At 43.8% G+C, this 71347-nt stretch overlaps 3 protein-coding genes across 3 annotated transcripts in view; all 3 read left to right on the top strand.

Moving 5' to 3' along the window:
• LOC107112854 (cytochrome P450 2K4-like) overlaps positions 1–2800 on the top strand; it is a gene marked incomplete at its 5' end in the record, with an annotated part of 14051 nt that extends 11251 nt beyond the window's left edge. Inside the window, 3 exons of the mRNA XM_015414053.1 lie at positions 1658–1842; positions 2202–2343; positions 2613–2800. Coding sequence (XP_015269539.1) covers positions 1658–1842; positions 2202–2343; positions 2613–2800 — 515 coding nt within the window. The remainder of the gene's footprint in view (positions 1–1657; positions 1843–2201; positions 2344–2612) is intronic.
• Positions 2801–10785: 7985 nt separating this feature from the next.
• Positions 10786–44622, top strand: LOC107112849 (cytochrome P450 2K4-like). Its single transcript, XM_015414047.1, has 9 exons — positions 10786–10968; positions 13161–13323; positions 15499–15648; positions 20977–21137; positions 23237–23410; positions 29930–30077; positions 41162–41346; positions 43438–43579; positions 44196–44622. The coding sequence occupies exons 1-9, from the start codon at positions 10786–10788 to the stop codon at positions 44381–44383; spliced, it is 1494 nt and encodes a 497-aa protein (XP_015269533.1). The 3' UTR covers positions 44384–44622.
• A 6128-nt stretch (positions 44623–50750) lies between these two features.
• LOC107112850 (cytochrome P450 2K1-like) overlaps positions 50751–71347 on the top strand; it is a 22444-nt gene continuing 1847 nt past the window's right edge. Inside the window, exons 1-6 of the mRNA XM_015414048.1 lie at positions 50751–50933; positions 52916–53069; positions 55126–55275; positions 60051–60211; positions 60762–60935; positions 63984–64128. Of these exons, the coding sequence (XP_015269534.1) occupies positions 50751–50933; positions 52916–53069; positions 55126–55275; positions 60051–60211; positions 60762–60935; positions 63984–64128 (967 nt within the window). The remainder of the gene's footprint in view (positions 50934–52915; positions 53070–55125; positions 55276–60050; positions 60212–60761; positions 60936–63983; positions 64129–71347) is intronic.

Below are 71347 nucleotides of genomic sequence, written 5' to 3'. Positions count from 1 at the left end.
GGCCCAATTTGTGTCTGATCTATAAGCACTGCGTCATCCACATAGAGAAGAACTGAAAGAGCCCTACCACCAAGCCTAACTGGAAAAAACTAAGGTCCTGTAAGAAATTACCATATCATTTATACAGAGCTTATACAGCAATGGAGCAGGAATACACCCTTGGTGCGCCCCTTTTGAACTTATAACTGAGTCAGACAACTGTCCACTTAGGCCTAGTCTAACCTTTAATAAGGTGTTAGTATGAAGTCCCTTAATGCTCTCCAGTAGTCAGCTGCCTCTGCTCAACTTTCATAGTTTTCTCCCGAGAGATTAAATCAAAGGCAGCTTTAAGGTCTATAAAATGTTTCAGCAGAAAGCAGTGATCCAAACTTGAAGAACTTAGCCTAAACCCAATTTGCTTTGTAGCCAACAAGGCATACTCAGACACCCATTACTCTAGTTGCATAAAGAGGTGGCTGGCATATGATTTTTCTTTCACCCTTTTCATAAATAGGAAGACGGGGACGGCAAAGGATGAGATGGTTAGACAGCGGAAGACAGGAGGGCCTGGCGTGATCTGGTCCATGGGGTCGCGAAGAGTCGGACTCGACTGTGCGACTGAACAACAACAACAATACTGGATGATGGCCATTCTTTGGGAAAGTTACCAGTTCTGTTCATATGAGAAAACATATTTGCCAGAACGGGTGCCCATCAGTCTCGAAAGGCTTTAAGACTATCTGGGGGAATAAGATTTTCCCCCGGTGCCTTATCACTCTTAACCACAACGATTAGAGATTTTCTCTCACTAGATGGAACAATTGGCCAGGTGGGCAATACACTTAATAAATGTGTCACAGGTAATTCTGGCATTTGCCTTGGACCATTAAATAGCTTGACAAAATGTTCTTCCCAGCTGTCCTTTGATATATTAGAGACTAATTCATAATGGGCTCTCCCATCCAAATTCTCAAGAAGACTTCAAAACCTTAACATGTCCTTCTGGGCTAAGACCAAAGCAAGGGTAGAGGACGGGCTTCACAGGACATGCAGCAGAGTGTTTCGTTTTGGTTGCTGTGGGTGAGAGACCAATGCAGGCAAATAAATGGATACTTACTGTGATTGTGAAGTAAAACAACACCCTACAAGAAGCAACAACTCTGCTGCCCCAGCATCAGATTCCCAGGGAGTAATCACTACTCCCTGAAGTCTTCCACTTAATGTCCTCCTTCCCCAAATTCAAAATTTCCAGTTGGGTTCCAACGCTTCCTGTAAGCTTGTGAGCAAAAAATCTACTTTGCGAGATACTGGCATTAAAGTTGTGAGTGAGTAATTTGGCTGCTGCGTCAATTAGTTTTCTCTGGAGCTGTCCTTCCTAAGACAAAAATCTGTGAGCTGGAGGCTCAAAAACTGAGAGCTAGTTCACACTAACTCAGCTTAGAGGGAACACTGGGTTACACCCTCTTTCTCTCCCCCCTCGGGGTCTGTTGGATATCACAGTCCAAGCCTGAACAGGGAGGCCCCTTCCGTCACCAGATCCCTGTCTCTAGGGCCTTTTCCAAGAGCAGAATGCAAGATCCATTCACACTAATGAAGATGGCCCCAGTATATTTATGGAATAATTCAAAATCTCAAACAGAAATTGAATTCATGGGGGGGAAATGTTCTGTTTTCTCAGAGAAAGTGCAAGAAGAAATGACAAAGGTCATCGGATCTGCTCAGCCACGGATTGAGCACCGAGCAAAACTGCCCTACACAGATGCGGTGATTCACGAAGTTCAGAGGTTTGCTAATATTGCCCCTACCACCTTGCCACATGCCACCACAGCAGACGTTACTCTTGGAGGCTACTTCATTCCAAAGGTGATCATTCTTTGCTTTCCATTCATTGATCAGCTGAATAGGGCACATTTGTGATTTTTTTTGCAACCAACATTGAGTTTCATGGAATAAGAGAGCCAGTTAATGAAGTTCTTCTACGTCCCATAGATTTGTCTAACGGAAACAATGGAGGTGCCTGACATTGCCTGGATTGTGCCCAAAATTTCAAATTCTGAAAACACTGTCCATTAAGTCTGTTTTTTAAAAAAATTGCATTCATTGCATGTGAATTCTCATTTAACTCTGTTTCTAAGATGGTATTTTCTTTGTCTGAAGGATAGTTAATGTGCTTGATGGGCCATCCCAATTTTCTTTAATAACTCATTGCTTTGCCTTTCCAGGGAACGTATATCGTTCCATTACTGTACTCTGTACTCTACGATGAATCCAAGTGGGAGAAACCCTTTGAATTCTATCCTGAGCACTTCCTTGATTCCGAAGGGAAGTTTGTCAAGACAGACGCCTTCCTGCCTTTCTCTGCAGGTAACTCCTTTTAGATTGATTGTGGGTTTAATTAACAGATCACATACCCAAGTCCATTGACTCGAAAGAACGCCGTCCCAGCTGACCATCTCTCACTTAGTCATTCAAGACTAGCATTACTCCTTATTACTGTTAATCATTCTGGTGCTATCTACTTTAATCTGCCTTCATGTTTAATTTTTTCTATTTATGGTAAATTACTTTGGCCACCGTTCCATATAACCAAGTTTAATAAACAGGGCTTCCCTGCCCCATCTGCCTTGTCACAGGTCGGCGAGTGTGTGCTGGTGAGACCCTGGCCAGAATGGAGCTCTTCCTCTTCTTTGCGAGTCTCCTGCAGAGATTCACTTTCCAGCCAGCCCCTGGGATGTCTAAAGAAGACTTGGACCTGGACCCTGGAGTTGGGTCAACTCTGTCTCCAATACCCTTCCAATTCTGTGCTTTGCCACGTTCTTAACATCCAACTATGCTTAGCTCCCCCATGCACACCACCGTCCTCTTCTGCACCTTTTTGCCTAATAAGGACATTTCAGATTCAGCAGAATCGGACTATGCTCTGTCACAAACATTTGTGTTTCATATGCCTATCTGTAGAACCCCTACAAGCTAGATCAGAGACATTACGATCTGGAAATCAGAACCTCCTGGTGGTTCCCGGCCTGATTGAAATCCGGCTGTCCTTGGCCAGGGCCAGGGCAGAGATGTTCCACCGGGCATTTGGTAAAGGACAGTGACAGCCTGGAACTCTCACACCTCGCGCCTCCCCACCAACATTATTTCAAGGGCACTTCTCAAAAGAGCTCTCTCAGCCTCACCTCCCTCACAGGATGTCTGTTGTGGGGAGTTGAAGAGAAAGGGATTGTAAGCCACTCTGAGACTACTGCGGGTAGTGAAGGGTGGGGTATAAATCCAATCTCTTCACTTCTCTCTTCTTCTTCTTCTTCTTCTTCTCCTTCTTCTCCTCCTTCTCCTTCTCCTTCTCCTTCTCCTTCTCCTTCTCCTTCTTCTTCTTCTTCTTCTGCATTTTACTTAATCCAGGGGGCAAGTGGATATTGGAAATTTATCTCCATCTTGGATTGTCCTGTTTTACTGTGGTTGTTGAAATTCTCTGCTGTTTCAAGTCTAGAATTGTTGTATTTTTATTGATGTAAGCCTCCCTACGCCCTGCTCATGGGGAAGGGCAGCCTAACAACAACAATTTTCTTCAAAATTTGGACTTCATTTCTCGAATTGTTTGCTATACAGAGAAAACAATGACAATGTTTCTGTATCTGATTTCTTGGATCAACACAATACAGATTTCTTTCAACTCCCAAAACAACTAAAGTGAGCTAAATCGATCATATCCTTCCAAGTGAGATCCTTCCAAGGCTACCAGCTATGTAGACAAAATAATAATTATTAGTGTTGGGTTTTAGAAATACGTATGGCCACTTGGCTTTCTTACCCATTCTGCTAATTCTGGAGTTTGTTTGGGCAATTACACTGCCTCAAGTCACAGAAGGATATGTAAAACAAAGACCACTGTTCACTGAATGAGTAAGGAAACCTAACTGACTTCTTGGTGGAACAATTTTGTGGGTGAGAAAGAGATGTGGAAAATTAAAGGTTCTAGCTTCGATCCCAGAGAACTCCAGACTGGCATAGTAGAATGGTAAGATACAAACATTCCAAACTTTCATTTATCCATTTGACTTGCACACAGTTGCTTAGCCATCCGCTTTGAGGGTGCTAGTAGTGTTATGTACTTGTTATTGTGATTATCAAACATTGCACGTATTAAAGTTCTTGATGTTAGTCATAATAAAAAATAATTTGCCAGTATATGACTTTGTCTTTGCTTCTATACCTTTTATATTGTACGAGCAAAATGGTTGCCATAGGTTTATGTGGCTACTATATTGCCAGCTCTTTATCATCTTCAGACAATAGTTCCACTAAACAGGAGAAAGTTGGGAATCATCTAACTAGGGCTGCCAAATCCCCCCAGCGTGCACGTCACAGGGAAGTGACATCATGATGCCGGGCACGCTGGGGGCGGGGCCACGGCCATACAAGGGAAAACTCTATGGTTTTCCCTTGTATGGTCGTGGCCCCGCCCCCAGCGTGCCCGGCGTCATGACGTCACTTCCCTGTGACGTGCATGTGGCGCGCGTGCGTGCTCCGGGAGCCGCACAAGAGTCCCCCGCCAGAGAGGTCAGTAACATTTGGCAACCTTACATTTAACTTAGGTTGGGCCCAATCTAAATCACCAGGCAACCTCTTCCAGAACCTTTATGTGAATATTGAGCCACATGGGAAACAGAATGGCTATCCCACCAGGTCCCGCATATTCCAGACTCAAGGGGCCAAACAGCAGTCCCCCAAAGTCTCCTTCTGAAACCTTCTGTCCAAGTGAGAACAGAACCATCACAGTGTAGTGCTCCCAGTACCCGCTCTGAAAGGATACCATACTCAATCATATCAAAGGTTTCTGAAAGAATTAATGGATTCCACTTCCACTGTTTCTGAAAAGTACTGAGACTGACGCATCGTTGAGTGATTTTCAGCTCATACTTTACTTAGTGATTTCAGAAAATAGGAGATACGGTCGCTAGCCCACAGGCTGCTTATATCACACCCATTACCATACCCGCACTCGTGATAGGCTATATACAAGGTTTACCATCCTATAAGTTCTCTGTAGAATCCCTACTTGCCAGTTGGCAGGGTTTAGGATCCTAGGGCTCTATTGTCCCTGGTATCGAAGCTTCACTAGTTTGTCGGGTCACGTGGCGGCCTGACCACATGTGCAATTCAGTCAGTACACAACTGTTTCTGTCCCAGTCAGAGTCTACAAGGCTGCCTGTGTCCCAAAACCAGGTTGGAAGCCAGACTACAATGTGGACATCTGATCGATTTCTTCCAAGAAGGCTTGGCATTGTTCAGCCAGCAAAAGGGGATAAAGCCAAGCGAAAGGGCCTTTGTGTGATGGGAAAAGGACTCCTGGGGAGTGTTGACATGGGCTGTGGGCCTACTGTAGTTGATGTAAGTGGAATTCCTTTCGGTTTCAATTTTTTTAAAAAAGAATTGAAAGATTTGTGAGATGAGGGCAAATTACTTGCCAAGCCCTACTGTGTGAATGAAAATCTGTAAAAACCCTTGAGAGGTAATACCCCAATTTGATACCTCCAAAAACTTTCCATCTGCACTAAAACTGAAAGGCGAGGAATGCCATTTGTCCACTATCAGTGCGCAAAACTGCATCAGCTGTTCCACTTTCCCCATCAACATTAACTGGAGCAGCAGGGAAAATGGGGGCCAGGACTGGTACCCCTCGATGCAATGTCAGTCCTGATGAAGACTGAGAACTGCCATCAACCATGTCAAGTGGCACTCTAGGAATCCCACCAATCTATGGTCTTCACCTCACAGATCAGAGAAATCCCTAGAGCGGTGGGTAGCAATAGTTCTTGGCTTTTACCCAGAAGGTATGTTGTCATGTTGGGTGACACCGGTTTCAGAAGGATCTGCCCCCAAGCCTCCTGCCAGTGGGCAGAGAAAATGGAACTGGGTGACAATCATGACTAGATCTAATGGGTGGAAATGACAAGGGAGTCGTTACTGGCTAAACATCAGGAGTAACTCCCTAACTCTAAGAGTGGTTGAGCAGTGGAACAGTCTGCCTCGGGAGGTGGTGGATGCTCCTTCGCTGGATGTTTTCAAGCGGAAGCTGGACTAACATCTTTCGGGTATGTTGTAGGGTTGTAGGGCTATCTTTCAGCGATGTTCCTGCAGAGTGCAGGGTGTTGGACTAGATGACCTGCAAGGTCCCTTCCAACTCTAACATTCTATGATTCTATGATATGGATGTGCGTGTGTTCATGCGTACATGAAAAGCTATTACTTCTTCTAGGTTCACAGTGTGTAGGATTTTTTATTTTTCTTGAAAGTAGCCATCTAAAAATATAGTAACGTGTGTGTGTAGAAGAATTTACATGCATACGCCCTATACATTAAAAAAACCCTGCTATTAATAGAGGGCAGCACCAATTAGCAGGAGGTTCATTATGCTGGGCATGTGGGAATCTTTCTAGAAGCCAATTCCCAACATTCTGTACCAGATTTAGTATGTCCAGGAAACAGAAACAGAAAAGAGCTGAATTTCCCACTGAAACCAATGGAAATAACCATGGAATTGAATTCTTAATATTAACTTCTGTTATGATATTAAAATCGACTCAAGTATTTGCCACCCAAGACGAAATAAGAGACAGACACAGGTGCTGGGTTTAACTATTGGGCCGCTTTATTAAATGACATCTTAACTGTAACCAACGGCAAGGGCGAACAGTTCAGCGGTATGATCAAGGCCCGGGGGTCTCCGACCCCTTCCTTGACTTTGACATAGGGCGAGCCACCCAACCCCAGGCTGGAGCCATCAGCAATGGCTCCCGCCCCGCCGGTTAGCCATTACAGGACGACCCCATAGCCCCAACTCCCGAGCTGCTAGGTTCAAAGAGAGGACCAACAGGGTGTTCCACCAGGAAGTCTGCTTTCCCCGCCCCGTGCCGCTAGGCACAAAGGCTGTACTCACTAGACCCCTTTTAACCCAAATTATGGGTGTTGGCTGGTGCTCACCGTACCGCAACCTACCTACCACCTAGAACCCTGCCAACTAAAGTGACCAACCTAACCTAACAGCCCGTCCCTAAAAAAACACCTTCACCACTGCTGTAGTACAGGGTAGGCAAAAACACCCCCTCCCTGTTCCAATCAAGAGGGGGCGAAAAATTCCTACCCGGCCCCCAAATGGGCGACCAGCCAAGCCTGCACTAGGAACAGGGCGGGAGGGTGGGTCGACGACTCCGCGAAACTGTTGCCGAGCAGGGAAGGGGGGCCGGCTTATAACTCCTTGGCCCCTCCTCCCCCTTAGATCCAACTGGGCCAATTATGGCCCGCCACGATAGCCTGCCTCTTTGTTCTGGGCGGCAAATATGCCTCCCCATCCCAACGGCCGTTCAGCTGAGGGATGTTGATCCGGCTTGTCATGAATCCTGAACCAAATCCAACTCTCCCGCTCTCAGTCACTCTCACACCTTCCAGGTCATAAGCGGTAAGGACAGATTTTGAAAAATGGGAAATTTATGGCTGAGATCCTCTCATCCTCCACCACGTTGGTGTTCCTCTCCACCAAGTAATTTATTGTGCGCCAGGATCCTTGCAGAATTCCAGTGAGAGCAAGGTAAACCATACTCACACTACTGGCAAGATCTATGAATTAAAGTCAGTTTATAGCATGCTGTGCTAGCAATGATGAACAACCCAGTAATGAACATAAAAACATGACTTTACCTCATTGGGGTACCCTTAAAGATTGTTCAACGTCAACGGCAGGGAGCGAAAGCAGGCTGGATCTTCTCAGTGACGGCAAGGAGGAAACGGGCATCCATTGATATTCCTACTACTGTGTTGGAGACTGTAGAGTCAAGTACGCATGAACGGCACCTGATCTAATGGGGGACGGCTCCTCCCGACGTCTCTCCCACCTCTAAATTCTCATAAGCTGACCATTCATTCTTTATGGGAGAATTTCTTTGTGGCTCTGATGTGAGTGTCATTTAAAAAAAAAAAACTTAGGAAAAATAAACCTTAGTTGCCTATGTGGCTAGGTCTATTTAGGGAGACTTTTTAAAAAAGAGAAGTCCTGTGCCTGCCCTGCAACCAGAAAACTAGAAGATTAAATGAAACCATGATGCTTTTTAATTAACACTGAAACCATTAAGTGTTTACAGTGCTGAAGAAACTATATTTTTGTTTGTTAGTTTAAAAAGCAGCCATTTTATTTAGAATAAAGAATTTCCTTTTACTTCACAGTCACCCCCGGGTGCTACTGTTCCATCATTCTACCCAATGAAACTAAGCCATTCGGTTCATTGGGTTAAACCAAGAAGTCTACAGGTGGCAGCAAAGTTCATCAGGAAATGCTACGGAAGTCAAGGAGGGAGCATTATACAGGACATTTCAGAGCATCACAGAGAGGTGCCATTACAGGTGTTACATAGCAGTGTCGTACAAATCCCTACTCCTATATGTGAGGCCAATGAAACAGACGCATAGGCTGGAGTCCAAGCGGAGAGACCACTTCACTGCAATATCGTAAGAGCAGGGTGCTAACGGGCACGAACAAAGGAACTGCTCCACCCACCTATAGGTGGAAGATATATTTATAGCCCTTATGACTTCACAGTGACATGTTAATACATTAGCCCGTCCTAAGCCCCGGTCACACAGGCCGGAAAATGCGGGGGGAAGCGTGGCTGTTTGCCCCGGAGCACTCAGCAGTTCACATATCCTGTGGAGGTCCCGTCGGTATGCCCTTAGGTGCCGATCACACGGCTATCCTGCAGCGCGGCAAAGAAGCGGCACAGCGGGATTACACTGGCAATCGCTAGGCGCCGCTTCCATGGCAAACGGGAATTTTGTCCCCTCACCACAGTGTGCGCATGTACCGGTGGGCGTTTGTGCGCATCCTGTGGAGACTTAAAAAAAAAATCTGGTTTGCAACGGGACATGGGCAGGCGCCGGATGCCATGGGGTTCCAGCGGAAACGCGATCAGACGCCCACCCTTGCCCCGCATTTTCCGGAAACGAGTACATCGTATGTGGTGGTTTTTTACTCCGCGTCTTTGGCAACAAGCCACGGTGCCACGGGTGCACTACGCTTCCCAGATGTTGTGGTGTGATCGAGCCTGGAAAATCCGCCTATTATCTGTGTCTTCAGCGAGGCAACTTCTCCGTGTGAACGGGGCCCTAATAAGGTTATATACCTGCCAAAAGGTGCTTCTTACCACCTGTTGCTTTACAATTGGCTCTTAACTGTGGTGCAGCAGAAATGCATAGCACCTGCCTGTGTCTGCATCACCTACGTGTTACATGTACAGCGTGTGGTTGCATCACTCTTTCCTCTATTTAACCCCTGATATTACCTTATGGATTTGCTACTGTTTCTTGTATTCTACTGCCTACATGACCAGTATATCCTACAGCAGGGATTAAAACACAGAGGAGAAAACATTTCAGCTGAGTTTCAGTGCTCTGTCATTATAAAGTCTCAAAATTCCCACATGACAATTTGTAATCTCAGGGGATGTGCCCGGTGAAAGCTAAGAACAGTTTATATGAAAAACGGCCAAGAATGACTGAGTTACAGCAGTCTACGTATTCTGCTGTCTTTTCAATAATTTTGCGTCCACCGCAAACTTACCTCAGTATGAATCGCCTCATTCACTCCCCATGCAAAGCTTGAGCCTGACGAAGGCTCCTCCGAACCGCTTTCTCATTGGTCGCCCTCTAACAGCGACCAATCAGGGACTGCACAAGCCCCAGCGAGGGAAAGACTCTCATTGGTTTTTAAGTACTCAATCTCATTGGTTGTTATCTGTAAATAGGCGTGGCTATATTAGCCCGGTAATGTTTAAAAGGAGCCTAGCTCCCAATGTTAAGCTGTTCTGGTTTTGGAATACGTTTGAGTGTTTGTTCGCTACTTCAAATAAAGCTGAATCACTGAGCTGAAATCATTCTCCGATCCTTTGTTAGCTTCTTTCTGCTTAGACTGTATCAGAAATCAAATGGTGTTGTGAAGTGTGCTATTGTGAAAATGGTGAGGCTTTCTCCTCTTTGTCTGAAATTTGAGAGGCAGGAGGATCCCTCGGATACAAGGTTATCAGTCACTCCAAATTTTATTCCGGGTGGATTGGGGGGGGGGATTATAGACAGAAATAGGTCCCCCCAATTTGAGATAATTTGAAATAAATGAATAGATCTTTTTAAAAAAGATGTGCAATATCAATAACAAAGATGTAGGATGTTAACGTTGCAATGAACCAACAATAAGCCACTTCTTTTAAACTTTTATGCACATCACTGAACTCCAGAGGTGACTGAAGTCGCACTACAGAAAAACAAGGACATCCCTGAAGCAAGTGTCTTAACATTTATTTCAAAATATTTGTCATGTATTCAATGGGAAAACAGTTCCAAAGTCATGTTCAACTGTCGGAAACTTCTCAATAACAACAAGTTTGGTAGTTAGCCCAGTGATTCACTGGCAACACTAATCTTTGGGCCCAGTAGATAATTAACTAGCATGGCCTTCCAGATAATATTGTGATGAACTTTCACTCAGGAGTCAAAAGAGTTTTGACCTGTCCTATCAAGCTTCTATTTGATGAATTAGACACCACCCATTCAAACAGAGCATTTTTATAGATCAGGCACACAGCAAATTGGAGAATATTTCTTATAAAAGCCATGGGTTGGACGATTGGTGAGAGCTTATACTGGGCCAGGTCTATATAAAGAAAATTGTGCAGCTCATTTCAGGCGACAGAAACAGCCCTTGATCAAAATCCATTGCAAATTTCTCTGTAACCTCCACAAGCCACTTCTTGTTAGTGCAAAATGGATTGGCTGGATCCTATTTCTGTGTTGTTCCTACTTGCCCTCGCACTTGCATTCCTTTGGAAAAGGAGTGATTTCTGGAAGGGCAGTGGCAAAAATCTCCCACCAGGACCACGCCCATTACCGCTCATTGGAAACCTCCACCTCATGGATGTGAAGAGGCCTTACAGAACCATGTTCAAGGTAACCTTCTTGTTCGTTTTGTTCTAGATCCCTGTCTTGTGCTGATCTCGTAGGGCAGAGAGACTTTAAGTTTCTCCATCCCAAGTGTGAGCATTAATGTTAAGACAAATATATGTGTCAAAAGGTCATCAAACCCAGCCCTGGCTAAATGCCTTTCTCCAAGAGGGCAGCAGATTACAAAATATTGGTGTGCACCTGTGGACACCTCAAGTGGGAACTCAGACTCTCTAAAAACTATTCTGATTGATTCCATGCAGCTGCATGTTGAATATCAGCATGTGGAAGGTCGGTAGTTAAGCAGTTTGAGACCCGAGTGTGCCGCATGACGGAGTGAGCTCCCGTCTCTAGTTCCAGCTCCTGCCAACCTAGCAGTTCGAAAGCAAGAAATTGCAAGTAGATAAATAGGTACCCCTTCGGTGGGAAGGTAACAGCATTCCATGTGCCTTGGTGTTTAGTCATGCCGGCCACATGACCATGGAAACGTCTTCGGACAGCGCTGGCTCTTCGGCTTTGAAACGGAGATGAGCACCGCAACCCTAGAGTCGGACTGGACTGGCTTTCGAGCGAGGGAAACCTTTACCTTTACCTTTAAAGGTGTAAAACATTAACAAGGTTGCTAAAGGCTTCCACTTTTACATAAATTTGTGTGTAGTCTTTAAATGACATGGGTTCTATTAAATTATCTTCTTGTTCCATTTTCTATTATTACAGCTTAACTTCTTTTTTACTTTCTTCAAATTATCCTGGAACAAAGAAGTTAAGCTGCAATCATTTGAAAATGGAACCAGAAGATAATTCGAAGAAAGTAAAAAAAGAAGTTAAGCAGTAAAAATTTGAAGTAAAAAAGGGTTAAGCTGTATCAAGAGGCTGACACCTTTCAATATAATAGGATTACTCCCGAGCAATATTCCCTCTAAGGTGTGGAGTCTTGTGAGCAAAAATTCTACTTTGTGAGCTACTGGCATTCAGGCTGTGAGCAAGCTGAATTATGCAGTAATCCTTCCTGAGCTAAGACAAATATCCATGAGCCGGAGGCTAAAAAAACTGTGAGCTAGCTCACACTAACTCAGTTTAGAAGGAACACTGCTTTTGAGGAAGATTGGTGAAATGAGTTTATAACTGGGTGCTCATTGAGGAGGAGGAGGAAGGAGGGAGGAGGAGGAGATTGGATTTATACCCCGCCCTTCACTAGGAGTCTCAGAGCGGCTTACAAACTCCTTTCCCTTCCCCTCCCCACGACAGACACCCTGTGAGGGAGGTGGGGCTGAGAGAGCTCTGACACAAACGGCTCTTTTTCAAGGACAGCTGTCCCAGAGCTTGTGACTGACCCAAGGTCACATCAGCAGGTGCAAGTGGAGGAGTGGGGAATCAAACCCGGTACTCCCAGATTAGAGTCTGCACACTTAACCACTACACCAAACTGGTGTAGAATGAAGGATGATGAACTTTTCCTTGAAAATGTTAGAATTTCCTTAATAAATATTGTAAAAGTTTCATTTGTAATATAATTTGATGTTCATCAGATTGATTAAATATCATTGTCATTTTTATCACAGTGTTTGTTTGTTTGATATAGATCCTAGGGTTGGCAGCTGCAGGGAGAAGAATGTTGTGTCCCTTTAACAGAAGGCTGAATATGATCTTGTTTACCTCCAAGCAATTAAAAGCCTCAATAGCACATTTCCACCCATAAACTCCACTCCAAACTCTCCAAAAATTTCCCATCCCGGAGTTGGCAACCGTAGCCTCTATTAAAGATAGGCTTGCCAAGTCCCCCCGGGGGGTGGGGAAACCCCCGCCCCAGAGGCCTGTTCCCCGCCGGTGGCGGATCGAGCCCCGGGGGGAACCCCACCCCGATGTGCACATCACTCGGAAGTGACACGACCACGCTGGGCACGCTGGGGGTGGGGCCACGGTCATCCAAGGGAAAACTCTATGGTTTTCCCTCGGATGGTCGTGGCACCACCCCCAGCGTGCCCAGCATGGTCGCGTCACTTCTGAGAGACATGGATGCGGCGCGCACGCGCTGCGGCGAAAATAATATTTGGCAACCCTAATTAAAGAGACATTTCTGGCATTTTTCTTAGTAAAAAAAAAAGCCAAATGTGTCTAGTATTTTTATCGATACTATCTGGCAACCCTAGCTGGAAGATCAGAAGTATATTTCTCACTTACCTTTCATTGCATTTCAGTTATCGAAGCAGTACGGCCCTGTCTTCAGCATCCAAATGGGAGTCCAGAAAATGGTCATTCTGTCAGGCTACAAGACTGTAAAGGAGGCTTTGGTGAACCAGGCAGATGCCTTTGCGGACAGGCCCAGGATCCCAGTGTTTGAAGACTTTGATGAAGGCCATGGTGAGGTCATTCTTTCTGAAGAGTAGCTGGTCTTGCTTACATATGTAGAACTTACAGCCATGGAGAGTCTGTGCCAAACATGACCCTGGGAGAGATGCAACCTGGGGATTTCCTGTCTATAGAACCGGGCTGGCTTAAACTGGCCTGATACAAGCACTCACACGCACACCCCCGCAACCCCGAGGGCAAAGAAGAGCCCCAAGAAACTGAGATCATGGAAACAGCACAGGGGAAAGGGTTCAAAAACAGAGGCACAAGCAACAGTGGCTGTGGATTCATTCCTTCATTGTATGAGGACTTCCCTCATGCAGCTCTTTCACTATCTCCATATGACGAAACATTCGGAATTTCATCTTCAGCAGTTCCCTGACAGTTCAAGGCCAGTTGCCCAGGCTAGCTGGATCTCATCATATCTTGGAAGCTAAGCAGGGTTGGTCCTGGTTAGTACTTGGATGAGAGACCACCAAGCAGTGTTCCCTCGAAGCTGAGTTAGTGTGAGCTAGCTCACAGTTTTTTAGCCTTCAGCTCACAGATTTTTGTCTTAGCTCAGGAAGGAGGGCTCCAGAGCAATCTAATTTATGCAGTAGCCCAATCGTTCGCTCACAATTTTAATGCCAGTAGCTCACGAATTAGAATTTTTGCTCACAAGACTCCACAGCTTAGAGGGAACATTGCCACCAAGGCACTCCAGGGTTGCTATGCAGAGGCAGGCGATGGCAAAACACCTCTGCTTGTCTCTTGCCTTTCAAACCACTTGGGGTTGCCACAAGATGGCTGTGACTTTACACACACAATACAATCTCCCATCCCTGAGTAATGAATAGGAAGGCTAGTTGCAGGGAGAGAGAAAAGGAAGGGGTAGACATATTGAAGTTCATATCAGAGGAGGAGGAGAGATTGGATTTATACCCTGCACTTCTCTACCCAAAGGAGTCTCAGAGCGGCTTACAATCCGTTTCCCTTCCCCCTCCCCAAAACAAACATTGCATGAGGTAGGTGGGGCTGAGAGAGCTCTGAGAGAACTGCCCTTGAGAGAACAGCTCTGAAAGAACTCATGACTGACCCAAGCTCGCACCAGCAACTACACGTAGAGGAGTGGGGAATCAAACCCGGTTCTCCCAGATTCGAGTCCGTGCTCCTAACCACTACACCAAAGAAAGAAGTCATGATGGAAGAGTGCTCTATCCCTGGCCGTGCATAAAGGATGACTGCACAGCCAGCAAGGACAGAGTAGATGGGGTGAAGCTGCAACCTTATCTAAGACACAGTTGTAATTCTGGGAGATCTTCTTCACAGCCTTAGTGGGGTGACGTAGAAACGTGACTGGTTATAGAAGAAGAAGAAGAGATTGGATTTATACCCCGCCCTTCACTTGGAATCTCAGAGCGGCTTACAAAGTCCTTTCTAGGGCTGCCAAGCCGCGGCGGGGGATCCGTACGTCTTCACAGGATCCCTGCCATGGGGGGACAGCAATACACGTTGCACCGCCGGCGCCAGGATGTGATGCTATGCGTCGCTCTTGCAACGGGACTCCAAACAGCCCCGTTGCCAGAGCGACGCGTAGCGTCACGTCCTGGTGACGGTGGTGCAACGTGTATCGCTGTCCCCCCGCGGCAGGGATCCTGTGAAGACGCACGGATCCCCCGCCGCAGCTTGGCAGCCCTAGTCCGTTCCCTTCCCCTCCCCACAACAGACACCCTGTGAGGTGGGTGGGGCTGAGAGAACTCTGACACAAACTGCTCCTTTTCAAGGACAGCTGTGCCAGAGCTTGTGACTGATCCAAGGTCACATCAGCAGGTGCCAGTGGAGGAGTGGGGAATCAAACCCGGTTCTCCCAGATTAGAGTCCGCACACTTAACCACTACACCAAACTGGCTCTTATATGGACAGGAGCTCATTCAGTTCTCAGGGACAAACAGTGGGACCCACTAAGCATCTTATTTCTTTCCCGTATCTCTGTCCTGCTTTTGCTTGTTGTTGAAAATATTTTGCAATCAAACAAGGAACTTATCTCTCTCCTGCACCCCATTCAAAAGATTAGCCTCCATTAGTAGGTGAATGTCTTAGATTCCCCAACCAGGCTGATAGGTCTTCTATGGTCCAAGAGCCAAACACTGAGGAACCACTTGCTGCTCTGCATATCAATATAATATTATATATAGTATTTCTCTCCAGGTATTGTTGTTTCTAATGGTGAGAACTGGAAAGTGATGAGGCGGTTTGCACTAACCACATTGAGGGACTACGGAATGGGCAAGAAGACCATAGAAGACAGAATTGTCGAGGAGTGCCGTTTCCTAATACAGACGTTCGAATCTTTTGAGGGTGAGTTTTGTGTAGTGGAGCAAACAATATCCAGTTCCGTTTGGCTGACGGCCTCTTTATTAGCTGTAACTGTAGGACAGGTAACTTGGCTATTAGAATACGGAATACTCAGCTAAGTTGTTTATAGACCTTTAGACAAGGGTAAAGGTTCCCTTGCTCGAAAGCCAGTCGAGTCCGACTCTCGGGTTGTGGTGCTCACCTCCGTTTCAAAGCCGAATAGTCAGCTCTGTCCGAAGACGTTTCCGTGGTCATGTGGCCGGCATGACTAAACACCGAGGCGCACGGAACGCTGTTACCTTCCCACCGAAGTGGTACCTATTTATCTACTTGCAATTGCTTGCTTTCAAACTGCTAGGTTGGCAGGAGCTGGAACTAGAGACGGGAGCTCGCTCCGTCATGCGGCACACTCAGGTCTCGAACTGCTGAACTACCGACCTTCCACAGCCTGCAGTTCAGCGTCTTAACCGCTTGAGCCACCGCCGCTCCCTTAGGCAAGGGTAGTCCTGGCCTAGTTCTGCAGGTTCTTAGTAGGCCCTGCACTTCTGCAGACTACTAGGAGGGAGACTGAGAAGACTATTGGAATAAGGAGTGACAATACCTAACTGTTTCTAGAGCTCAAAGCCAGGGTTGTCCTGGCCTGGTTCTGCAGAGAGACTGAGAAGAGAAGCACTGAGCCCCTCCTGCTCTCCTGCTTGTTCTGAAGCCTACTGGGAAAGCCTCTTAAAGAGACAGTACACAACACCCCTCCCCTCCAAGTAGAATATTCAGCCAGACGTTTTTGCTGCCTCTGTGGTCTTCCCCCTTGGCTTGATACAGCTGCGGTCTCAGCAGAAGAAACCTCCTCCACCGGTAACTCAGTAATAAGACCACCACTCCCTTGCGATGAAGGAGGGTAATCATTATTGGCACGATCTGGATGGCCTCCTCCAATTAATTCTGGGCCTGATGGTGGGTTCCACTGAAGAATTAGGAGTGTCCGTGTGAGCACACAGTTGGTCCACGTGACGTCTCCATAACAGTCCATCTACGGTCCGCACTTGATATGTGAGAGGTCCTGTGACATCCACTATTTTAGATAGAACCAACCATGAATTGTGAAAAGTATGCACACGGAGAGTGATTTCAGCTAGGCATACCTTTATTTAGTCAGGAACAAGACACCTTGGCCGGCTCGCAGGCCGGTTTATTTTCCTTCGGAAACCCACCACCAAAACACACCTCCACTCCCTGATAGGCTATTTACAGTAACCGAGAGACCTATTGGCCTCACGGTTTGGGACCTAGCCATCTGATAGGGCTGGCTAGGATCCTTCTGGCCCATTGTCTTTAGATACGAAGCTTGAGGTTTTGTCCCTGGGCAAGTCCGGACATGCCCGGCCTTGTCAGGGCTGGATACACTACAAATTGTTTCCATTGTTCCGAGCCCATATGGTTCCTGAGGAGAGAAGGTACACGAATGCCTAGATGTCAAAGTAGAATACAGCTCCTGTTCTTTTTTAAGAGTGCAAGTCGCTTGCAATATTAGTGTGGACATGATCTAGGCATGTCTTGAGTGATGTCCCAATAAGCAACTCAGCTGAGCTGGACCCAGTTGAAGAGCAGGGTGTAACATGTTGTGCCGACAGGAATCTTGGCAATCTGGTTGCCCAGTCCCCAGAAATGATCCTTTTCAGTGTATCTTTTGTAGTCTGTACAATTTGTTCTGGTTGCCCATTTGCTTGGGGTCTATTGTGATAGCCTGAATGAGATTCGTATTAGAGAGAAGAAGAAGAAGAGTTTTGGATTTATACCCCGCCCTTCACTTGGAGTCTCAGAGCGGCTTACAAACTCCTTTCCCTTCCCCTCCCCACAACAGACACCCTGTGAGGTGGGTGGGGCTGAGAGAACTCTGACACAAACGGCTCTTTTTCAAGGACAGCTGTGCCAGAGTTTGTGACTGACCCAAGGTCACATCAGCAGGTGCAAGTGGAGGAGTGGGGAATCAAACCCGGTTCTCCCAGATTAGAGTCCGCACACTTAACCACTGCACCAAACTGGCTTGGAAAATTGCACAGGTGAAAGTAGCACCATTGTCTGAAACAATGTGTAAAAAGTTGGTGGAGAACTGTGATGGCAGCATTCGAGGTTACAGTTGGGACAATGACTACTTCAAGCCAGTTTGAAAATGAATCCTATATATATATATATAAAAAAGGCAAACTGTGTTGCCAATGACTCATTCTTGACGTGTTGCACCTTGGGAGTCGTAGTTCTCAGCTGGCCTTACTGCAACCATAGCAAAGGGAAGTAAAACTACAACTCCCAATTTGCGAGTCCCCAGAGGTCATGGGGCATTAGGAGGGTAAGTAAGAAGAAGAAGAAGAAGAAGAGAAGAAGAGATTGGATTTATACCCCGCCCTTCACTTGGAGTCTCAGAGCGGCTTACAAACTCCTTTCCCTTCCCCTCCCCACAACAGACACCCTGTGAGGTGGGTGGGGCTGAGAGAACTCTGACACAAACTGCTCTTTTTCAAGGACAGCTGTGCCAGAGCTTGTGACTCACCCAAGGTCACATCAGCAGGTGCAAGTGGAGGAGTGGGGAATCAAACCAGATTCTCCCAGATTAGAGTCCGCACACTTAACCACTACACCAAACTGGCTCTGCTAGCCAGTGTTAAAGGGGAAGCAGCCTTAGGATTGAATGGGGTACTCGCCCAGAGCCTCTTTCTAGAGCTTGTTGTATTTATTCCCACAATGGGCCTTATTCCTAGTCCAGGATAATTAGGAAGGTTTTGCCATGAAAGATGCCAGCAAAGTCTATGTGGAGATGACACCAAGGTACTTAGGTGTACAGTTGTGTGTAAGTTGGGTGCCATTAAGGTAGACATTCAGTTCATGGTTAGGTAAGATTGTTTTTGTGATGGAGATAGGAGCATTTTGTTTTTCCTGGACTTGGGATAAACTGCAATTTATGGTAGAAATCAGTCAAAATGTCAGTGTCCCTTATCAATATTTCCTCAGTCCTTTCAATTGATTTGTGCCTTACTGCAATTCCCATGTCATCAGCATAAGCAAACGTCCTAGATATCATCTCAGGAACATCAGAGATGTATAGATCGAAAAGAACTGAACTGAGGACCGAGCCCTGGGGTAGACCATTATTCAGTTTCTTCTACTTGCTGATTGACTGGCCCATAATTACTCGGAAAGGTCTAACTCTCAGCATGTTATTTAGGAGTCTAAATAACGTTCTGCAGGGAAGCACTTGTAAAACGTGTGCAACAAGTGTCATGAGCAAGAGTCAGATCGATGTTAACTGCTGATGTCTTAAGACACTTCTGATACCCTGCTTCAATGAAAGTTGTTAAGCTGAGAGCCCGGTCTTCAAAACTACGATGGGGTCTAAATCCTGCTAGCTCTATAGGGGCATATTCATTAATTCTATCACTGATTCTGTATACATCAGAACATTTTCTAATTCTGATATTTTATTATTAAAACCCAATTTCTTATCTTTAAGGTATGTTGACTCCAGTTGTGCCTTCTGCCACCAAGATAAATATTCTGGAATCCCCTGACACCTCACAGTCTTTAGGGCAGGTGAATTTCAAAATTTTGAGTTATTTTTTTTATCTTGATTGTAAAATCTCGATCCTTCAGAGCTCTGGATACAGACACCAGTTGGGCAGCTACCAGGTTTAATGTTACCTTCAGATTTCCTCGGAGTACAGGTGGGCTTGCATCTAGTTTTTTCAACAATCTCCTGGTCTTCCTACTGGAATGTCTGAAATCCAGATTCACATTTGCTCAGGTCCATTTTTGTCTGTGTGCAGCATCAAGTTCATGGAGTACTTCATCTGCCACTTCTGGGTCTTTGCCATCGAGGAAATTTTGGTACAGCTTCTCACTTTGATTGCTCCAGCCTGGAATATATTCTTTCTAATATCCTCAAGGAAGTGGAGAAGTGGGATACAATACATAAAAACTTTTATGTAAAAAGATCAAGATTGACCATGCCTTTGGAAGCATTCACTTTGCCTACGGTGTATGCAGAAGAAGACTCACTAAGATACCAGGATATGTTGGATTAAAAAGACAATTTTAGTTATCCTCATTTCATCATATACCATGGAGAACGTGCAAAATTTATTGATAATCAGAAACTGGTTTGCTGAATGATAAGATTTTGAACCAAAAGGCATACAATAGAAAGTTTTGTGTAGTAACTGAAGACATCACCTGTGTGAGGGTGGGATTAAATGAATGGCATCAGTATTGATGCAGTTTGTTTTTAAATGCATGTTTTAAACTTTTAACTGATTATTTATTATTGTGTTGTGTGGCCGAATGGCCCAACTGTTGTTGTGATCCACCCTGAGCCCATTCGTGGGGAGGGTGGAATATAAATTTGAAAAATAAATAAATACCCAGTTCCGTTTGGCTGAAGGCCTCTTTATTAACAGTAACTGCAGGACAGGCTGGGGTCATTTTCTGATGGCGCAAGCTGGAGCAGTGCTCCAGCAGTAAGGAGCCCAGGGCACACACACCCCCGGCTGTCTGGGGGGATTTAAATGCCTTTCCTTCTCTTCCCCAGATGGGGAAGGGAAAGAAAGGCATTTTAAACATGCCTGGGTTCCCTGCCTGATCTTCTCTAGGTGCCCTGCGGCTGCAGGGCATCTGGAGAAGACTGGGTAGGGAACCCAGGCATATCTGCCTGCCCACCCTACCCTTGCCTTCTCCAGCCAGCCCACCACAGGCTGGGGGGGGAGGGGAGGTGGGCAGACATGTCCCTGTTCCCCCCTCAGCCTCTCCACCTTTTCTTGAGAAGATCAGGCAGGGAACCTGGGCATGCTTGCATGCATGCCCTTTGTCAAGGGTTATGGCATATGCAAATGAACTCCTGCACGTCTCTTTCTACGAAATGAGGACAGGTAATTTGGCTGTTGAATAAGGAATAACAATACTTAACTTAAGCTGTCTCTAGAGCTCTAGACCAGGGTTGTCCTGGCCTGATGCAGGCTGCTAACAGGGAAACTGAGAAGAGAAGCACCGAGTCCCTCCTATTCTCCTGCTTGCTCTGAGGACTACTAGGATAGCCTCCTCAAGAGGTAGTTCACAACAGTGAGTTGGCTTTTTATCCTTGACTTCGGGAGGCACCAAAAACACCCGAGTCATACTTTGATGTGGTCCCGTCTAGAATTCCCCCTCTCTACACTGCAGAGAATTCTGTGTCAGCACAGGATAGGTGATAAATACTCTCCAAGCATATGCAAGCTAATGCATGAAGCACAAGTGATACTGATGTTAATTCCATAACATAATGTTTCCATTGTAATATTAATTCTCTAGGGAAACCATTCGAGACGACTACAATCATGAATGCGGCTGTTGCCAATATTATAGTGTCCATTTTACTCGGCAAGCGATATGAATATGAAGACCCCACGTTTGTAAGATTACTGAACTTGGTCAATGAAAACGTCCGGCTTGTGGGAAGTCCCTCCGTCATGGTAAACTATTTAAAATTCGGTTTTAAAATGGTTGAAATCCCAGTACAAACAGTACAGGCAGGTCTGTGTACATATTCATGCCTTTAAAGATTCACTGCACAAACTCAGGACTTCATAGCAGATGCAAAAATTGTTCTGAGAAACTGAATTGAAATGTTTCAGAAAATATATGGAACAGTCCTTTTAAAGCTGGGCCACTTTAAGTCTTGCCAGGTCCTCAGGCAACCCCTGTTGCTTCCTGATGCTTGAACCAGTAGTGGGAGAGAGGTTTTTAAAAATGCCAGTGTTGCAAACAACATGGTGTCAGTTATGGTTTTGCCAGGAAGTGATATCATAGCATGTGCAATGCCAGCAACTCACTCTCATGTCCCCGTTCCTAATATCCCGGTGGTTGTACAGCCTGGTAAACCTAATCACTGCAATGCTTGGAAACCAGCAAGAAGAAGAAGAAGAAAAAGAAGTGGAGGAGGAGACTGGATTTATACTCTGCCCTTTACTACCTGAAGGAGTCTCAGAGCAGCATACAACCTCCTTTCCCTTCCCCTCCCTTGTGAGGTAGGTGGGGCTGAGAGCGCTCTAAGAGAACTGCCCTTGAGACAAGAGCTCTGAAAGAACTTGTGACTGACCCAAGGCCACGCCAGCAGCTGCATGTGGAGGAGTAGGGAATCAAACCCGGTTCTCCCAGATTAGAGTCTGCACTCCTAACCACTACACCAACCTAGGAAGGTTTGGGTGGTACACTGTGTTAGGAGAAATCCTCTTTGGGAGGATTAACCCTTTGCCCAAATCTGTCTTATGTACGACAGGGGCTTTAAGGGGTTCTTGGACACCAGTGTATACAGAGATTAAAACCAGAATAGACACTCCTTATTCCCCATAAAGAGACAACACAGCTGGATGTTTAAAGAATAAATGTTGTCTTTACTGAATAATATTGAAATTCACAAGCATACAAACAACAGATTCGTTCACACACACTCACAAGTTCCTTTAGATACAGTAGAAATGGAAAACAATCAGTATGGAAAATAATAAAGCTTTAACTAATTGGAGGTAAACACATAAAAGGGTGACGTTGATACTTATCTGATCCAGAAGATAGAGTTTGATCTTCTCAATGAAGAAAGCAGGAACAAAAGATCTCACTAGAGGAACTCTACTTCACACGGGTTGGAACCAGCCAACACGTGTGGGCTTCCTGGCTGCAGTCCGAGATCACTCTAGAATTACCTGGAGGAGAGCGTAAGGTGCCCAAGTGGGGGGGGGGGGGTAGAGATGGCTAGCTAGCTGGCTTGCTAGCTGGCAAAGCTTAAGTTGCAAAAGGTAGAGTAAAGATGGCTAGCTAGCTAGCTGGCAAAACTTTAGTTACAAGGTGGGGTAAAGGTGGCTAGCAACGAACAAAGGATGAACATCGCCTTTTAAAACCTAGTTTGGGGGTTGGCATCAGTGCCAATCTCCTGTCCTCAGTCCGTCCCATCCCCTATACCTATTGGTTGCTGGGATGTGACGTATCTATCTAGAGGGAGTGGGCAATATTCAAATCTAAGCCTATACCTCAATGGAACCATTTGGTCAAGGTGTCAAAGTTGCATTGCCATGGAAACCTTTGATGTGTTGATGCTCTGGCTTGGTCCAAGCAGTAAACATGAAGAAGTCACTTTCAGATGCAAACCAGATAGAGGGTTACGTGTTATCCAGAAATCCATCCATGGTGGAAAAACTGTTGTTTGTAAGAGTCCTTGTGGCTGAGCATAATGGAGAATGCCTTCTTGTTCCCAAGGCAGGATGGGTAGGTGTGTGTGTGTGTGTCTTCATTAGCGTACCAATGCAAGCAGAGCAGGCCAAGCACATAGCATAGCAGCTTCCAGGTGCAGACAGACCGAAGCAAGAAAATCACACAGCATTCCAAAACCCATACACACAAATGCAGGTGCATTCCATACACATAAGCATCAGCACAATACAAATAAAATCCGATTGCAAGCACATCTCCTAGCAACTGTCACAGGAGATTTTCAAAACACTTTTGAGATTTCTGCCTCAGCTGTAGGATTTGGAGATTTCTTTATCTTTCCTTTTCTCATATTTTATTCTTTTAGCTGTACAACATGTTCCCTTCTCTGGGTTTTCTTTCTGGGGGTCGCAAGACTGTCCTTAAGAACAGGGACGAACTGTACGCCTTCATACAGGCCACCTTCATAGAACACCTCAAAGAACTGGATGTGAACGACCAGAGGAGCTTTATCGATGCTTTCCTGATCAAACAGCAAGAGGTAAACATGCCGATAATCACAGGTGATTTTCTCTAACCCGTTGATTTAAGGACTCTTTGCATGAGAATGCCAGGCCAGCCGACAAGGAACCTCGCTTGGGGGAGGGGGGAGCAGCCCATAAAACCAGCTTGGATTTCCACAAGAAATACACAAATTTAATATGCAGCACAATCATTATTCTGCTGTCTCTAATTCCCCAGTTGTCTTTCCCTTTATGTCTCTACAATGAAAAGGTGACACTAACTTTAAAGAAGAAAAAGAAGAGGAGAGGATATTGGATTTTTACCCTGCCCTTCACTTGGAGTCTCAGAGTGTCTTACAAACTCCTTTCCCTTCCCCTCCCCACAACAGACACCCTGTGAGGTGGGTGGGGCTGAGAGAGCTCTGACAGAAACTGCTCTTTTTCAAGAACAGCTCTGACAGAACTATGGCTTGCCCCAGGTCATCCAACAGGTGCAAGTGGAGGAATGGGGAATCAAACCCGGTTCTCCCACAGTTTATTATTTTCAATGTTAATATAATATAGCACAATATGAATTGTCCATTTTGTAAAAAGCCGTCCATTGGAGCGTGGGTTGGGGGGCTGAGACAAGGAAAATGGTGGTGACGTGAGAAGTAAGAAATCTCTCTCTGCTTACTCCGAAATAATCTAGACCACTGTAGGCTCTCTTGTACTGTAGGGTGGCTGGCAGGGTCAGGGTTTCTGTTAACAGAAATCTAATACATATTATTGGCCCGTGGGGGGTGGACATAAAACTGAAATACAAGGAAATAAGAACTAGAACTTGTTTTTATTTTTAATTACAAACAAAGGTATATTTTAAAATATACGTTGGGGGGGAAATTGAAAAATACAATTTGGTAGCGTACGAGGTACTTTAACAGAAAAATTTATGTTGTCAACGGAAACGCCCCTTCGTGTATTTTTGTTTGTCTGTTTTATTTGTTTTATGTTCTGTCTTGTATGGAAAAATAAAATGGTTGAACCATAAAGAAGGCTTGACAGGAAACTGTCAGAAGTTCAAGGTGGTGGTCTTCACCCATAAAGAGAATTCTAAAACATATTGTTGGCCCATTGGGGGGGGGGTGACAGCCCGATAGCCAGAAAATCTTCCAGGGTGGGGCTTCAGGATTTGGGGGGGGCTTTGGGATTTTGGGATTCACCAGTAGTGACTCCCCCTCATGGATCACTGCCTTGTCGTGGCGAGGGGGCTTGTGTGGTTCGATGAAGCTGTGGGCTATGCCGTGGAGGGCCACCCAAGACGGACAGGCCACAGCACATAACTCAGACCAAGAGTGATCCACTGGAGAAGGAAATGGCAACCCACTCCAGTATTGTTGCCAAGAAAACCCCATGGACAGTATCAAAAGGCTAAAAGATATGACGCCGGAAGATGAGCCCCTCAGGTCGGAAGGTGTCCAATATGCTACTAAGGAAGAGCAGAGGGCAAGTACAAGTAACCCCAGAAAGAGTGAAGCAGCTGGGCCAAAGCCGAAAGGACACTCAGTTGTGGATGTGTCTGATGGTGAAAGGAAAGTCCGATGCTGCAAAGAACAATACTGCATAGGAACCTGGAATGTAAGATCTATGAATCAAGGTAAGCTTGACGTGGTCAAAAATGAGATGGCAAGACTGAACATCGATATCCTAGGAATCAGTGAACTAAAGTGGACAGGAATGGGCGAATTTAACTCAGAAGACCATTATATCTACTACTGTGGCCAGGAATCTCGTAGAAAAAATGGTGTGGCCTTTATAGTCAACAAGAGAGTGCAAAAGGCAGTACTGGGATACAATCTCAAAAATGACAGAATGATTTCTGTCCGATTCCAAGGCAAACCATTCAACATCACAGTAATCCAAGTCTATGCCCCAACCACTGATGCAGAAGAGGCTGAAGTGGACCGGTTCTATGAAGACCTACAACACCTCATAGAACTAACACCAAAAAATGATGTCCTCATCATCATAGGGGACTGGAATGCTAAAGTAGGAAGTCAAAAGGTAACTGGAATAACAGACAAGTTTGGCCTTGGAAAGCAAAATGAAGCAGGGCAAAGGTTAACAGAGTTTTGTCAAGAGAACACACTGGTCATAGCGAACACCCTTTTCCAACAACCTAAGAGACGACTCTACACATGGACATCACCAGATGGGCAACACCGAAATCAGATTGACTATATAATTTGCAGTCAAAGATGGAGAAGCTCTATCCAGTCAGTAAAAACAAGACCTGGAGCTGACTGTGGTTCAGATCATGAGCTACTCATTGCAAAATTCAGACTTAAACTGAAGAAAATTGGGAAAACCACGAGGCCATTCAGGTTTGACCTAGATCGCATCCCTGATGAATATACAGTAGAGGTGAAGAATAGATTCAAGGGTCTGGATTTGATAGATAGAGTGCCTGAAGAACTATGGACAGAGGTTCGTGACATCGTACAGGAGGCAGCAATCACCACCATACCAAAGAAAAAGAAATGCAAGAAAGCAAAATGGCTTTCTGATGAGGCTTTACAAATAGCAGAGGAAAGAAGGAAAGCGAAAGGCAAAGGCGAAAAGGAAAGATTTACCCAACTGAACGCAGATTTCCAGAGAACAGCAAGGAGAGATAAGGAGGCCTTCCTGAATGAACAGTGCAAAGTAATAGAAGAAAACAATAGAATGGGAAGGACTAGAGATCTCTTCAAGAAAATTGGAGAAATCAAGGGAGCGTTCCATGCAAAGCTGGCCATGATAAAGGACAAAAACGGTAGGGACCTAACAGAAGCAGAAGAGATTAGGAAAAGATGGCAAGAATACACAGAAGAACTATACAAGAAAGACCTCGATGTCCTTGACAACCACGACGGTATAATCACTGACCTCGAGCCAGACATCCTGGAATGTGAAGTTAAATGGGCCTTAGAAAGCATTACTAACAACAAAGCTAGTGGAGGTGATGGTATCCCAGCTGAGCTATTCAAAGTCTTAGAAGAGGATGCTGTTAAAGTTCTGCACTCCATTTGCCAGCAAATTTGGAAAACGCAACAGTGGCCACAGGATTGGAAAAGATCAGTATACATTCCAATCCCAAAGAAGGGCAATGCCAAGGAATGTTCAAACTATCGCACAATTGCACTCATATCACACGCTAGCAAGGTCATGCTCAAGATCCTACAAGCTAGGCTTCAACAGTACGTGGATAGAGAACTACCAGAAGTACAAGCTGGGTTTCGAAGAGGTAGAGGAACGAGAGATCATATTGCCAACATTCGCTGGATTATGGAGAAAGCAAGAGAGTACCAGAAAAATATCTACTTCTGCTTCATTGACTATGCTAAAGCCTTTGACTGTGTGGATCACAACAAACTATGGCAGGTCCTTAAAGAGATGGGAGTACCAGACCACCTCACATGTCTCTTGAGAAACCTGTATAAGGGCCAAGAAGCGACAGTTAGAACCGGATACGGAACAACTGATTGGTTCAGCATAGGAAAAGGAGTACGACAAGGATGTATACTGTCACCTTGCTTATTTAATATATATGCAGAGTACATCATGCGAAATGCTGGCCTGGATGAATCACAAGCGGGAATTAAGATTGCTGGGGAAAAGATCAACAACCTCAGATATGCAGATGATACCACTCTAATGGCTGAAAGTGAAAAGGATCTAAAGAGCCTCTTGCTCAGAGTAAAAGAGGAGAGCGCAAAAGTGGGCTTGAAGCTCAACATCAAAAAAACTAAGATCATGGCATCCGGCCCCATCACTCCTTGGCAAATAGAAGGGGAAGTCGTGGAAGTAGTGACAGAATTCACGTTCCTGGGATCCCAGATCACCGCAGACTGTGACAGCAGCAATGAAATTAAAAGACGCCTGCTCCTTGGGAGGAAAGTGATGGCGAACCTAAACAGCATGATAAAAAGTAGAGACATCACCCTGCCAACAAAAGTCCGCATGGTCAAAGCAATGGTATTCCCAGTAGTCATGTATGGCTGTGAGAGTTGGACTATAAGGAAGGCCGAGCGCCGAAGAATAGATTCTTTTGAACTATGGTGCTGGAGAAGACTCTTGAGAGTCCCTTGGACTGCAAGAAGATCAAATCAGTCAATCCTAAAAGAAATCAATCCTGACTGTTCCCTGGAAGGCCAGATAATGACTGAAGCTCAAATACTTTGGCCACCCAATGAGAAGGGAGCACTCACTGGAGAAGACCCTGATGCTTGGAAAGATTGAAGGTCAAAGAAGACGGGGACGGCAAAGGATGAGATGGTTAGACAGTGTCATAGAGGCAACGGACATGAAATTGAGCCAACTTCAGAGGACGGCGGAAGACCGGAAGGCCTGGCGGGATCTGGTCCATGGGGTCGCGAAGAGTCGGACTCGACTGTGCGACTGAACAACAAAAAGTAGTGACTCTCCTCAAGGAGAGCTGAAGAGGAGCCAGGTGGCAGAGTGGTGACTGGAGAGGGTTCCCCCCCCCCCGCCTGCCAGCCGGCAAGCCAAGCGCAGGGAGAGAAAGGAAAAGAAAGCCGCCCCGTCACAGCAAAAGCATTCCCCACTCCTCCACTTGCACCTGGCTGGATGGCCTTGGGCAAGCCGTAGCTCTGATAAAAGCTGTTCTTGAAAAAGAGCAGTTTCTGTCAGAGCTCTCTCAGCCCCACCTACCTCACAGGGTGTCTGTTGTGGGGAGGGGAAGGGAAAGGAGCCGCTCTGAGACACCTTTGGGTAGTGAAGGGCGGGGTATAAATCCAATCTCTTCTTCTTCTTCTTCTTCTTCTTCTTCCACCTTTCCCTTCACAGCAGCCTGGGCTTCAGCCATCTGTGCTCTGTGAGGTTTGCCTCCTCAGAGTTACTGACCTCTGCAGCCCAGTCCTCAGTTGCAATTCCAGGATTGTCCTGGCCAGCCAACAGCACCAGACAGGAGGAAGGAAGGGATCAAGCAAGGAAGGAGTCAAATTATGCCGGCAGCCTGCTTCAGCGCGTTGTTGTTGAACTAAATTCAAAGTAATATTTTTCTAATAGCTAGGAGGGGGCTGGAGGGGCGCTCTGGGGACTCACTGGTACTGGGGCTTACCCCTAATCAATAGGAGTCTGAGCCCCTAAATCCCCATCACTGGCTAAGGCCCCGGGGATGAATCAGAACAAGTTTTTTTTAAAAATCCTTATCTTGGGATTTAATTTGCTTCAAATTTAAATGGGGCTTTACATCAAAAAGCTGCGAGAAAGAAAACTAAACCTGTATTGGGGGTATTCTGCATTTCTTTCGGAAAAGAATAAGGAGATATGTACCAGGTGGTATTCTAAAAGCAATCCCTAGAATCATAGAATGTTAGAATTGGAAGGGACCTTGCAGGTCATCTAGTCCAACCCCCTGCACTCTGCAGGAGCATCGCCGAAAGATAGCCCTACATACCTACAACATACCCGAAAGATGGTCATCCAGCCTCCGCTTGAAAATGTCCGGCGAAGGAGCATCCACCACCTCCTGAGGCAGACTGTTCCACTGCTCAACCACTCTTACAGTTAGGAAGTTTCTCCTGATATTTAGCCAGTATCGACTCCCTTGTAATTTCCACCCATTAGATCTAGTCTTGCATTCCGGAGCAAGAGAGAATAGATCTGCTCCATCTTCTACATGACAGCCCTTCAAATACTTGAAGACTGCAATCATGTCCCCTCTAAGCCTTCTCTTTCCCAGGCTAAACATACCCAACTCTTTCAGCCTTTCCTCATAAGACTTGGATTCCAACCCTCTCACCATCCTGGTTGCCCTATTATCTTATATGGGGTTCCAAAAAGAAATAAGGTGGTCATGAAGTCTATTGATTTTCAACTTCTTTACTTCCCCCAAAAGCTGCTAAACATTCCACACTGGGTTGCTGTAGCGGCTTTGCGTATCAAATTTGGTCGGCCATCGCTGGAAGCTAGGGCATGGATATTTGCATTTCATCTATGCTTAAAAAGTTAATGGCTATCTGGCTTTATTGAAGAAGGATCCTTATAAATCATCAATGCTTAGGATCATGGACAAGAAATGGTCAGCTGTTGCTTTTACCACACAATTTATCCAGGCACTGATGCTTGCTGAATCAGTAAATTTAATTTAAAAATGGATTAGGCAGATTGATCATAACAGTTCTATTATTAGTCCTGGTCTTCTCAAAGCCTTTACTCTTACTAGAATGAATGCCCATTCAACCGTGTTTATGAGAGGCTGTTGTTCGCTTGGTAGAATAGATACAATTTCCCACATTTTATTGGAATGTCCTTTATATGCCAGCTGAATATGTCATTTCATTTTATACTGGTAGGTGGATTTCTACTATTCTATTCCAAGCAGGGTGGACCTATTTCAGATCAAAACCCTAATATAACTTTGGATGTTACAAAAAAAAATATTCCTTTTCTCTTTTGAGAAATAAATAGAGATTGCAAATGAAATTTCAGATTGTTATACTGCTCAAGGCATTGAGCCAGAGTTGTAATTGGACAAAGGAAAGGAAAGGAATGCTTTATCTCTTCTTATCGCCTAGGAAAAGAACAAGAACCAGCGCAATGGATTTTTCCATAATGAAAACCTAAAAGTTGTGGTGGGGAACTTATTTGGCGCTGGCACAGAGACCACTTCGACTACCTTGCGTTGGGGCCTATTGCTGATGATGAAGTACCCTGAAATTCAGAGTAAGTCCTTTCCATTGGCTGGTTTCCATTATTCTAAGATATCTGGATTCCAGTTACGCATAGAGGTCAGAACGGGAAACAATCTGAGACTGCTGTTGAATGTTACCTGAATGAGGGTGAACAATACGCACCTGTGAGTTATACTTCCTGTTTTTTCCCATCTGGTGTAATATTACAGAAGGGGTGGATTGAATTCTCCTCTAAAGTCGCATCTGTTGTGCCCTTCCCCAAGATCCCAATCATGTTTAGAGAATGACCGTTCACCTTCACTCACTCAGTGCCAAAACTATTACAGTGGCCATGGAGACAATTTTGGCAACTTAAAAACAAAAGGAATCAGTGAGGCGGCAAGGGTGGAACTTACTGGGGGGGGTAATTAAATATAATAACTATTATTGTCGTATGGCAGTGTCTGTAGAATATAGTTGCAAGAATGGGCACAGTAATAAGACCAAAAGAAAAAAGAACGGTGACAATTTAGCACTTGGTACTATATTCATAAATCATAATATACAATAACAGAAAATAAGTAATGTATATAGTGAATGTAGATGGTGGTCTCCGGAATGGTGTGCTGCTTCGACAATGATCTTCTTCTGAACAAGGAGGTGTACATAAACTGTCTTTCAACGATTCATTTCTCTTGGTGACGTATTGAAAATATACTGTTGATTCGCTTCATCATAAAGCTATGCTTACAGCTATGTTCTTCAATGGGCTATAATTGCTGAATGTCTGTAGAATAACCAGGGGAGCCTAAGATTGGCAGCCAGGAGTTCTAGCTCTTTTAGCTTTATGCACCATTAGGTGGCAAGCTAGACATTTTTAAAGGCTAGAGATGTTTCAGAGGTGGTTTACCATTGCCTGCCTCTGCATCAGGACCCTGGTATTCTTTGGAGGTCTCCCATCCAAATACTAGCTAAGGCGGACTCTACTTAGCTTCCACGATATGAATGGATCATGTTAAGTCGTGAGCTTAACAAATAGTCGGAGAGTGATTTCAGCAAGAACACAACTTTATTCTTCAACTCGAATACTTCTCCAACACGGATCAACATCTGATAGCCAGAACAGCTTTTACATTGCAGCTGTCCTGCTTTTAAACATTTCCCGGCTAATATAGCCACGCCTATCATACACATAACAACCAATACGACTGAGCGCAAAAGAGCCAATCACGATCGTTCCCGCTCGGGGACTTGCTTGAAGTGATTGGATACACTTTTCCTGGGCTAGCGATGTCATTGGCTGTATTGGGATCCTAGCCCAGGATGAAGCTTAACATTGCTTCCTTATGAGATGATTCACAACAGATCCTGCATTCAAGACAGCTTTGAGTACATTATAGATCAGGCTAGCCTGGGCTACTCAGGTCAGGGTTACTGGGGGGGGGGGGTTTCCTCGCCAGTGACCCACTACTGTCCCTTCCAGTTTTCACCAGTGTGCATATGGCTCGCACAGAGCAATCCCAGCCCCCCCAGCAACACGCTGATATCACTACTGGGCACACATTATTTCTAGGTGATTTTCGAACTGGATACAGAACATCCGTACTAAACAACGTGCAAAAGATTTAATCAATGGGATCTTGACAAATGGATTCAAAATAGAAAAAGGAACCCATCAAGGATGTCCCACTCTCTCCTCTTCTCTTCATTCTTGTGATGGAAATCTTTGCTTCTAAGCAGGGCTCATTTCGTAGAAAAAGAGGTGCAGGAGCTCATTGGCATAGCTCATTAGCATAACATATTTGCATACGCCACACCCCCTGACATCAGTGGAAGTGTGTCAGAAGGCAACACCCACCGCTCAGGCTCCACTGGACTGTTTTGGATTGCTAGCTATGGGGGGGGACGCGCAGATCTGCCCACACAGAGGAGGGAGAGCTTGTACCTGAAGGTGGGCCGGGGGTGGTGGTTCTGCAACTTACCTGGTCGCTTCTTGCTCCTTGTGGCCCGACTGAGGGCTACTGGGAGCAGGGGGCGGGGCTTGTTGCATGTGCCCGCCCCCTGGGCTCCTTACTGCCGGAGCTCCGCTCCTGTGCGCTCCCGCAGGAAATGACCCCTGCTTCTAAAATAAGACAAGATTCCAAAACTGAAGGATTAAAAGTAAAAGGTGAGGAGTTTAAACTAAAGAGTTATGCAGATGTGGTCCTTACAGTTTTGAACCCCCAACTATCCTTCAACATGTTATGGAGTAAATTGACAAGTTTGGACTCTTTTCAGGTTATAAAATCAACAGGAAGAAAACCAAGATTATTTAAAATTTTTCAACTACTCAAGAAGAAGAAGAGATTAAGAAAATTTCAGGATGTGACATAACAAACAACCCCATTAATTATTTAGAAATATATATCATGGGACAGAATGATACACTATTTAAGAACAATTACATGATAACCTGGTCCATAATACAAAAAAGATTTTGAAAGATGGTCTTTTCAAACCATTTATCAAGTTTTTTCCATCTTTTTTTAAATAGAATTTCATCTTTTGCCAACAAAATCATATTTAATTTGTCCATCTCTCTTATTTCCATGATTCTACCAATTAACTCCTCTCTACTCGGTATTTGTTCCGACTTCCAGCATTTTGCTAAAAGAATTCTAGAGCTGGTAAGGATGTACAATATCACACATGTGTCATTAAATTTAATCCCTTCTGGTAGCACATTCAGTAAGTATACTTCTGGATCCAACTTTAACTCTATTTCCAGAATTGCTGTTATTAGCTTTTGTACTCTTTTCCAAAATTTTACTGCTTTCTCACATCTCCACCAAACGTGAAAATATGAGCCGACATTCTTTTTACATCTCCAACAGTTTCCCGAAGCCCTTTTATAACACTTTGCTACTTTATCTGGGGACCAATGCCATCGAAAATGCATTTTGAAGATGTTTTCTTTGTATGCGGTAGCTTTTAACAATTTTATCGACTTCCAGGCTTTGGACCACTTTTCTATGCTTATTTCCTGTCCCAAGTCTCTCATCCAAGCCCTCATGCTTGGTTTTATAATTTCATCTTTCGTCTCTTCCTTTAGAAGAAAATTGTATAGCTTTTGAATTAATTTGTCTGATGATGACAGCCAAATTTTATCTAGCTCTGTCTTAAGTGTTTCAAAGCCTCTTCTTCTGTCTTTAGCAAACCTAGATTTTAACTGGTTCTTTTCCCAAGCTGTTAAATTAATATTTAATTCTTGTAAGGTCTCAGAGGGTTTTAGTTCTTTTTCTTTCGTTAATAGTGTTTCGTAGCTCACTTTCTTGTCTTCAGTTAATAAATTTGGCAAAATAAAAGCTTCCAATGGTGCGACCCATCCTGGAACCTTGCTGTAAAACTTTCCTTTTAAATTTCTCCAAATTTTAAACAATGCGCCTCGTAATATATGGTTTTGGAAGTGTTTTTGTATTTGTTCTGTGTCATACCATACATAGGCGTGCCAGCCCATGTATAGGTCATGACCTTCGAGTTTTAGGTTTCTTTCATTTTTAGTAGTAGCCAATCCTTTATCCATCCCATGGCTGCAGCCTTATAGTAAAGTTGCCAGTCCGGGATGGCTAGACCCCCTCTTTCCTTTTTGTCCCGTAGTAGTTTTAATTTGATCCGTGGTTTTTTAGCTTGCCAAATAAACTTCCTTGTTATTTGATCTAATTCTTCAAACAGTTTATTGTTTTTCACAATTGGGATAGTTTGTGCCAAGAACAGGAAGCGTGGTAGTATAGACATCTTTATCGTGGCTATTCATCCCATAAACGAAATGTGTAGGTCTTGCCATTTCAACAGATCTTTCTTAATCTCTTCTAATAAAACTTTGTAGTTGTTATCATATAGTTGGATGTTTTTGTTTGTTATCGTGATCCCTAGATATTTTACTTTATTCACCACTTCCATGTTTGTAATTTGTTGTATCTCATTTATTTCTTTCCTATCACAATTTTTTGTCAAGATCTTCGTTTTCCTGATGTTAATTTTTAATCCTGCTATTTTTCCATATTCTTGTATTTGTTTCATTAGGTGTGTGACAGACGTCTTTGGTTCTTCCATTATAAAAACCAAATCATCGGCGAAGGCTTGCAGTTTAAATTGCTCCTTTTTAACTCTGAGTCCCAAAATGTTTTTATCATTTCTCACCATTTCCGTTAATGATTCTAGTCCAAAAATAAACAGAAGAGGTGAGAGAGGGCATCCCTGTCTTGTTCCTTTCTGAATCGGGATGTTCTGAGTTAAGTCCCCATTCACAACTATCTTCGCCCATTGCTCTTTGTAGATCGCCTTTATCATTCTCCCAAAACTGTCTCCGCAGTCCCAAAGCTTCAATTTATATTGTAAAAAGTCCCAGTTGACATTATCGAATGCCTTCTCCGCGTCTAGGAACATCAGCGCTGCTTGTTTACCCGGGTTATATTCATAATATTCTATCGCATTTATGATAGTTCTTACATTCTTTTTAATCTGTCTTTTAGGAAGAAATCCGGATTGGTCCTGGTGTATCACTTCCGCCATTACTTTTTTGAACCTTGAGGCTAAAATTGTTGCGAAGATTTTATAGTCCGCATTTAACAGTGAGATCGGTCTATAATTTTTAATTTCTAATCCATCTGTATTAGGTTTTTGGATTAAAGATATTGTTGCTTCCTTCCAGGATATAGGTATCTCTCCTGTTTTCATGATGTTGCCTAATAACTCTTTCAATGTGGGCACAATTTCCTCCTCAAATTTATGAAAGACTTCTGCTGTTATTCCGTCTGGTCCGGGCGATTTTTTCTTCTTCTGTTTTTTAAGCGCTTCTGTTACCTCACACATTGAGATTTTCTCATTTAACCACCTTTTCTGTTCTTCTGTAAATTTTCCTTTGTTATGTTTCGCCAAAAAATTTTCTAGCTCTGACTGCGTGCATGGCTCCAACTTATAGAGATCACTATAAAATTTTTCCACGATTTCTTTCAAATCTTGCATACTAGACTGAGCTTCTTGTTTTTCGTTTTTTAAAGTTATGATTGTTCTTTTCTCTTTCTCCTTCTTAAGTTTATATGCAAGCCACCTTGTAGGTTTATTTGCATTCTCGAAGTAGTATGCTTTTGTGAATTCTATTTTATTAGCCACTTCCTGCGTTAATAGTAAATTTATTTGATGTTGTATCAGTTTTAATTTGCTCAATGTCTCTTTTGGGCCACCCTTTCTTTTTGCTATCTCTTCTTCTTTTTTTAATTCTATTGTCAGTTTATTCAGTTTCTCTTTTTTTTGTTTCCTCCTCCATATTTCTTGAGTTGTGAATAGACCTCTCAAATACGCTTTTAGAGTGTCCCATATTATATTCAGTGACATTTTTTCAGTCTTGTTTATCCGTATAAATTCTTCTATTTCTACCTTAATTTTGTCCACAAATTTTTTGTCTCGCAGTAGACCTGTATTTATTCTCCACCTTGGCATTTTCCCATTTTCTTTTAATGCTATCCAAACTGGGTTATGGTCTGCAAACGTCCCTGGTAATATTTCCGCTTCTAGTAGTTCTTTAGCCATGCTGACATCTACCCATATCATGTCTATTCGCGACCATGAGGTATGTCTATGCGAAAAGTAGGTGTAGTCTCTTTTTGTTGGATTTTTTGTCCTCCAGGTATCTATTAAGTTAAATTCTTCAATTATTCTTATATAGTTCCTTGGCAACCCCGGGCCCAGTTTCATACTCTTATTCGTCTTTCGCCTATCATCTGTTGGTTCTAGTACTGCATTGAAATCGCCCACTATGCAGATGTTTTCTGGATTTTCCTTCACCAATACATTTTTAAGTTCCTCAAAGAATTTTTCTTGGTTTTGATTGGGGGCATATATGTTTACAATCCATACTTCTTTTGCCTTCCTTCTAATTGTCACTATCACAATTCTTCCGTCCTTTGACTTATATTTAAGTACTGGATTTAGTTGTTCACTAACATATGTCACCACACCCCTTTTTTTTACTTTATCTGCTGCCCAGAAGGGTGTGCCTAGTTTTTTGCATTCTATGTATTTTGCATGGTCTTCCTTTATATGGGTTTCCTGGAGACAAGTGATGTCTGCATGTATTTTTGCTAGTTGATGAAATGTTTTGTTTCTTTTTTGCGGATTATTCAGACCGTTCACATTAACCGATATTAATTTTAGGGACTTAGTTGCCATCTTGTTTATCTTTCTTAGCTGTGACAATGTTTTTCAGTTGTAATCTTGTACGTATTTGCGATTCAGTTTTAAACCTCAAAAGTTGTTTTTTCTTTTCCCTTTTCCCCTTTTTTGCTCCTTTCTCAAATTGCCTTAGAAGTTCTGTATTTTGCAATTCTCCCTCTTCTTCTTCTTCCTCTTCTTCTTCCTCCTCTTCTTCTTTTCCGTTCCCTTTTTTTCCTTTCTTTTTCCCATATCTTTTTCCCCATCCCAGGTCTTGGCCTTCTCTATCCAAAAAATTTTCTAATTTGAAAATTGAATCTATTTTATATCTTCTTGTTTTGTATGTAAATAGCACGCCTTCGGGTATTAACCACCTGTACTGAATTTGATTTTGATTCAGTAATCTCGTTAAGATCTCATAGTCGCGTCTCTTTTCCCTCACTCTCCATGCGATGTCCTTCAAAATCCTTATTTCTTCTCCTTCTATTATTAGTTTACTTGAATTTGCCTTATAGAGAATTTGATCTCTTCTTAATTTTTTGTTGAATTTCATCTGAACTTCCCTAGGTAATTTATGCTTTTTGGTATACGCCGAATTCTTCCTGTATACCATATCTATGTCTGCTGCTAGCTCTTTTTCATCTTCTATCTTAAACTGTTCAGCTATTTTATTTATCAGTTCTTCTCTTAAATTTTGGTTAAGTTTTTCTGGTATATTTTGAAATCTTAATATTGTTCCTGCCGTTTCCATTTCTAGGCAAATCACTGTATCTTCCAGTTTCTCTGATTTAGTTTTTAACTCTTGCACTTCTTCATCAAGATCCTCCACCTTATCTTCCAGGTCTTTTGTAGTTTGGGCTATCTTTGCTATTTCACTTTTTATTTCTTCTGTCTCCATTTTTATCTGAAGTGAGATTTCCTCCATTTTGTTTTGCATTGGGATTAATTCCTTTTTTATAAGATCTGCTGTATGCTCTGAGGCTTGCGCTAGACAATTTTGCATCATTGTCTGTATGTCACTCATTGACACTTGGGCTGTACTTGTTTTCAGTTGCGACAGCCCGGCTTGCGCAGGGGGGGTGAACACTTTTTTTCCTGACCCCGAAGCCATTTCCTCAGACTCTAGTTTTGTCTTTTATCCTGTAATTTTACTACTATCTTTTTTACTTTATAATGTTTTCTGTTCACTCTTTTATGCAGATTTGTTATAAATGTTTTATTTATTTCTTTATAATTAATTTTTTTAATTTAATTTAATTTTGTTTTGTTTTTTTTTCTTCCCCCTACTGTTGTCCTGTTTTAAGTGTTTTATTTACTTCGTATTTGTTTATTCCAGTCCCCACTGTTCAGTTATTTCCCCTACTGTTGTTGTCTATCTGTCACTCTGGTCTTGAATCTAGTGTGCGTCGCCCAGAGTGTTTCCCTTTAAAGATTTTGTGTCTCGCCCCTCCTTTTGCCTGTCACGTTACACCTCTTCCGCTACCTTCTGCTGCCTTCCCCTGATGAGCACGGCTCCACTAGATGTCTCCCTGTGTCGCTCTGGTCTTGCCCTTTGAGTACGTCGCCCAGAGCCCTCGCTCGCACCAGAACCTCTCCCTTTGGAAGCGTCGTCCTCTGCTCGGCTCTCTCCGTCGCCCTGCTCGGCTGCATGCAGCTCACTCGGCTTCACTCCTCTCCTGGGCCCCCTCCTTCGTCTCCACGCTCTTCAAATCGGCACCAGGTGTGTTCAATTTCCTCGGCACTTCTCTGAATAGAGAAAACAAAACAACTCGGCAGTAACTGCTCTTTTTCTTTATTTATAGCTGTCTCTTCACCTCTTAACCTTTCAGCTCTTTCTTTCCCCCGTAATTACTCCACCCCTAACTCATAAACTGGGAATGAGCTGAGCGTTTCCACCCCGCTCCCCCTTTCCCTTTTTTTTTCTCTCAAAAAAAAGCTTCCCCCAGTAAATAAAGATTAGAGTTAATTTCTATTACTTAGCTTCATTTCTGTTGTTGGAAATACTGTTTGGCTTCTTTTGGCTTGAATAGCAATCTCCCTCCTCCGTCCATTGCGCTTCCCTTGCCCGGCAAGCAATGCAGTCCTTGCTGGGTTCTCACTCTTCCTGCTTCAGGGCAAAAACCTTAGAGTCCAGAGTGGTGCCACCCACTCTTCGGTCCAAGTTAAGCCTCCTGCAAACCCTCTCCCAACTAGAGAGGGTTTTGGCAAAGTTATGCCACGGAAAAAGCAAGTTTTAGGCAAGTCTGTGTGGAGCTGATTCCCCACACGTCTACCTTCAGCAAGCGTCACACGTGACTCCAGATGATCCCAATTCCAATTCCAGGAAAGACTTTGAATGACTGGCAAAGACAAACAAATAAGTTTGTATGGAAAGACAAGAAGCCAAGAATAAGATGAGAAGAAAGATGAGAAGAAAAGAGGTGGTCTGGCGATACCTAATATTAAATTATATTACCAAGCTGCTGGGCTAGTTTAGATATTGAATTGGATCAGAAGCCCCAAGGAAAGAATGGTAAAATTAAGAACATAAGAACACAAGAGAAGCCAATGTTGGATAAGGCCAATGGCCCATCTAGTCCAACACTCTGTCACACAGTGGCCAAAACTACCAGGTGCCATCAGGAGGTCCAGCAGTGGGGCCGGGACACTAGAAGCCCTCCCACTGTTGCCCCCTCCCCCAAGCACCAAGAATACAGAGCATCACTTGCCCCAGAATGAGAGTTCCTATCTATACCTTGTGGCTCATAGCCACCGATGGACCTCTGGTCCATATGTTTATCCAATTCCCTCTTGAAGCCATCCATGATTGTAGCCGCCGCCACCTCCTGTGGCAGTGAATTCCATGTTTTAATCACTCTTTGGGTGAAGACAGACTTCCTTTTATCTGTTCTAACCTGACAGCGCCGCAATTTCATGGAGTGCCCACGAGCTCTTGTATTGTGAGAAAGGGAGAAAAGTACTTCTTTCTCAACCTGCTCTATCCTATGCATAATCTTGTAAACCTCAATCATGTCACTCCTAAGCTGTCGTTAGAATCTTAGAATCTTCAGGTCTTGATGACGGACTATATAGCTATCTGTGGATTTAAAAAATCTATAACAAAAAACAAAACCCAAGATAAAAATCATATAATCAGAGATAGCCTATTTAAAATGTGTGAAATTCTACAAATCAGCCCTACAATTCCACTAATAATGTCACCAATAGATGCTTATTACACTAATCACAAAAGGAGAAACAATGATTCTATAACTTATTCATTTATATTTATATTTCTATCTGTGGATTTAAAAAATCTATAACAAAAAACAAAACCCAAGATAAAAATCATATAATCAGAGATAGCCTATTTAAAATGTGTGAAATTCTACAAATCAGCCCTACAATTCCACTAATAATGTCACCAATAGATGCTTATTACACTAATCACAAAAGGAGAAACAATGATTCTATAACTTATTCATTTATATTTATATTTACATTTGTATCCCGCCCTACCCCGAAGGCTCAGGGCGGCTTATAATATATGATAAACCCGCAAGGTGGCATCAAGACGTGGCAAGAGATTAAAGAAGGAGGAAAGGAGATACAATGGTGGATAAACTTTCAAATTTCTTTCAGATTAAAAAATATGTGTTAAGAGAAGAGTTATTAGTGAACTGACCGATTTTGAAAATCTAAAGACCATTTATTAGTACGAATTTACAAGTTATTGCTTCAATGTGATTCTAAAGAAGAACAGGTCAAACCCTGCACGATCAAATGGATGCAAAATTTTGGTGAGGAAATACTGTTCCAATGCTGGGAAAATGTATGAACTAAAGGTCTTAGATTTACTTGCCAATGCTTGCCAAGCATTTAGAGAAAACGGATACAAGATGTTTTACTGATGATATGTCACACCAAAAGATATTGGAAAGATGGACAAGAATTACAAAGGGGCTTGCTGGAAATGTAAAGAAGTAGATGGCACTTTTCACCATATGTGGTGGACTTGCATCAAGACAAAAAGATACTGGAAAAATATACATGAAGAGATTCAAAATATTTTAAAATCAAGTTCCCAATGAAACTAGAGACTACTGGAAATCCTACCAGATAATATAGATAGAACCTCACAAGACCTACTTAGATATACGTTGACAGCTGCCAGAATAATATTTGCAATGAAATGGAAGGCAGAAGACTGTCCTATGATAGAGATCTGGAAAGAAAAACTAACTGAATAAGCAACATTGGCAAAACTATATAAACAGAACATCATTGAAACAATTTCAGCAGAAATAGCAATCTTATCATTCTTATTATGGGAATAGTTAACATTTCCCCCCCTCTGAGTTTTGGAATTATCTGAATACCATATTAAAGGTGATAAAGATATTGATTACAGTTTCGATACTTTATTTTTTACTCCATCAGTATTTAATACTTAGCAAGAATAAATTTAGATTTAGACAAATATTCAGGTTTTTATGATGATTTAATTTTAGTGTAGAAGTTTGCTCAACTGTTAAAGACATAATCATTTTGTTGTTAATAGTTTCTCGCTAACTTTCAGAAAGTTCGTGTTTATTTTTTTATATATCTGACTTTACTCATTGTATGTAACAACACTATTTGATAAACTAGATGAATTGATACTTTCCCCCATCCCTTCCTTCCGTTTCTATCACACTTTTTGGAGAAAATAATAAAAACTTTTAAAAAACCCTTCCAAATGGGCTCCACCCTCTTTCTCTACCCCTCTTGAGGTCTATTGGATATCACAGTACAAGGCTGAAGAGGGAGGCCCCCTCCATCACCGGATCCCTGACTCAAGGCACTTTTTCAAGAGCAGAATCCAAGATCCATTCATACTAATGAAGATACCCCCAATATTTTTAGGGGATGATTCAAAATCTGAAACAGAAATTTACTTCATTGGGGGGAAATGTTCTGTTTTCTCAGGGAAAGTGCAAGAAGAAATAACAAAGGTAATCGGGTCCGCGCAACCACAGATTGAGCACCGAGCAAAACTGCCCTACACAGATGCGGTGATTCATGAAGTTCAGAGGTTTGCTAATATTCTCCCTACCAACGTGCCACATGCCACCAGTGCAGACGTCACTCTTGGAGACTACTTCATTCCAAAGGTAATTGTTGTTTGCTTTATATTCCTTGTTCAGCTGAATATGGCACATTTGTGAATTTTTTGCAACCAATATATAATTTCATGGAATAAGAGAGTCAGTTAATGGTTTATTTATTTAATTTATAGCCTGCCTTCCCCGCGACGTTCTTCAGAGTCCCATAGATTAATCTTATGGAAATAATGGGGATGTTTCTGGCTTTTCTTGGATTGTAACAAATGAAGGAAAAGATAGCAACACCTGTTCTGGATTTATACATATTAACTTCTGAATGTGTGTCTTTTTGAAATAGTATATGTAAGTGGGAACCTGCAAGAAACTTGCAGGGAGGGGACATTCTCCCACCTTTGCTCCTTCCCCCCTCCCCCTTCTTTCCCTTTCTTTCTCTCCCCAACCCAATACCCCCTTCTTTCTTTTTCTGTCTCCTCCCAAACCTATACCCCTTCTTTTCTTTTCTGTCTCCCCATGCCAATTTCCCCTTCTTTGTCTTTCTCTCCTGAGACAATCCTCCCTTTTCTCTCTCTCTCCCCCAAGCCTCTCTCTCCTTCTTTCTCTTTCTCTCTGTCTCCCCCAGCCAAACCCCATTCCTCCTCTCTCCCCCGTCCAATTACCCCCAAATTTCACCTTCTCTCCCCCAGCCAATACCACTGCTTTCTCTCCCCCCAGGCCAATACCCCATATTTCCCTTTCTTCCCCAGCCAATCCCTTCTTTCTCTCCCCCCAAGCCAATACCCCCGTATTTCCCATTCCCTCCCCCTCCCCAGCCAATCCTCCGTTCTTTCTGTACCCCCCCTTTTGCCTGCCTTTGAGCTTGGCAGCTGTGCTGGAAGTGCCTGGGAACTGCCTCAAGCCTGGAGCAGAACTCTCCCAGAGTTCTACGCCACAGCAGCTGGGCCTGGAGCTGCTCCCAGTGTTCCTCACTGCCCGGCCACGAAGTGGTTTCTGGCATTCCCTCCTGCCATGGGAGCAGAACCGTCAGCTGGGCCCTTGAATGTAAGCTGTACTGTCTGCACATGTGCAGACAATGCTTTTTATTTAGGGGAGGGAAGTTGAATCCCAAGTCTGTAGAAAAACCTCTTGGGGGAGAGTGCGCCCTCTGTTTACGGACACGAGTGTCTGCACGCAGAGGGGACTGCTGAGAATTAGATATATAGATTATTGCCTGCTGTGGAAGGCCCGAGATGCTGAAATGTGTCTGGTCTTATCGGTCATTTGATTTATTCATCAACTTTTAATGTGAAATCAGCAACTTTGTATGTGAAATTACTACAGCTTATATAAAGCTCATGTTCATGTCTTATGCAGTCTGATATTCAGACCTTATGGTTTTAATCTTTGCCATTGTATATACCATATGGTAGATAGATAATATGATATATATAATCATAGATCATACATAGATGATACATACATAGATACATAGGAGCTGCGGTGGCTCAAGTGGTTAAGACGCTGAACTGCAGACTGTGAAAGGTCAGTAGTTCAGCAGTTCGAGACCCGAGTGCACCACATGACGGAGTGAGCTCCTGTCTCTAGTTCCAGCTCCTGCCAACCTAGCAGTTCGAAAGCAAGAAATTGCAAGTAGATAAATAGGTACCACTTCGGTGGGAAGGGAACAGCGTTCCGTGTGCCTTGGTGTTTAGTCATGCTGGCCACATGACCACGGAAATGTCTTCGGACAGCGCTGGCTCTTCGGTTTTGAAACGGAGATGAGCACCGCAACCCTAGAGTCAGACTCGACTGGCTTTCGAGCAAGGGAACCTTTAGCTTTTTAATAGATAGATAGATAGATAGATAGATAGATAGATAGATAGATAGATAGATGGTGATAGATTGATAGATAGATAGACAGACAGACAGACACTATTTTATTTAATGTAACTACTTGACCCTTGCAGCATTATTGCCTGGATTGTGCCAAAAAATTCAAATTCTGAAAACACGGTCCATCCAAGTCAATTTTTAATTTTGCTTTCATTGTATTTGAATTCTTATGGAACTCTGTAAGATGGCATTTTCTTTATCTAAAGGATAGCTACGTACTTGATGGGCCATCTTCATTTTCTTCAATAACTCATCGTTTTGCCTTTCCAGGGAACGCATATCATCCCATTACTGTACTCTGTGTTGTACGATGAATCTGAGTGGGAGAAACCGCTTAAATTCTATCCCGAGCACTTCCTTGATTCCGAAGGAAAGTTTGTCAAGAGAGACGCCTTCCTGCCTTTCTCTGCAGGTAACTCCTTTCAGATTGATCACTGTGTGTTTAATTAACGGATCACTCTCCCAAATCCACTTACTTAGAAGAACACTGTCCCAGGTAGCCATTTCCGCTTTTCAGAATCAAATATTCTTTCAAGATTACCATTCTTCCTCAGTACCATTCATCATTCTGATGCTGATGACAGCCAGTTTGGATTGAGAGCCAGTTTGGTGTAGTGGTTAAGTGCACAGATTCTAATCTGGGAGAACCAGGTTTGATTCCCCACTGATCCACTTGCAGCTGCTGGATGACCTTGGGCAAGCCATAGTTCTGTCAGAGCTGTCCTTTAAAGAGCAGTTCTCTGATAGCTCTCTCAGCCCTGCCTACCTCACAGGGTGTCTGTTGTGGGGAGAGGAAGGGATAGGAGTTTGTAAGCCACTCTGAGACTCCGAGTGAAGGTCAGGATATAAATCCAATATCCTCCTCCTCCTCCTCTTCTTCTTCTATGTACTTTAGTCCATCTTCATGTTTAATATTTTTTCTATTCATGGTAAATTACTTTGGCCATCATTCCATGGGGGAAATGGCATAAAACTTTATAAACAAGTTGAAATAACAGGGCTTCCCTGCCCCATCTGCATTGTCACAGGTCGGCGAGTGTGTGCTGGTGAGACCCTGGCCAGAATGGAGCTCTTCCTCTTCTTTGTGAGTCTCCTGCAGAGATTCACTTTCCAGCCAGCCCCTGGGATGTCTAAAGAAGACCTGGACCTGACCCCTGCAGTTGGCTTTACGACGCCTCCAGTACCTTTCAATTTATGTGCTTTGCCACGTTCTTAACATCCAGCCATGGTTTCCTTCCCTCCGCACACCATCCTCCTCTTCTGCACCTTTTTGCCTAATAAGGACACTTCAGATTCAGCAGAACCGGACTATGCTTTGTCACAAAGCTTTGTGTTTCATATACCTATCTGTGGAACCCCTACAAACTAGATCAGAGATAAAACTTAGTTCCAACTTTGGACAATTGCTTGCTGTATAGAGAAAAACAAACAAGACCACGGTGTAATGTAACCAGCAAAACAATAAATCACCGTGTATGAATATACAATATAAGCAGATGTTTATAATTAATTGTCAGCAAAATTACAACTATAACAAATTAAATGCAATCTTAGGCTTGACAGTACATATAAGACACTACAGTATAATTTTAGACAAACAACGGATATCTAGTATAAGTCCGTTTACGAATCCTTCTTCAGGTTTGTCGTCTGTATTTCTTATCTTCAAGCAAATAAAGTGCTGCAAGCTGCAATGAAGTGTAACATGCTTAATACTAACAAAAAACATAAAATTTACTCAAATATACAGGGAGGATTTACAATTTATAAACTCACCATTATTTCACAATGTAAATTTCATATACAGTTTTTTGTACGTTTTCACGCTTAATCTAAAGGAAAGCAGACAAGCACAATGAATATTCTACAGTCCATCAGTGACACATATACAGGAATAATTTCAAGAAAAATAATTATTTCAAAATTTACCAACCTGGTGACTGGGGAGCTCCTATCATGCTCTCATGTGACAGAGTCTACAATGTGATATTTGGCTCAGCTACCCTCAGTGTGGCACAATGTCTCAATGGAAAATTTGTAGGATCCAACAGGTGTGATGTTTTAAGATGGCATTTTTATCTTAAAGGTACCCTGACCATTTACAGAAAGGAACTCAAATCAAGTTCCTGATTTAATCCTGATGGAATCAGTGTATGTAGTCTGAAAATAAGTTCAGCTTCTTTCTGTAGTAAAACCCGGGATATGTCTACTTGATTGTAGGATTGTGATCTATAATGAAACAATACCATAAATTTGAAATCTTCTGGTTTGTGTGCTGCAGTTTTGAAATGGGCAACCATTGGAGCAGACTCCACCTGGTTCCTAATACGAGATAGATGTTCCTGTATATGGATTTTTATAGGTCTTGTACTGATTCCTATGTAGACCAATTTACACACACATACACAGGCATATACTACATTAGAGGTATTACAATTACTGAAGTGATTAATCTTCACTTGCTCTGTACTAGTAGGATGCTGAAAAACAGAGCCTACAATAGATAGTGGACATACATTACAACTTTTCCCACATTTAAAGTGTCCCACTCTGACTGGAACTATATTGGAATGTCTACTTATATCAGAATGGACCAAAACATCTCCTAAATTTCTGGTTCTTCTAAAACCTATTACAGGAGTCAGGGAGCACCCTGGAACCTCACTAAGTAAATGCCAGTGCTTTAATATAATGGCTTTAATAGGTTTTGCTAAGAGGTTGTATTGAAAAGCACACTGAATGCGATTACTATCTATTTTGGCTTTGTTCTGTAATAAGGACATTCTATTTACTTTATTGGCTCTAGAGTAGGCAGAATAGACTATGTGTTCTGGGTACCCCCTGTCTAAAAATTGACCCATCATTTTCTTAGAGTCCTGCTCATAATCAGAGCAAAGTGTGGAATTTCTTTTAAGTCTCAATAATTGTCCATATGGTATGTTGTTACGTAATTGGAATGAGTGATAAGAGGTGATTTATTGTTTTGCTGGTATAGAGAAAAACAACAACGATGTTTCTGTGTCTGATTTCTTGTCTTGACACACTACAGATGTCTTTCAATCCCCAAAGGACCGGTGCTTGCCCATGAGCAAGCGGAGGCTTTTTGTCCAGCCCCCGTATCCCCGGTTGGAATCACAAGTTTGGAGGGAGCCTATTAGCGTTCAGCATGGGAGCGCTGGCTAATTGGGGATGGCTGGCCGGCTAGATCTCGTGGCGGTAGCCATTCCTTGACCATTCCAGCTAAGGGCGAGCTCCCCACTCACCCGCCTTCTGTTTAAAACCATGTGGGATTAGCCAGTCACCGGTTGTGGGGCTGAACAGGATTTTTTTGGGTCTCACTTGTATTGGCTGTGAGGGGGCCTTTTTTCACCTGCTTCTCATGGTCTGGGGGGGGATGCGGCATAAATAGGCCTGGTAATCTGGTTAGGTCCCTTCTGGGAAGGCAGGAAGGCACAGGTTGAGGGGGTCTAATCCAGCTGGCAATCACCCCACAATATCAGTAATGGGGGGGTCCTCAAACTGGGTACCTAGCAACTTCGAAGTGTGGGATACCCAGGTGGGGGCATCTTCGGGGTTGAGAGAGCATATAAGGAGCCTTAAGGCTTAGCAGTCGTGGGCAGAAATGTGCTCCTCTGTCTCCTCTACACGCTTGAAGTGTGGGTCGTGATAAGTGGGGGCCGGAAGGGTTCTGGACCTGGCTCTAAGATGGGGTGGGGTTGCCCTATTAAGAAGTCTGCTTCACAGGCACAATGCAACCCATTCTTACTTGATATAAACGATGCAGATCAGTTTATGTGTAAATACATTCCCAGTTTAACCCATAACTTGTGTCTCATTCGAGGGGTAGGTGGGCAACAACCAAAGTGAGCTACAATGATCATATCCTTCCAAGTGAGAGCCTCCTAATGGTACCAGGTATGAAGACAAAATATGCAAAAGAACCTCCTCAGGAAAGCTCCTCCATTAGCATGTTCACAGCCTGGGGAACTCCTACAAGATAATGACTCAGCCCTACCCCACCTTCCTGAGTAGATATAAATTATCTGCCTACATTTTTCCTCTCACCTTGACACAGAGAGTACTCCATCTTTCTGTGCTATACCTCTGAGGATGCCGGTCACAGCTGCTGGCGAAACATCAGGTCCTACAATGTCAAGAACATGGACATACAGCCCGGAAAATCTACAACAACCAAAATAAATATAATTAGTGTTGGGTGTTACACATGAAACCTGCTTCCCAAACACGTACGGCCACTTGGCTTCCTTTCCCCTTCTGCTGATTCTGAAGTTTGTTTGAGAAATTACACTGCCTCAGGTCAGAGAAGGATATGTAAAACAAAGGCCAGTCCTCACTGATTGAGTAAGCAAATGCTATTGATTTCGTGGTGAAACAATTTTTGTGGTTGAGAAAGAGATGAGGAAAATGAAAGGCACTGGCTTGGATCCAGTGGGGTGTTTCTGAAGGCAGAAGGATTTTCTCTCAGGGAGCTCCAGACGGGCTTAGTAGAATGGAAAGATACAAACGTTCTGAACATTCATTGATCCATTTGGTTTGCAGTCACACCATTGCTTAGCCACCAGCTTCGAGGGCACATCTCTCTCTCTGCCGTCTTTCTATTCATATCATAGGTAGATTAATGCCCCTTGTTAATAGTGTTATACACCTGTCGTTACAATTCTCAAACACTGTGCATATTAAAGTTGTCGATGGTAGCCATAATAAAAAATAATTTGCCAGTATATGACTTTGCCTTTGCTTCCGTACCTTTTATATTATAATAGCAAAATGGTTGCCATGTGTGGCCACTGTATATTGCCAGCTCTTTACCAACGTCAGCTCAGGGCTTCCACTAAACAGGTGTTAGGAGATGTGATTGTAATTGCATTTTATTTGTATTGTGCTGATGCTCATATGTATGGAATGTACCTGCATTTGTGTGTATGGGTTTTGGAATGCTGTGTTATTTGCTTGTTTGGCCTGCCTGCACCTGGAAGCTGCTGTGCCAAGGTGCTGCCTGCACCAATATGCTAATGAAGACACACACACACCTACCCATCCTGCCTTGGGAACAAGAAGGCATTCTCCATTATGCTCAGCCAAAGGACTCTTACAAACGACAGCTTTACCACCATGGATGGATTTCTGGATAACACGTAACCCTCTATCTGGTTTGCATCTGAAAGTGACTTCTTCTTGTTTACTGCTTGGACCAAGCCAGAGCATCAACACATCAAAGGTTTCCATGGCAATGCAACTTTGACACCTTGACCAAATGGTTCCATTGAGGTATAGGCTTAGATTTGAATATTGCCCCACTCCCTCTAGATAGATATGTCACATTCTAATAACCAATAGGTATAGGGACTGGGACGGACTGAGGACAGGAGGTTGGCATGAAGGCTAACCCCTAAACTAGGTTTTAAAAGGCGATGTTCATCCTTTGTTCGTCGCTAGCCATCTTCCCCCCCATTTTTGCAACTTAAGTTCTGCCAGCTGGCAAGCCAGCTAGCTAGCCATCTTTACCCTACCTTTTGTAACTAAAGCTCTGCCAGCTAGCAAGCAAGCTAGCTAGCCATCCTTCCCCCCCCCCACCTAGGCAACTGAAGCTCTGCTGGAGGTAATTCTCAAGTGCTCTCTTGGACGGCTGCCAAGGAAGCCCACACGTATTGGCTGGTTCCAATCCGTGTGAATTAGAATCCCTCCAGCTAGTTCTTTTGTTCCCGCTTTCTTCATTGGGAAGATCAAACTCCCTCCTGAATCAGATAAGTATATCCGTTACCTTTTGTCTGCTACCACCCAGTTCGTCAACATTTGTTATTTTCCATACTGATTGTTTTTCCATTTCTACTGTATCTAAAGGAACTTGTGAGTGTGTGTGTGAACGAATCTGTTTTTGTATGACTGTGAACTCCAATATCATTCAGTAAAGACAACATTTATTCTTTAAACATCCAGCTGTGTTGTCTCTTTATGGGGAATAAGGAGTGTCTGTTCTGAATTCCTATCTCTGTATACACTGGTGTCCAAGAACCCCTAGAGGATTAATCCTCCCAAAGAGGATTTCCTCTAACACAGGAGAAAGTTGGGAATCCTCCCATTTAGGTCTGGCTCAATCCAAATCACCAGACTACCTCTTCCACAACTTTTACGCGAATATTGAACCACATGTGAAGCAGGATAGCTATCCCACTAGGCATCGCATATTCCAGACTCAAGGGGCCGAACAGCAGTCCTCTGATGCCTCCTTCTGTAACCTGTTGTCCAAGTGCGAAGAGATCCCTCACACTGTAATGTTCCCAGTGCCCCTCCCAGTGAACCACTCCAAAAGGACACTAGACTCAGTAGGACTGAAGGCTTCTGAAAGAATTAATAGGTTCAACTTCCACTGTTTCTGTCCTTTGGTGGTTAGGAGCCTGGACTCTAATCTGGGAGAACCAGGTGAATGGTGGGAGGCAGGGCTATTTTTGGGCAGGAACGCACAGGAACGGAGTTCCGGCTGGCTCCCAAGTTGACCACGCCCAGCAGGAACTCATTAGTATAACAGGCCACACCCAACAGCAGAAACTCATTAGGATTGGCTACATTAGGGGTGTGTGGCCTAACATGCAAAGGAGTTCCTGCTACAAAAAAGCCCTGGCTTTTGACAACAAACAAGGTAAACAGAATAACAAGCAAAAGGTGGGTGTGGCTGGATAACCACACTTCTGGTAACATGCGGTTGCGGCCTAATGTGCTAATGAGCTGTGCTGGCAGGGGCATGGCCCAATATGCTAATGAGTTCCTGCTGTTGGGTGTGGCCTATTATGCTAATGAGTTCCTGCTGGGCTTTTTCTACAAAAAGAGCCCTGGTGGGAGGGAATTACAGCCAGAAAAAGGTTCTCCAATTTTGAAATAATTTGAAATAAATGAATAGATTGTTTTTTTTTTAAAGGATGTGCAATATCAAGAACAAAGATACAGGATGCTAACATTAAAATGACCCAACAGTGAGGCACTACTTTTACACTTTTGTGCACATCACACAACTCCAGATGTGACTGAAGTCGCACGACAGGAAAAAAATGCACATCTCTCTCCTTTTGCATCTCTGATATCTAGACAAGTTGAAATGAAGCAAATGTCTTACATCTGTTTCTAAGTATTTGTCATGTATTCAGTGGGGAGAGAGTTCAGAAAGTCATGTTCTACTGTCAGAAATTTCTCAACAGCAAGACGTTCAACCCAACTATTCACTGTCAACACAATTCTTTGTATCCAGTAGATAATTAACCAGCTTAGCCTCCATATAATATCGTGATGACCTTTCAGTCTGAAGTCAAGAGAGTTTTGATCAGTCCTGTCAAATTTCCATTTGATGGATTAGACACCACCCATTCCAACACAGGGTTTTTATAAATCAAGCACACAGAAAATTGGACAATATAAAAGATATGGGTTCGATGATTGGTGAGAGCTTATACTGGACCAGGACTATATAAAGAAAATCGTGCGGCTCATTTCAGTGGATAGAAAAAGCCCTTGATCAAAATCCATAGCAAATTTCTCTGTAACCTCCACAAGCCACTTCTTGTTAGCACGAAATGGATTGGATGGATCCTATTTCTGTGTTGTTCCTATTTGCCCTTACACTTGCATTCGTTTGGAAAAGGAGTGATTTCTGGAAGAGCAGTGGCAAAAATTTCCCACCAGGACCACGCCCATTACCACTCATTGGAAACCTCCACCTCATGGATCTGGAGAGGCCTTACAAAACCATGATGAAGGTAAGCTTCTTGCTTGTTTTGTTCTAGATCCCTGTCCTGTGCTGGTCTCGTAGGGCAGAGAGACTTTGAGTTTCTCCATCCCAAATGTGAGCATTAATGTGAAGACATACATTGCATAAATGGCTTATACATTAATAAGATGTACTTGATATATTGATACAATTCCATATTCGTATTAATAAGGAAGTAATTATTGCTGTACCTGCATTCTGTTTAACTAAACCATTGCAGGGCCAAGAACGAACCAATGATCCAGTTGGAAAGTACGTCATATTTTGTTTCTGTTCTAACAGAACATATCGAAAATTGAATTGTTCAAGGTAGATCATGTGCCAGTGAGTCAACTCGGAATCTCGCTCAGGTCTTATTCAGTGGGGCTTACTGCGTTCTTAGTATTGTACTGATTGGGACTGAAATTAGATCTTCATTGAAACCTCAGCAGGCATACCTTCAGGAGTGATTTGGAAGGCAGGGAAAGCTGTTAAGTTTATTAGGTCAACAAATACCTACAAGATAAGAGAGAAGAAAGTGGTGGTGGAAAGTGCCCTCAAGTCGCAGCCAGTGTTTCCAGATGCTACACCAAGAGCTACAGATGAGGAACATCACATGTTTGGATGCTGCTTTGCATTTTTTTTTTTTAAAAAAAACACCCTCCCTACAGATTAAAAAAACTTGCATCTTGGGGAAATGGTTGTCAGGATCCACAGCAAGACAATGAAGTACACGCTTCTAGGAAGGTTTTACGTTTATTGAAAAGCCATAGATGCAGTAACAGGAACACTGTTAGGAATGGCGGGTTACCTATGTGCATAATAGGATATAGGGCATTTGTATCCGCCCCTCTAAGTGCTACCCAATTAGATGGGCTCAGGTGCAATTACAACGACCTTGAAAGAGACGCGTTATAGCTCAGATGCAATTTAAGCGCATGGGAAGGAATGCAAAGCAGTTAGAAACATACACCCCACTCATGGCAGCCATAGCTGACAATGGTTCATCTTGGGTTAAGATGCATAGGGTTGTAGTCTTGGTTCTCTGGAGTCCGTGTAAACCATATCTGCAGGGTGATTCCTTCCTTTGGGAAAGGGCTCTGCTGGATATAGTGAACTGGACACACTGGTGTTTTCCTTTTCTGCCCAGTAACAAAGACTGAGAAAATATTAGAAACCTGCAACCAGGTTGGGAGAAGAATGATGTGTCCAGTGTTCCCTCTAAGCTGAGTGAGTGTGAGTTAGCTCACAGTTTTTTTTACCCTCCGGCTCACATGGTTTTGTCTTCGCTCAGGAAGGGATGGCCCCAGAGCAAGCTAATTTATGCAGTAGCCAAATCGCTGGCTCACAACTTTAATGCCAGGAGCTCACAAAATAGAATTTTTGCTCACAAGACTCCACAGCTTAGAGGGAATACTGGTTGTGTCCCCTTAACAGAGGCTGAATATGATCTTGTTTACCTCCACACAATTAAAAGCCTCAACAGCACATTTCCACACATAAACTCCACTCCAAACTCTCCAGGAATTTCCCATCCCGGAGGTGGCAACCCTAGCATCTATTAAAGAAGAAGAAGAGGAGATTGGATTTATACCCCGCCCTTCACTTGGAGTCTCAGAGCGGCTTACAAACTCCTTTCCCTTCCCCTCCCCTGGGAGGTGGGTGGGGCTGAGAGAGCTCTGACACAAACTGCTCTTTCAGGAACAGCTGTGCCAGAGCTTGTGACTGACCCAAGGTCACATCAGCAGGTGCAAGTGGAGGAGTGGGGAATCAAACCCGGTTCTCCCAGATTAGAATCCGCACACTTAACCACTACAACAAAGAGACATTGCTGGCATTTTTCTTCACTGTGTGTACACACATATTTAGTCCCCCCCCCCAAAAAAAACCCAAAATTTGCCAAATGTATCTAGTATTTTTGTTGATACCATCTGGCAACTCTAGCTGGAAGAGTGAAACTATATTTCTCATTTACCTTTCATTGTATTTCAGTTATCAAAGCAGTATGGCCCTGTCTTCAGCATCCAAATGGGAGTCCAGAAAATGGTCGTTCTGTCGGGCTACAAGACTGTAAAAGAGGCTTTGGTGAACCAGGCAGATGCTTTTATGGACAGGCCCAGGATCCCAGTGTTTGAACAAGGCATTGGTGAGGTCATTCTTTCTGAAGAGTAGCTGGTCTTGCTTACTTATGTAGAACTTACAGCCAGAGGTCATTTCAGGGGGGATCGCGGGAGAACGCAGTTCCCCCGGGTGAGGTGCGGGGGGCGGGGCACACAACGAAGCCACACCCCTTGCTTCCGGCCGCCCCGGCCACTCTTTTTCTACGAAACTACCCCTGCTTACAGCCATGGAGAGTCTGTGCCAAACATGACCCTGGGAGAGATGCAAACTGGGGTTTTCCTGTGTATAGAACTGGTCTGGCTTAAACTGGTCTGACACAAGCCCCTCCCAACCCCAAGGGCAAAGAACAGCCCCAAGAAAGTGAAATCATGGAAACAGCATAGGAGAAAGGGTTCAAAAACAGAGGCACAAACAACAGTGGTTGTGGATTCATAGGAGAACTTCCCTCATGCAGCTCTTTCACTTACTCCATATGATGAAACGTTCAGAATTTCATCTTCCGCAATTCCCTGACAGTTCAAGGCCAGTTGGCCTCGTCAGATCTTGGAAGCTAAGTAGGATTGGTCCTGGGTAGGGCTTTTTTTGTAGAAAAAGCCCAGCAGGAAGGAACTCATTAGCATAATAGGCCACACCCAACAACAAACTCATTAGCATATTAGGTCACACCCCAACAGCACAGCTCATTGACATATTAGGCCACACCCCATGCCTTCCCTTGGCTTGCCTGGGCTCCTGCAGCTGCGGGAAGCCTGGGCAAGCCTCCCCTTGAAGGGAAGGGAAGGGAAGGGAAGGCAGTTTAAACTGCCTTCCCTTGGCTTGCTTGGGTGCTCTGTGGCTGTGGGGTGCCCGGGCAAGCCAGCCCTTGGACAGGCCAGGGAAGGCACAGGGAGGCAATCCTTCCGGCCCCCCCTCCCTGGCCCGCCCACCTTAGAGTCGCCGGGAGGGTCGCTCTCCAGGCCTTCCCTCTGTAGCCACGCACGGAGAGGTTTTGGCTGCAGTGGGCGTGGCCAACTCTGAAGCCAGTTGTGCGTTCCTGCCCCAAAATAGCCCTGGTCCTGGTTAGTACTTGGATGAGAGACCACAAAGGCTCCACAGTGTGGCTACACAGAGGCAGGCAATGGTAGAACACCTCTGTTTGTCTCTTGCCTTTAAAACCCCATGGGGTTGTGATAAGATGGCTGTGACTGAACAACACTCTACACACACACACAGGGAGGGAGGGAGGGAGGGGAGGGAGGGAGAAAGAGCACAATCTGCCATCCCTGTGTAAGAAATAGGCTGGTTACAGGGAGAGAGAAAAGGAAGGGGTAGACATATTGAAGTTCATGTCATGGAAAGAGGACGAGGAGGAGGAAGAGGAGAAGAGATTGGATTTACACCCTGCCCTTCACTAAACAAAGGAGTATCAGAGCTCCTTACAATCTCCTTTCCTTTCTCCTCCGCAAAACAACCACTCTGTGAGGTACGTGGGGCTGAGATAAGTGCCCTTGAGAGAACAGCTCTGAGAGAACTTATGTCTGACCCAAGGTCACACCAGCAGCTGCATGTAGAGAAGTGGAGAATCAAACCCAGTTCTCCCCGATTCGAGTCCGTGCTCCTAACCACTACACCAAAGAAAGAAGGCATGATGGAAGAATGCTCTATCCCTGGCCATGCATAAAGGATGACTGCACAGCCAGCAAGAACAGAGTAGTTGGGGTGAAGCTGTAACCTATCCAAGACACAGTTGTAATTCTGGGAGATCTTCTTGGCAGCCTTAGTGGGGTGACCTAGAAACATGCCTGGTTATATGGACAGGAGCTGGCTCAGTCCTCAGGGACAAACAGTGGGACCCACTAAACATCTCATTTCTTTCCAGTATCTCTGTCCTGCTTTTGCTTGTTGTTGAAAATATTTTGCAATCAAACAAGGAATTTATCTCTCTCCTGCACCCCATTCAAAATATTAGCCCCCATTAGTAGGTGAATGTTTTAAGTTCTCCAACCAGGCTGAAGAGTCTTCTATGATCCAAGAGCCAAACAGTGAAGAATAAACTCCAGTTCTGCATATCAATATAATATTGTATATATATTTCTCTCCAGGTATTGTTTTTTCTAATGGTGAGAATTGGAAAGTGATGAGGCGGTTTGCGATAGCCACGTTGAGGGACTACGGAATGGGCAAGAAGACCATAGAAGACAGAATTGTTGAGGAGTGCCGTTGCCTAATACAGAAGTTCGAATCTTTTGAAGGTGAGTTTTATGTAATGGAGCAAAACCACCCAGTTCTGTTTGGCTGAAGGCCTTTTTATTCACAATGACTGTAGGACAAGTAACTTGGGTATTGGAATAAGGAATAACAATACTTAACTAAGCTGTTTCTAGAACTCAAACCCAGGGTTGTCCTGGCCTGGTTCTGCAGAGAGACTAAGAAGAGAAGCACTGAGTCCCTCCTACTCTCCTGCTTGCTCTGAGTCCTACTGGGATAGCCTCTTAAAGAGGCAGTACACAACACCCCTCCAGGCTGAAGGGCAGGGTGTAACATGTTGTGCCAAGAAGAATCTTGCCAATCTGGTTGCCCAGTCCCCAGAAATTATCCTTTTCAGTGCATCTTTTGTAGTCTGTACCATGTGCTCTGCTTGCCTGTTTACTTGGGGTCTATGTGGTGCCACTGTAATAGCCTGAATGAGATTTGTATTAGAAAAGTCTTGGAAAATTACAGAGGTGCAAGGTCTAAAACAATTGTGTCTGGCACTGCATTAGGGTTACCAAGTACCTACCTTTGAATCGGCGGGGGACACATGGTTCCCAGCCGGAACATCCCTCGGTGGAATACATCCCCGCTGCACCATGCCATCACCCAGACATGACACCAGCACGCTGGGCACGTAGCTGGGCAATGCTCTAGCAATGGAGCTGGAAACTCGACGGCGTCACGTCTGGCCAACGGCATGGTGCGGAGCATTTGTTTTCCACATGGGAATGTCCCTGACAAGACGTATGTGTCCCCCACCGAATCAAGGTAAGTACTTGGTAGGCCTGCACTCCATGAGTTGTAAAAAGTTGATGGAGAACTGTGATGGCAGCATTCGAGGTTACAAGGCAGCCATATGAGGAAAGTCTGCGTATTTGTGGGGAATGGAAACTGGAATCCAGGGAACATGTTTTGTTTGCATGCAAACTATACCAAAATATTAGAGCCACTTACATAACTCCAATCTGCAATCATTTTCGGGGGGGAAATATCAGATTCTATTTAGATAAACTACAAGCTTATAGGGATCAAAAAACTACCTTTGGGCCCTGTTCATACGAGGCGTTTTGGGCTGGGTGGGGGACGGAAGGGGGCGGAGCAAACGGGCACAATCCCATGGCAACATCTGGGAATCGTTGCCTGCCCGTCCCTACCACCGAAAACGTGCACTAAAAAAGAACTACCTACCTAGGTGGTTGTATCCATTAGAGCGCCACAAGCCGGGCCGTAGGATCGGCCGGTGCATCTTTGCGCCGGTACATCTCGGCCCCCTGCCGTACTGCGCATGCTTGAGCATGCGCAGTTCGGCAGCCTCCCCCTCCCATCCAACTCTTCCTCCCCAGCATCTGATCGTGCCGAGGAGCGCCGCGCCGCAGCTCAGGGGATCCATGGGATCCCGCAGCAGCATTCCAACTTTGGTGCGGCTCACATTAGCCGCAGATCAGCCGTCCTTTTCCCTGCCGTGTGGCAGGGACCTAAGAGTGGCAAAATTTGCCATACAAGCTATAAGATTACAGAAAAAGAATTGCCGGGAGAGGTATTTAAGTGGTCTATCAATTTTAAGACAATGTATATAACAGGCTGATTTTATATTTACATGTTTTAGTTTGAACGTAAGCTTTTATGGAGAATCTATATTTTGTATTCCTGATTGGTCTTTGACTGTATTAAACTAATTCAAGAATGATCTTTTGAAAGTAGGTTTCCTAATCTCGAGCCACAATCTGAGAGTGAAAGGGCGAGGAATATTTAGATAGGTGATTTGTTGCCATTTTCCAGAACACTTTGACTGCCTGAATGAGCCTATCCCAGGATATTTGTATAAAGATATTCTTTTTATTGGCAATAAGTTGTTTAAATTGTTTCCTCTGTTTGGCAAGAGGTTGGCAGGCCTCCAGGCTGTCGATTCTTATGGAGAGATGAGGATTCGTTTGGCCGCTATGCAATCCTTATTGAACCAGGGTTTGGATTGCCTTGGTTTTCCCTTTACATGTGATCTGGTTTCATAAGTCAATAAAGGTTTCAGTTGCTGCACTAGGTTATCATAATGGCTCAGTAGATAACTTGCCAACAAACAAGAAACCACAGTGATAAAATGACAATGACATTTTGCAGTAAAACATTTCAGAGATAGCTGAAATGAGTGTAAAAACCGGTGTACTCATCGAGAAAAGAGAAAATGAATAAGTTGGACTCTGTTTTACTGCAAAATGTCTACAGAATTTATTAAATGTGTCATTGTCATTTTATCACAGTGGTTTCTTGTTTGTTGGCATGTATCTGCACACTGTGACCCCTTATTAGATCTTTTTTGACTTCAGTAGATAACTTGTCAGGTTGGGGTCCAGAAGAACTAAGTGAAGGGATGAGAAGTTTTCTTCCATCAAAGTTGACTTCAACCTCAAATTTAGACATGGGGGCTGTTGAGCCACACTGAAGCACCATATTCCACAGTACTATACACCAGGGGTCGTTTCGTAGAAAAAGAGCTAGGGGAACTCATTAGCATAACTCATTAGCATATGCCACACCCCCTGACATCATAAGGCCCGGCGGTAAACCTGCAAGGCCGGCAGGAGTGCGAGGAAGCCCCGCCAAGGCCCTCCCTGGCCCCAGGCAGGCAGGGGTGGGGAGAGGCGGGGAGGAAGCAACTTACCCTCCCTCTTCTCCTGCCTCCTCCTGGCTGAATGAGGGCCGGAAGCAGGGCGGCCAGAAGCAAGGGGTGTGGCTTCATCGTGTGCCCCCCCACCTCACCCGGGGGAACTGCGATCCCCCGCGATCCCCCCTGAAATGACCTCTGCTATACACCAACCCAAAAGCTAAGCAATAAGTGTTGTAGCAGATGCTCCCCAAGTTGTACCACATAATTTTTTGAGAATGTTGTTTCATGTGCATATTTTCTCTCTTACATTAGTAAGATGGTGTCTGTAGCTCAAGGTCCCGTCCAGGGTAATGCCAAGATACTTAGATGTATGGTTGTGTGCAAGTAGGGTGCCATTAAGGTAGACATTCAGTTCATGGTTGTAAGATAGTTATTGAGATGGAAACAGGAGTATTCTGTGTTTTTTTTCCGGATTTGGGATAAGCTGCCATTTATGGTATCAGTCAGCCAAAATTTCAAGGTCCCCAGTCAGTATTTTCTCAGTCCTTTCAATTGATTTGTGCCTTACTGCAATTGCCATGTCATTGACATAGGCAAACTTCCTAGATATTGTCTTGGCAACATCAGAGATGCATAGATTGTAAAGAACTGGAGTGAGGACTGAGCCCTGGGGTAGACAGTTATTCTGTCTCTTTTGCTTGCTGATGAACTGACCCATAATTATTTGGAAAGTTCTATCACTCAGCATGTTATTTAAGAGTCAAAATCATGTTCTGCAGGAGAAAACTTGTAAAAACTCGTACAGCAGACCATCCCTCCAGATTGCCATAAGCAGCAGTCACATCAACAAAAACTGCTGATGTCTTAAGACACTTTTGATAATCTGCTTCAAAGAAAGTTGTTGAGCTGAGAACCTGGTCTTCACAACTACGATGGGGTCTAAATCCTGCTTGCTCTGTAGGGACATGTTTGTTAATTCTGTTGCTGATTCTCTTCAGAATCTCTATAACAGGAGCTCAGAAGGAAAATAGGTCTATAAGTTTCTTCCAGATGTTTTGGTTTTCCAGGGTCCCTGCCACACGAGGGGAAAGAAATGAGCAAAAGTGCGGCTTTATAAAGCCGCACCAAAAGAAACACACGGCAGCGGGATCACACTGATCCCCTGAACCGCGGTGCATTCCCTTCCTGGCACGATCAGATGCCAGGGAAAGCAACAGTGGGGAACGGGAGACTGCCGAACTGCACATGTCTGAGCATGCGCAGTTCAGCCAGGAGCCGAGGATGCGCTGGCAGAAGGACGCGCCGCCGATCCCACGGCCGGCCTTGATGCGGCCGCGTTGGAAGAACCACCTCGGTAGGTGGTGTATTTTTGCTGTGCCTTTTTGGGGATTGGGACAGATCGGGGACGGATGTGCACCGCTTCCCAGATGTTGCGGTGAGATCGCGCCCGTTTGCTGCGCCCCCAATCCATCCCTCTCCTGGGCCAAACCTTTACGTGTGACCGGGACCCAGGTTTCAGAATAACAACTATCTTTTGCTTTCTTGAATTTCCCTGGGAGGCCTCCTGTTCTCACAATGCCAGAGAGAAGCTTTGCGAGCCACTCATTATGGATGCAGTCAAAGCCTGGTGCCTTTCTGCTCATGATATCCTTCAGTGCATTGGAAATCTCATCAAGGTTGATGCTGACTGTGTGGGAAAGCCTCAAGAACACATCTGGATATAGGCAAGGGCTGACTTCTCCAGTCAGATAATTCTTAACTAAGCTGTTTCTAAAGTTCTAGGCCTGGGTGGTCCTGGCCTGGTTCTGGAGATTCTTAGTGGGCCCTGTATTCCTGCAGGCTACAAGCAGGGAGACTCAGAAGAGAAGCATTGAGTCCCTCCTATTCTCCTGCTTGCTCTGAGGCCTACTGGGATGGCCTCTTAAATAGGCAGTACACAACAGTGAGTTGGATTTTTATCTTTGCATTTGGGAGGCACCAAAAATACCTGAGCCATACTTTGACATGGTCCAGTCTAGACTTTCCCCTCTGTACTCTCCAGAGCATTCAGTGTCAGCACAGAACAGATGATAAATACTAGCCAAGCATCTGCAAGTTAGTGCATGAGGTACCAGTGATACTGATGTTAATTCCATAACATAACATTTTCATTTTCTTTTCTTTTTTCCCCAGGAAAACCATTCGAGATGACTACAATCATGAATGCCGCTGTTGCCAATATAATAGTGTCCATATTGCTCGGCAAGCGGTATGAATATGAAGACCCCACATTTATAAGATTACTGAACTTGTTCAATGAAACCATCCGGCTTGTGGGAAGTCCCTCAGTCGTGGTAAACTATTTAAAATCTGATTTTAAAATGGTTGAAATGCCGGTACAAACAGTACAGGCAGGACTACGTACATATTCATGCCTTTAAAGATCCCATGTACAAACACAAGACTTCATAGCAGATACAAAAGTTGTTCTGAGAAACTTGCAATTTATTTGAAATGTTTCATAAAGTATATGGAATAGTCCTTTCAAAGCTGCACCACTTTAAGTCTTGCCAGTGCCTCAGGCAACCCTTCTTGCTTGCTGCTGCTGCTTGAAACAGTAGTGGGAGAAAGATTTTAAAAGATGTCAATGTTGCATATGGGGTGATGTCACTTGTGGTTTTGCCTGGAAGTGATGTCATAGTGCATGCAGTGCCAGCAAACCCCCCCTAGTCCCCAGTCCTAATCTCCCAGTGGTTGCAGTGCCTGGTAACCCTAATCACTGCAATGCTTGGATGGGTGGTACAGCATCACGGGAGAGTTTCAAAGCACCTTTGAGATTTCTGCCTCAGCAGTAGGATTTGGGGATTTCTTGATCTTTTCCTTTCTCATATCTTATTCTTTTAGCTGTACAACATGTTTCCAGCTCTGGGTTTTCTCTCTGGTGGTCGCAAAACTGTCCTTAAGAACAAGGATGAAGTGTTTGCCTTCATACAGGCCACGTTCATAGAATACCTCAAAGAACTGGACGTGAACGACCAGAGGAGCTTTATCGATGCTTTCCTAATCCAACAGCAAGAGGTAAACATGCCAATAATCACAGGCGAATTTCACTAAAGCAGTGATTTAAAGTCTCTTTGCATGTGAATGCCAGGCTGGTTGGCAGGTAGGGGTGTGCAAAAAAAAATAAATCCGGACTGATTTGGATTCGGCTGAATCAGGCAGAATTGATTTCAGCTGGCAGAAAGACTCCCGCATGTCAATTTTGGCAGTACCAGCCGATTCCGAACTCTTTTGGCCAGCCGAATGTCAGTTTCGGCCCCATTATATCCTATGGGCCATTGAAGTCAATGGCGAAAACATAGGGTATGTTCTGGGGGCTGGAGGGGAGTGGGCTTGACGGAGAGGCTCTAAACTTGCAGGGTAGCTGTTGGAGCCTCTCCCCAAGATACCCACCAAGTTTCAAGAACATTGGACTAGGGGGTCCAATTCTACAGGCCCCAAAACAGGTTGCCCCCATCTCCCATCTCTTTCGGATGCGGGCCCATCTGATGCGCAGATCGCGTCGGCATGGCTCCAGCTCTGTCCCTCAGGCTCCGCCACGCCTGCGCCTCTGTGTCCTCACGCCTTCTGGCTCTGCCTCCACCGTCGGCCCACTGCTCGATGTTGCTCCTCCTCGCTGCTTTCACTCGTCACTTCACTCACCGCCACCATCACTCGTCACTCCACCGCCACCGCTCACCGCACCGCCGCTGCTAGTGTTCCCACTACACCTCACAATGGAGGAGGAGGGTGCTCCCTGCCATCTAAGGCAGGTACCCATTCATCTACTCGCTTGCTGTTATTGCTTTCGAACCGCTGGGTAGGCGGGAGCTGGGACTAGGGCCGGGTGCTCACCCTGGCCGCTGTGGGTCTCGAACAGCCTTATAGGCTGTTCGCTAGATGTTAAGGCAGGTGTTTTTACTCCCTGCGCCACCGCTCCCCTTTATTGTAAGGAACTCCATTCTTGATGGGATAAAGTAAATAGCTGAACTAGGATGGAGGGAGATACAAGAAAGCATATCCTGCTCTCATGATCAAAAGATGGAGAAAGAGAGACAAACACAAAGAGAAGGTCTTAGTTGGAAGGAAGGAAGATTCCCTCAGAGTGGTAATCTACACATCAAAGTGACAGCAACAGAACAGTAGGAAGGGAGGGATACACTCTGGTTCTTTAGACTGTCCCTCTAGAGTCTGGAGAACCCCCTCAGGAAAGCTCTTCCATTAGCATGTCACAGCCTGGAGATCTCCTACAAGATAATGACTCAGCCCTACCCCACCTTCCTGAGTAGATATAAATTACCTGCCTACCATTTTTCTTCTCACCATGACACAGAGAGTCCTCCGTCTTTCTGTGTTATACCTCTGAGGATGCCAGTCACAGCTACTGGCGAAACATCAGGTCCTACAATGCCAAGACCATGGCCAGACAACCTGGAAAATCTACAAGAACTAATGAACTTCCGCCGTGAAAGTCTTCAACAACATATTAGGATGGGAAAGACTACCAGAGGTAAATTAGAAGCCTCTGGGACTGCTCCCTCATCAATATGATTTTATTTTCCACCTGGAGAAATTATGAACCGAGGGAGCTTCAAATCTGGCAAAAATTCCAAAATGGCGACTGGACGACCTAACATAGATGACAAAGAGAACTCTCCACTGAGAAAAAGAGATCTACTAGAGCCAGTGGAAAAATTTGAACTGTGAATTTCAGAAACGATGTCAAACTTGTTGGAACCACAACATTCTACCTGAAGGAAATCAAAGAAGCATTAAAAGAAATGACTCAGGTTGCAGATGCTGCCATGGAACTTGGGCTTACCCTGCAGCAGGAAATTAAACAAATGCAACCAAAGATTGCATAACAGATGAAATAATGGACCCGGAACTTAAAGTCCGACAAAACAACCTTTGCTCCAAAGGCTTTGAAGAATTTGCAGAAGGAAATGGTGATCTTGCGATTTTCTTAACAATATGGTTTGCAAGCATTCTGCAACTAGAAGAGGGAGTTGCACCTATTATCGAGAGTGCTTATAGAGCACTCTTCCTCTCCACATTCCAAATACTCAAGGGATATAATTGAAAAACGTTACTTATTTGAGAATTGTGCCAATAAGTAACATCTTTCAACAGAGTATAGTCAAAAGTTATTTTAATTGAAAACCCTCCAGATATCTTGTCCAAAATTGACCCAAAGTGTCCCAACATGTTGGAAATGCCAAGGTAAAGTTGGGTCCTTTTTTCACATGTGGTGGCAATGTGAAAAAGCTAAGAAATTCTGGGCTTGGATGCATGAACTAATGCAAAAAAACACTCAAAACCTCCATTCCATTTTTACCCAAATTATTTTTATTAGTATTATACCAGAACAATGTAAGAAAACGGATATATAACTTTATATTGCATGTATCTACTGCTGCCAGAATAATGTTTGCCAGATATTGGGGGGAAACAGAAATGCCTTCCAGAAGTGAAATTATCAACAAAATATTGGATATAGTGGGAAATGATAAACTGTCTTTGAGTCTGAAAAACCAACCAGAGGATTTATTCCAGAAGACGTGGTCGAGATTTTATATTTGGGTTGAAAACTCTGATGTTAAAGTCCAATCGTTATTGAGGAAATAGGTCGATAATAGTTTATAAACCTGTAAAGAGAAATAGATAATCAGAGAATTATATCGGTCAAAAAAGATGTAAGGCATAATACCATTTAAGTTATATCATTGTTAAACTCGGAACCTTCCATGTATTCCCCCCCTATATTTGTGTTTGTTTGTTTGTTATGATTAAGATAAGGGAATATTAAAAAAAGAAAACCCTCTTCTTCACAACTGTTTATTGTTGATCTATGTTATCAAGGACTGTCCATATTGTTCTACTTCATTTTATGTATATACATGAAAACTTAAAAATAAAAAGCTTTTTAAAAAAATTATTCCTTTTGTCTTTTGGGAAATAGAGATTGCAAATGAAATTTCAGATTGTTATCCTGCTCTGTTATCCTGCTCAAGGCATTGAGCCATAGAGTTTTAACTGGAAAAAGAAAAGGAAAGGAATACTTTCTTTCTTCTTATTGCCTAGGAGAAGAACAAGAACCAGAGCAATGGATTTTTCCATAATGAAAACCTAAAAGGTGTTGTGGCGAATTTATTTGGCGCTGGCATGGAGACCACTTCGACTACTTTGCGTTGGGGCTTGTTGCTGATGATGAAGTACCCTGAAATTCAGAGTAAGTCCTTTCCATTGCTTGGTTTCCATTATTCTAGGATATCTAGATTCCAGTTATGCATAGAATGGGAAAATAAGTGAGACTGCTGTTGGATGTTGCCTGAATGAGAATGAACAATACACACCAGTGAGTTATACTTCCTGTTTTCTCCCATCTGGTGTAATGTTATAGAAGGGGTGGGTTGAATTCTCTTCTGAAGTTGCCTCTGTCGTGCCCTTCCCCAAGATCTCAATCATGTTTAGAGAGTGACCATTCACTCTCATTCTCTTAGGGCCAAACTAGACATTACAATGGCCGTGGAGAAGATTCTGGAGATTTTAAAAAATCAGTTAAGGGGCAAGGGAGGAGTTCCGGCGGTATGGCGCTGTGCTATGGGCGCGTCTCTCGGGAGCTCCCGAGAACGCCCAGCTCGTCCGCGCTCTCTCGGGACCCCCCGAGTTTCGGGGGGGCCCGCTTGGAGCTCCTGTAGGGAGTCCAAGGTAGGAGGCTTAACCGGCCCCCCCGTTTCCCTGGCAAGGACGGGGGGTGACCGGTTTGCCTCAAAGCAGGAGCGCCTACGAGAGCGGAAACTTTGCTTCCGCTTAGCAGCAGCCACCCGTGCTTTTAACTTTTCTTTGATTTTCGTCTTCGTAAGTTTTTTCTTTTTTCGACTTCACCCTTACGTTACCCTAATGGACACCACCCTCCAACAAACTGACTGATCTGAAGAAATATTCCCCCTCGCCGGTTCCCCCCACCTTTAAGACTACGAGAGCCAAGAGACAAGAGGACGTAATTCTGGGAGGAAATGGCGCTAGCGGAGACCTGCAGCCAAATAAGCAATGCTATACTCACAGAACTCAGAACAGATAGCTTTAAAGAGCTATTGAAAAGAGACCTGGAAAAGTCACTTACACTGGCTTGGGATAAGATATTGGAGAAGGTACAATTTATTTCCACAGAGGAAAACCTCAACTCGGAATATACAAATGAGACACAAAGACGAACTGAACTGCAAGAAGCTGAGCAGGCAGAAAATTTACAGACTCTCCAATATATATCAACACAACGAGAGCGAGAGCGGCATAACACGGACGCTTTGACCTCGGCTGGGGAAGATGAGAAATCATCGAAAATAAGAACTGGGGGGAAAAGGCTCCCATATCCTTCCCGGAGGAAAAAGAAGAAGATAAAAAAGAGGATTGTACCGGTGAAACGACCAAGAGAAGTTAAAGACCTGACTTTTGATGTAAAGCGGCATAAAGAGGACGGCTGGACAGTTAATTCAAGGGAATACAAAGATCAAAGACACCTGACAGAAAAAAAAGAAAATCAGAATAAAAAAATAACAGTGAACGAATCTTATAGATTGAGGTTTAATGAAATTGGAATACTCCTTACATAGATGCATGAGTTCTATTATGTTGGAATAGTGGTAGAGATATGTGTAAGGACAGATAGAATTCAAGATGGATAGATAGAAAATGAGAAGACACCAAGATAGGGAACTGTTGAATGTTTATTAATCAGCTTATATAGGTGCCTGAATTCTTAGTTGCTAGAGGGATAATGATAGGAACCATACCAAAAAGGAGATCTTGTGAAGGTCTGTAGATAACACAGCTAACATACTTATTTGTAGGATTTGGAAAGTACGGCTTAAAAAAAAATAGGAGGGATATCAAAAAGATAATTAAAGAATTTCTGTTTTGAGTGCTGAGTCAAAAATGATGTAAAATAGCCACTTATGTTGCTAGGTAGCATTTATTGTTTTTTGGGTTTTTTTTTTGGTATGATGATAAAATATATCAAGTATATTAAGTGATAACATTAAGTTTATAATTTGATGAATTTCTGATAGGAAGGTGGAAGTGATTAAAACAGATGAAATAGTGCTGAAATTGATTAATGGGAAAATGGAAGCAAATGCATGAGACTTTCTGTTATGGGGGAGGTAGGGGGAGGGATTCATGTAGGAATGTGCTTTTTTGTTTTGTTTCTGGTTTTTGTCTGTCTTCTGTGTAAATTCAATAAAAATGGTTAAAAAAAAAAGGGGGGGGCAAGGGAGGAACTTACTTTGGGGGGGGGAGAGGTCCTCACCAGCAATCCACTACATTCCCTTCCAGGTTCCATTTGTGCGCATATGGCTAAACCACAGAGTTTCCCCCAAATGCCAGACCACCCCCGGAACCACCCAGCAATGCAGTGATATCACTACTGGTTGCACATCATTTCTCGGTGTTAAGTCACTCACTTAACAAAGTAGTCGGAGAGTGATTCAGCAAAGATTCAGCTTTATTCAACAACTCGACCACAACTCCAACACGGATCAACATCTGATGGCCAGAACAGCTTTAGCATTAAAGCTGTTCCCTTTTTAAACTCTCCCGGCTAATGTAGCCACGCCTTACTGTACATTACCAACCAATGATTGTTTACATAAGGACCAATCATTGACGTTCCCGCTCAGGGAGCTTGCTGACAAGTGATTGGTTGGTTCTTCCTAGGCTAGCATTGCGATTGGATGGATTTGGATCCTAGCCCAGGACGAAGCTTTACATGACATTTCAGTTATGTGATTCACATGCATTCAATGGCAGCTCTTGAATCCATTACACTCGGTGATGCTGGTGTTCCTCGCCCCATTTTGGCACATTGTTCCCCCCTGCCAGACAGCTGAGTGGTGGTGGGAAGTGCCCACTGAGGGTGGAGGACCGGAAACTCTTTGTTTTTGTGTAAGTTAAATGGGGGGGGGGGGTACATTGAAAAAAAACATTCAGTTTAAAACTTGTTGCCTTCCACTTTTTTGGTGGTTAAAAGTGTTGTCAAGTCACAGCTGACCTAGGGTGGCTCCAAAGGGTTTTCTACGCAAGAGACATTCAGAGGTGGTTTGCCACTGCCTGCCTCCGCTTCACAACCCTGGTACTCCCTGAAAGTCTCCCATATATTTACTAGCCCGGGCTGACTCTGCATAGCTTCATCACGTCATCATCAAGTGCTTTTATTGCATTGGCTCCAAGTAATAGCAAACAACAAACACAGATTCATAAAATAACAACACAGGTTGTTGCCTTGCCAGCTATTGTATAAAATCCATGATAATTACAAAGATTAATGTCTTTTTTTTTTGTACAAAACTTTTATTTTTTTGATATAATATCACATTTAACATTGGCTTTCACTTATCCAATACCCATATTTCCCTTTCCCCCTCCCTTGCTAGTGGCTTCCCGCAGTGCTCGACCCTTTTTCCCTTTACATTACTTATGTTTGCTTTAACATTTTAAATTCTATTACAAGATAACATTTCTATCAATATTGTTCTAAATACAATAAATTGTGTTTAACGTCCCAGTTTTCCTCTAGATAGTCTTTAAAGTCTTTCCAGTCTTCAAAAAATTCTTGATCTTCTTTGTTACTCAACTTTCTTGTTATTTTGTCCATTTCCGCCATAAATAACACTTTTTGTATCCAATCTGAGATCTCAGGCGTTTTCTCTTGTTTCCAGCATTGTGCATACACCATTCTCGCCGTTGTTATCAGGTACCAGAACATAGGGGTTTTTTGTATATTTAACTCTTCCATTTTCAATCCTAGCAATAAAATCTCTGGTTCTTTTTTAAAACTGCACTTAAACATTTTCTGCATTTCACAATGAATTTTTGACCAGAAATCTATCGCTTTTTCACACGTCCACCACATATGATAAAATGAGCCCTCATGTTTTTTACATTTCCAACACTTGTTTGACATATTTTGGTTCATATTTGCTATCTTTTTTGGTGTCATGTACCATCTATACATCATTTTATAACAATTTTCTTTAATATTAGTACATGTTGATATTTTTATAGCATTTTCCCACAAATATTCCCAAGATGTCATGGTTATCTCCTTATTCATATTAAGAGCCCATTTAAGCATTTGCTCTTTAACCGTCTCATCTTCTGTATACCATTTTAACAGGATTTTATACATGTTAGAAATCATTTTTCTCCCTCTATTCTCCCACACAGATTCAATTTCATTTTTCCCTTTTCTAAAACCATACATGTTTTTATCTGCTCTAAACAGATCTCTGATCTGTAAATAACCCAACCAGACATATTTAAATTGAATCTCATCCTGTTCTTTCATTACCCATTCTGTCCCTTCCTTCTTTATCAAGTCTCTGTATGGCAATAATTCTTCACCTCTTTGTCTTGTGTACTGTGTAATAACTTCTGCTGGTACAATCCAAAGTGGTCTCGCTTCGTGAAAAAATCTTTTATATCTCGTCCATACTCCAAAGAGAGATCTTCTTACAAAATGATGTTTAAAAAATTTGTCCATTTTAGTTTTTTCGTACCATAGGTACGCATGCCAACCAAATCTGCAATCATGTCCTTCCAAAGCTACTAGTTTTTTGTTATCCAAAGTCACCCATTGTTCTAACCACGTTAAACAAACCGCCTCATAATATAGTCGCAGATTCGGTAATTGTAGAATTCCCCTCTCACAAAGATTAATGTCTTAATATCTATCATAATAATAAATTACTTAGAATTATTCATCAGTAGGACTTACATCAAAAGAACTAACCTTTATCTTCGTCTGAACCACCATGGCAATAAATTTTGCCATTTGCAGAGTTATCCATTTACTTCTGTCCTTCTATACTTTTTGTTAGGAGCTGCAGTGGCTCAAGTGGTTAAGGTGCTGAACTGCAGGCTGGAAGGTCGGAAGTTCAGCAGTTCGATACCTGAGTGCCCCATGATGGAGTGAGCGCCCTTCTCTAGTTCCAGCTCCTGTCAACCTAGCAGTTCGAAAGCAAGAAATTGCAAGTAGATAAATAGGTACCACTTTGGTGGGAAGGTAACAGTGTTCTGTGCACCTTGGCATTTAGTCATGCTGGCCACATGACCATGGAAGCATCTTCGGACAACGCTGGCTCTTCGGCTGGGAAATGGAGATGAACATCGCAACCCTAGAGTCGGGTTCGACTGGCTTTCAAGCAAGGGAACCTTTACCTCTATACTTTTTGTTAACAAATCTGGAAGAACCTTCCACCAGCTAATCAGAAAATTTGATTTAGTTATATTAAATGTTAATGTGAAAGGTGACATGTATGGAGAATTTACATGATCTTCCTGACAATTGTAACAAAATATATCCAAGATCTTTTCCCCATTCTTCTGTAAACTTTGGGCACCAAAAGTTCACATGGGCCAGATCTTCAATAGATCTATGGTCACAAGCAGGGTCATTTCATAGAAAAAGAGGTGCAGGAGCTCATTAGCATAACTTATTTGCATATGTCACACCCCCTGACATCACCAGAAGTGTGTCAGAAGGCAACACCCACCAATCAGGCTCCACGGACTGTTTTGGATTGCTAGCTATATTGGGGGGGGGAACGTGCAGATCTGTCCTCGCAGAGGACGGAGAGCTTGTACCTGAATAAAACTTGGCCTTAAAGGTGCCACTGGACTGTTTTGGACCAGGGGACCGGGGGGGGCTCTGCAACTTACCTGGCTGCTTCTTGCTCTGACTGAGGGCTGCTGGGAGCAGAGGGTGGGGCTTGTTGCATGTGCCCGCCACTTGGGCTCTTTACTGCTGGAGCTCTGCTCCTGTGCGCTCCTGTAGGAAATGACCCCTGGTCACAAGAACAAATAGTTAATCAAATGGAGTGGCTATGAAAGCAGCCCTTCACTACTGTTGGGTCAAAGAACTATGAAATGCAGGAAACACAAGTGCAAATTCTATTTTAAAAGTACACAGACAATTCACAATAGCAGCAATGGGTAATAATGCAGTCTCCCTAATTTTGCTAAAGTAGTCAGCACTGATAATGTCTGGGGAATCCCAAGCTTTTCTTAAGCCCTGCTGACATGACATAAGACTTCTTGATGGGAGTCTACCTTCATATTTCTTCTTTGCTGAATAGTGGTTCTTAGATCAATAACAGCATGTGTTTTCAAATTTGATCTGAAGTCTAGTTTGTACCCTGTTAAGCACCAAAGCCAGGCATATGGAACTTTTTTGGTGTAGTGGTTAAGTGTGCGGACTGAGAGAACTCGGTTTGATTCCCCACTCCTCCACTTGCAGCTGCTGGATGACCTTGGGCAACCCATAGTTCTGACAAGAGTTGTCCTTGAAAGGGTAGTCCTTAAAAGAGCTCTCTCAGCCCCACCTACATCGCAGGATGTCTGTTGTGGGGAGGGGAAGGGAAAGGAGTTTGTAAGCTGTTCTGAGACTCTAAGTGAAGGGCGGGGTATAAATCCAATCTCTTCTTTCCTCCTCCTCCTCCTTCTCTACCTTACAGTTTCTACCATTCATCTGAAACATTATCTGGGGGGGTCATGATTTCACCCCCCTCTTCACAGATGCCCTCCACCTGAGTGACTATTCATCGTTGCATTCCCGTGATCACAAAAACAAAACACCTTTTGGTGGCCAAAAGTGACAGCAAGGGTAGAGAAAGTGTTTCATAGGATGTACACCAAAGTGACTCAGGTTGGTTGTTATAGGTGAGAGACCAGTGCAGGGGAATAAATGGATACTTATTCTGATTGTGAAGTAAAAGAACATCCTCCAAGGATCAATAGCTCTGCTGTTCCTGCCTCAGATTCCCAGGGAGAAATCACTACTCCCTGAAGTCTCCCAGTTAATGTTTTCCTTCCCCAAATTCGAAACTTCCAAGAGGGCTCCACCCTCTTTCTCTCCCCTTCTCGAGGTCTGTAGGTATCACAGTCCAAGGCTGAACAGGGAGGCCTCCTCTGTCACTGGATCCCTGACTGGGGGCACTTTTTCAAGAGCAGAATCCAAGATGCAGAGGTCGATTCAGGGGGGATCGCGGGAGATCGCAGTTCGCCCGGGTGAGGTGCAGGGGGCGGGGAACACGACAAAGCCCCACCCCCTGCTTCTGGCCGCCCCGCTTCCGGCCCTCATTAAGCCAGGAGGAGGCAGGAGAAGAGGGAGGGTAAGTTGCTTTCTCCCTGCCTCTGCCTGCCTGGGGCCAGGGAGGGCCTTGGCGGGGCTTCCTCGCACTCCCGCCGGCCTTGCAGGTCCACTGCCAGGCCTTATGATGTCAGGGGGTGTGGCATACGCTAATGAGTTATGCTAATGAGTTCCCCTAGCTCTTTTTCTCTGAAATGACCCCTGCCAAGATCCATTCATACTAACTAAGACAGCCCCAGTGTTTTTAGGGAATAATTCAAAATATGAAACAGAAATTCAATTCATTGAAGGGAAATGTTCT

Source organism: Gekko japonicus, unplaced genomic scaffold, assembly GCF_001447785.1.
Source record: "Gekko japonicus isolate JY-2015 unplaced genomic scaffold, Gekko_japonicus_V1.1 scaffold3091, whole genome shotgun sequence".
In the NCBI taxonomy this organism is placed as follows: Eukaryota; Metazoa; Chordata; class Lepidosauria; order Squamata; family Gekkonidae; genus Gekko; species Gekko japonicus.
This window is presented reverse-complemented; position numbering and strand designations above follow the sequence as displayed.

Bases quoted from the DNA above. Each gene is read 5' to 3' on its own strand.
- LOC107112849 (XM_015414047.1), top strand. From the start codon at position 10,786: ATGGATTGGCTGGATCCTATTTCTGTGTTGTTCCTACTTGCCCTCGCA. The intron at 10,969-13,160 runs GTAACCTTCTTG...ATTGCATTTCAG, and splicing joins CTTACAGAACCATGTTCAAG to TTATCGAAGCAGTACGGCCC. The intron at 41,347-43,437 runs GTAATTGTTGTT...TTGCCTTTCCAG, and splicing joins GAGACTACTTCATTCCAAAG to GGAACGCATATCATCCCATT.